The sequence below is a fragment of the Bos taurus genome, chromosome 13 (genome assembly GCF_002263795.3).
Source record: "Bos taurus isolate L1 Dominette 01449 registration number 42190680 breed Hereford chromosome 13, ARS-UCD2.0, whole genome shotgun sequence".
Taxonomy (NCBI): domain Eukaryota; kingdom Metazoa; phylum Chordata; class Mammalia; order Artiodactyla; family Bovidae; genus Bos; species Bos taurus.
In genome coordinates, this window is record NC_037340.1 from 79,086,764 (window position 1) to 79,158,852 (window position 72,089).

Below are 72,089 nucleotides of genomic sequence, written 5' to 3' on the forward strand. Positions count from 1 at the left end.
AGCCACACGCAAGGACCAGTCCGAACAATCATCCATGTGTGTGTCACGTGGAAGCTGGCCGTTCTGGTTTTCCAGTGCAGCATAGGGGAGAGCTCACAAAAAGGCAGCCTGCCACTCAACTCCGGCCCACAGATTCGTTGTTGTTGGTTTTTTCCATTTTGTTTAAGGTGTGATTTACTCAAAAATGACAGAATGATCTCTGTTCATTTCCAAGGCAAACCATTCAGTATCACAGTAATCCAAGTCTATGACCCAACCAGTAATGCTGAAGAAGCTGATGTTGAACGGTTCTATGAAGACCTACAAGACCTTTTAGAACTAACACCCAAAAAAGATGTCCTTTTCATTATAGGGGACTGGAATGCAAAAGTAGGAAGTCAAGAAACTCCTGGAGTAACAGGCAAATTTGGTCTTGGAATACGGAATGAAGCAGGGCAAAGGCTAATACAGTTTTGCCAAGAGAATGCACTGGTCATAGCAAACACCCTCTTCCAACAACACAAGAGAAGACTCTATACATGGACATCACCAGATGGTCAACACCAAAATCAGACTGATTATATTCTTTGCAGCCAAAGATGGAGAAGCTCTATACAGTCAGCAAAAACAAGACCAGAAGCTGACTGTGGCTCAGACCATGAACTCCTTATTGCCAAATTCAGACTTAAATTGAAGAAAGTAGGGAAAACCACTAGCCCATTCAGGTATGACCTAAATCAAATCCCTTATGATTATACAGTGGAAGTGAGAAATAGATTTAAGGGCCTAGATCTGATAGATAGAGTGCCTGATGAACTATGGAATGAGGTTCGTGACACTGTACAGGAGACAGGGATCAAGACCATCCCCATGGAAAATAAATGCAAAAAAGCAAAGTGGCTGTCTGGGGAGGCCTTACAAATAGCTGTGAAAAGAAGAGAAGCGAAAAGCAAAGGAGAAAAGGAAAGATATAAACATCTGAATGCAGAGTTCCAAAGAATAGCAAGAAGAGATAAGAAAGCCTTCTTCAGCAATCAATGCAAAGAAATAGAGGAAAACAACAGAATGGGAAAGACTAGCGATCTCTTCAAGAAAATCAGAGATACCAAAGGAACATTTCATGCAAAGATGGGCTCGATAAAGGACAGAAATGGTATGGACCTAACAGAAGCAGAAGATATTAAGAAGAGGTGGCAAGAATACACAGAAGAACTGTACAAAAAAGATCTTCACAACCCAGATAATCACGATGGTGTGATCACTCACCTAGAGCCAGACATCCTAGAATGTGAAGTCAAGTGGGCCTTAGAAAGCATCACTATGAACAAAGCTAGTGGAGGTGATAGAATTCCAGTTGAGCTATTCCAAATCCTGAAAGATGATGCTGTGAAAGTGCTGCAGTCAATATGCCAGCAAATTTGGAAAACTCAGCAGTGGCCACAGGACTGGAAAAGGTCAGTTTTCATTCCAATCCCAAAGAAAGGCAATGCCAAAGAATGCTCAAACTACCACACAATTGCACTCATCTCACACGCTAGTAAAGTAATGCTCAAAATTCTCCAAGCCAGGCTTCAGCAATACGTGAACCGTGAACTTCCTGATGTTCAAGCTGGTTTTAGAAAAGGCAGAGGAACCAGAGATCAAATTGCCAACATCCGCTGGATCATGGAAAAAGCAAGAGAGTTCCAGAAAAACATCTATTTCTGCTTTATTGACTATGCCAAAGCCTCTGACTGTGTGGATCACAATAAACTATGGAAAATTCTGAAAGAGATGGGAATACCAGACCACTTGATCTGCCTCTTGAGAAATCTGTATGCAGGTCAGGAAGCAACAGTTAGAATTGGACATGGAACAACAGACTGGTTCCAAATAGGAAAAGGAGTTCGTCAAGGCTGTATATTGTCACCCTGCTTATTTAACTTATATGCAGAGTACATCATGAGAAACGCTGGGCTGGAAGAAACGCAAGCTGGAATCAAGATTGCCGGGAGAAATATCAATAACCTCAGATATGCAGATGACACCACCCTTATGGCAGAAAGTGAAGAGGAACTAAAAAGCCTCTTGATAAAAGTGAAAGTGGAGAGTGAAAAAGTTGGCTTAAAGCTCAACATTCAGAAAACGAAGATCATGGCATCCAGTCCCATCACTTCATGGGAAATAGATGGGGAAACAATGGAAACAGTGTCAGACTTTATTTTTCTGGGCTCCAAAATCACTGCAGATGGTGATTGCAGCCATGAAATTAAAAGACGCTTGCTCCTTGGAAGGAAAGTTATGACCAACTTAGATAGCATATTCAAAAGCAGAGACATTACTTTGCCAACAAAGGTTCGTCTAGTCAAGGCTATGGTTTTTCCTGTGGTCATGTATGGATGTGAGAGTTGGACTGTGCAGAAGGCTGAGCGCCGAAGAATTGATGCTTTTGAACTGTGGTGTTGGAGAAGACTCTCGAGAGTCCCTTGGACTGCAGGGAGATCCAACCAGTCCATTCTGAAGGAGATCAGCCCTGGGATTTCTTTGGAAGGACTGATGCTAAAGCTGAAACTCCAGTACTTTGGCCACCTCACGCGAAGAGTTGACTCATTGGAAAAGACTCTGATGCTGGGAGGGGGCAGGAGGAGAAGGGGACGACAGAGGATGAGATGATTGGATGGCATCACTGACTTGATGGACGTGAATCTGAGTGAACTCTGGGAGTTGGTGATGGACAGGGAGGCCTGGTGTGCTGCGATTCATAGGGTCGAAAAGAGTCAGACACGACTGAGCGACTAATCTGAATGATCTGATCTGAAGAGTCGCCTGTTTTAGGCTCTGGGAGCTTTGACAAACACCGAGTAGTGTGACCCGCACCACAGCCGAGACCCCGAGCTTCTCCATCCCCCCATCAACACGTTTCCCCTGCTGCCTCTTCTCGGTCAAACCCTCCCCACCCTCGGCTCCCGGCACCCACTCATCTGTTTTCTGTCCCTGTAGCTTTGCCTTGGTAGGATGTCGTAAAATTGAATCATACAGCATGTGGCCTTTTAAAAACACCTATTATCTCACTTGTGTTTGGCTGTGCCGGGTCCTTGTTGCTGCTGTGCTTTTCTCTGGTTGCAGTGAGCAGGGGCTGCTCTCTAGCTGTGATGCTCCAGCTTCTCATCACGGTGGCTTCTGCAGTTGGGGAGCGCGGGCTCTGGGTGATGAAGCTTCAGGAGTTGCAACACATGGGTTCAGTAGTTGTGGTTCCCGGACTCTAGAGCACAGGCTTGGTAGGTGTGGCCCACAGGCTGAGTTACCCCGCGGCGTGTGGGATCTTCCTGGATCAGGGATGGAACTCGTGTCTCCTGCATTGGCAGGCAGATGCTTTATCATGGAGCCACCAGGGAAGCCCCCAGCATGTGGACTTAGAGGCGGCTACTTCCACTGGCCTGATGCACATGTTACAAGTATCTGTCCTCCATGTGTTGTGAGCACCTCCCGTTAGGGGATTGTGTGTTGCCAGCCCCCCAGTCCCCACCAGGCCTGCATTTGCTTTGCCTGCCTGTCCCAGAGAGGACTTAGGAGTCTGAGTGGCACTGTGGCTTTTGGAAGCAAATGATGCCACTAAGTCAGTGGTGACTGTGTGCCCTTGGGCCCCATCTGACTGTGCCTCTCCAAGCCTCAGTTTCCCCATCAATAAGATGGAGATATCCCTACCTGAAAGGCAAATTAGTGAGAGTTAAAGAAAATAATTGGATCCCTGGGTTGGGAAGATCTCCTGGAGTAGGGAATGGCAGCCCACTCCAGTATTCTTGCCTGGAAAATTCCATGGACAGAGGAGTCTGGCGGGCTACAGTCCACGGGGCCACAAAGAATCGGACGTGAGGGAGCAACTAAGCTCACACACACAGTAATGCATGCTGCTCATGCACTGTGATGACGCATGCTGATCATGCCCTGTGATGACGCATGCTGCTCATGCACTGTGATGACGCATGCTGATCATGCACTGTGATGACGCATGCTGATCATGCACTGTGATGATGCATGCTGACCACTGAGAATGGCACTGTGACCCACCAGGTGCTCAGTGAACCCTGTTCTTTGTCATGATGGGCTGAGACCAGTGTTCTGTAGCACAGTCTGTACCCAGTAGCAAATGGCCAACTTTGGTGGGAAGGCTTCCATGCGTGCTAAGCTGCTTCACTCATGTCTGAGTATTTGCAACCCTATGCACCATAGCCCCCCAGACTCCTCTGTCCATGGGATTCTCCAGGCAAGAATACAAGGGCGTGGGTTGCCATGCCCTCCTACAGCGGATCTTCCCAACCCAGGGATCGAACCCCCATCTCCTGGGACTTCCGCATTGCAGATGGATTCTTTACCTTTGAGCCACTGGGGAAGCCTGTGAAGACAGCTACTTACTAAATCATTCAGTGCCCTGTCTCAGGGGGATGTTAACACAATTGCTATATGCCAAGCCCTGTGGGCACAGTTGAGATCTTAATGGTTAAAAACAAAACTTAAAACCTCACATCATCGTCATTCATCACATCTCCTGGGCATCCAGGTCTTGCACTTGTTCTAAGTCACCACGAGTCTGTTGAGAAAACCTAGAAAAGTCTTGGGGCTCTCTGTTCTGTCTCCTTCCATCTTAGCCTTTGTTAATTGTCTCCTAAAAGACCTTTAAAAAAGAAGAAATGGAGAACAGTCTGGCTGCCCCCAGCTGCTGGTTTTCTAGTATTAAGTGATCTGTTTGCTTTTTTTCAGAAGATGGAATTCCACGGAGGTTGACTTGGGGGGGCGGTGAGGTGAAAGGAGACTCTTGGAGATTTATCTGGAGAGGAGTAGGGGCCGAGGTAACCTGTGCTCTGCCTCTTCTGTGTGGTCAGACTTGCAGAAGGAAGAAAGCTCAGGTGTTGGGGGAATTCCCAGTGGCAAGACTTTACAGGACGTCAGGTGGCATACCTGGTATTGTGGGTTCTGAGCCCAGGGGCAGATACGGCCACTATTGAAACAGTCGTATTCTGCCACTTGGTAGTAAGTGGGGTGTTCCTCATTTGCATCGTCTCCCTGGACTGTCGGAGCCCCCTTGATGAGGGAAGCAGAGCCCCTGTTAGCATCACATTTTACAAATCAAACTGAGATTGAGAGACACAAGGCAGCTTGCTCAGAGTCACGCGGCAAACAAGCAGTGAGCGGTCCCAGGACTTGAATCGTATTCTTTTGACTCCTGTTTTTCCTGCGGGAGCTCAGGCTGGGCCTGAATGGGGTGTGACTGTTGGGGGATTGCCAGGAACCTCCTCAGGGGACAGAGGCTGCAACTAACCCCACTTGTCACTCCCCCTCCTCGTCTTCCAAAGCGCCTAATCTAGGGCAAACGGCTTCTCTTCTCTTTGTATCGCCTCAGTTTCCTCATCTGTAAAATGGGTGTAATTGTCACTGTTGATGTGCTGTGCATGCAGGACATACTCTGTAAATGGAAATGGTCCACCTCGCCCTTCACATGCTCATCAGAAAGACCTTTGGCCCTGGGTCCCACTGGTTTGAGGTTGTTGAAACACTGTACTTGGCATCATTTGATTCTAATAATCACTTAACTTTGACAAGCACTTAATGTTTTTGACTTGAAGAATCCTTTCATCTAGAGCCCTGACTGAGCACTCCTGGCTTCTGAGGCTTTTTCTTTTTTTGCCAGTTCATAGCCCTCTGGGGGCACCCATCCTATTCAGCTCAGCTGCCATAACAAAATAGCAGAATCTGGGGGGCTTAAACTACAACATTTATTTTCTCACAGTTTTGGAGGCTGGATGTCTGAGGTCAGGCTATCAGCTGGTCGAGTTTTCATGAGAATCCTCCTCTGATTTGCATTCAGCCCCCTCCTTTCTATGTCTTTATGTGGGCGGAGAGAGAGCTCTGGTGTCTCTTTCTCTTCCTATAAGGACACAAACCCTTTGGGATTAGGGTCCCACCCTTATGACCTTTTAATTTCAATTTCAAAAAATTAAATGAAATTAAAATTTCATGCTCCTTGGAAGAAAAGCTATGACATCATATTAAAAAGTGGAGATATAACTTTGCTGACAAATGTCCGTATAGTCAAAGCTTTGGTTTTTCTTGTAGTCATGTACAGACTTCTTTATGTATGGACCATAAAGAAGGCTGAGTGCTGAAGAATTGATGCTTTCAAACTGTGGTGCTGGAGGAGAGTCTTGAGAGTCTCTTGGACAGAAAGAAGATCAAATCAGTCAACCCTACAGGCAATCAACCCTGAGTATTCATCGGAAGGACTTTGCTGAAGCCAAAGCTCCAATACTTTGGATATCTGATGCGAAGAACCCACTCACTGGAAAAGATCCTGATGCTGCAAAAGACGGAGGGCAGGAGGAGAAGGGGGTGACAGAGGACGAGACGGTCGTATGCCATCACTGACTCAATGAACATGAGTTTGAACAAGCTCCGGGAGATAGTGAAGGACAGGGAAGCCTATTGTGCTGCAGTCCCTGGGATCGCAGAGAGTTGGACACAACTTAGTGACCGAAGAACAACAACTTAGGACCTTCTTTAAGCAAATATGGTCTCATCGAGGATCAGGGCTTTGACATGAATTTAGAGGAGACACTTCAGTCCAGCATATACTTGCTTTTATTTGTTAACCTTTACTGAAATGTAACTGACAAATGAAGATTACATGTTTAAGATGTGCAACTAGTTGTTTTGATGTATGTATATCTTGTGAAATGATAACCACAATCAAGCTAATTAACACATCCATCACTTCACATAGTTACTAATGTGTGTGTGTGGGTGGGATGAGATCGCTTTAAGATCCACTCTTTTAGCAAATTTCAAGGACATGGTGGAGTACCGTTAACTATGGTCTCCATGCTGTACGTTAGATCCCCATAAGGTGTTCATCCCAGGTAACTGCAGTTTATACCCTCCAACCAGCATCCCCCCATTTACTCACCTTCCCCCCCAGGCGCCTTTCCGCTCCATGCTTCTGTGAGTCCTGCTGTTTTACATACTGCGTGTCAGTGAGCCCATGCGGTGTCTGTCCTGCGTCCAGCTTATTTCCCTTAGCAAAACGTCCTCCAGGATTTCAAGAGAGACGAGTGTTCCCCTGTGCTGATGGAGTGGGGTTGGTTACATGAAGGCCCGCACAAAAGCTGCCTCCATGATGCTGGGAAGGGGAACCTGAGTGGAGCGAGCTCAAGAGACGGGGAGGGTGGAAGAGGAAGCAGCCAATACAGGCAGCTTTGTCCAGGTGTTTATCTGTAAAGGGGAAGCAGAGAAGTGGGATGGCAGATGGGTCTAAATGGTGACTAAGGTTGTCAGCTGAGAGGGGGACAGAGAGGAGGAGGCGTGGGGCAGCCCCAGAGCCAGTCCTCGTGGGAGGAGGGGAGCAGCCCACAGAGGCGTCTAGCATCGCGGTCCTTGCGCAAAGGTTTTACCTGGAGAAAGGAATTGCCCAGGATTTTAAATCACATTTCACAACATGTCAGGAAACATTTCCATCCAGGGTTGCCTCTGTCGCACCAAAGGATGCTTCCAAGTAATTGGGAGATTAAAAAAAAAAAATCTTTATTTCATCCCAACGTGCCTTAAGTTTCCTTAGCATGTGGGTGGATGCATGCATTTGGTTACCAAAGGAGACGTGAGGGTCTCTGTTTCCAGATGTGTTAGAGTCTGTCTCCCATCCCCTGCCCGGGCATCTGGGACCTCCCCCTGCGCGGTGTGATCGCGTCTGCCCCCTGGTTTGAGTTCCTCCGCGTCCTTCACCGCACGTCTGTCTTCACGCTCTGCTCCCGGCTGGCCTTGCATCCTGTTTGCCAGCGCCCCCACCCAGCTCTCCATCAGTTCATGCAGCTGATCTAATAGAAGCTTCTCCCCAGCCTGCCTGACTCCAGGCTCTCGTGGCCCCTATCCATCTTGGCTCAGAAATATTGAAATACTGCCTTCCCCACGCTGCTGAAATATGGTAGTATCTTAGGTTCGGCAGCATAAAATATGAATTACGTGGCCTGAGTTCACCTCATTTCCCACCTCATTTTCCCAAGACACATTCCGTGCTCACAGAAGGTCGACCTCACTGTCCTCTGAACACCCCAGGATCTTTTTACTCTTTCCTGCCCCTCCTGTCTGCCAGCTGCTTGAGGATAAAGCTCAGTTCCTCACTGTGGCCTTCAAGGCCGTGTGCTGTCGTCTGCACCTGCCCTCTTCTCTAACACCGAACAACCCCGGCCCTCAACAAACGAGCACTTTCCCGCCCCAGGACCTCATTTTCTTCAGACCTGGATACTCTGGCCCATCCCTTCACATGCCCACACTCCTTTACTCTTCAGCTTTCATGTCACCATCGGAAAGGCCTCTCGCCCTTTCTGCCAAGATCTCCTGCCCCGCCCTCCGTCTGCTTTCCTGTGCTGTCGCTCTGTTTGTTTGCTTCGTAGAAATGGCCACAGTCTGAGTTGGTGTTACTGATTTATCTCTGTCAGCTCTATAGGGTGGGAGCTCTTCCCATCCATGGTCACTGCTGGGTTCCCCATGCTTAGGGCACATATAGTTGTTCAACAGATAGCACTCAAGAGAGCAGCTGGGAAGATCCCTTGGAGAAGGAGATGGCAATCCACTCCAGTGTTCTTGCCCGGGAAATCCCATGGACAGAGGAGCCTGGCAGGCTCCCATCCATGGCGTCACTCAGTAAGTCAGCCCTGATCGTCATATGCGTTGTTCACTTCTCCGTGTTCATCCCCAAAGCAGCTCCTCCCTGCTGTCTGTGACTGGGGTCCTCCCGGAGAGACCCACTCACTGCTGTCGTGCGCACTCAGACTGGTGAGGGAGGCACTGGCAGCGCCGTCTCGCAGATGACGAAGGGCGAGGGGAGGGCCGTGCTCCCAGCCCAGTGCTGCTGAGGGAGGCAGGTGCTAACTGGTGCAGCATGACGGTGGCCGGACGGGCCACGATGGAGCCTGATGGAGCGAGAGGCCACTGTGTTAGTTATCTGACCCGTCGTGTGGGGCGTATTTGTGACTCTCACACTCAATATGCTGTTTTAATAACAACTATTTTATAATATCCCCTTTGTCATCCCAAAATGATATTCATAGATAAAACAACTTATATATACATATAATTAAAAAATAATATAATACCATAACGTAAAATAAGTAAAAGGAAAATAGCTTACATAAAGGGGCTTCCTAGAAGCTTAGCTGGTAAAGAATCCGCCTGCAATGCAGGAGATCTGGGTTCGATCCCAGGGTCGGGAAGATCCCCCAGAGGAAGGCATGGCAACCCACTCCAGTATTCTTACCTGGAGGATGCCCATAGACAAAGGAGCCTGGCAGGCTCGAGGTCACTGTGTTAATTATCTGACCCATCGTGTGGGGCATATTTTTGACTCTCAGAGGCCATATTCTGTCTTGATAACAACTATTTTATAATATCCCCTTTGCCATCCTAAACTGATATTCATAGATAAAACAACTTACCTATACACATAATTTTTAAAAATGTAATACCATACCATAAAATAAATAAGAAAAATAACTTATATAATATTGCATATTTAAGTGAATGTTCTGTGACTAAAGAAAAGCATAATGAAGTGGTCATATGCTTTCACCTCATACATAAAACAACCCACCGGAGTTGCTTCGGCACTTTTTGTTATGTTGTGACTCCAGTACCACAGGTGGTGTTGCACGCAGGACACGACAGTTATTTCCCCTGCAGGACGTGCCGGGTGTGGCAGGGCAGCCAGCATCCTTGGTCCTCACCCTCTAAAGGCCAGTGGTGCTCCTAACTGTCCCTTTCGAATTTCCAAAATGCCTTCCTGGGGGCGGTTCCGACTCCAGCAAGACTCACAGGTGTGGGGTGGGGGCTGGGCTTAATTTGGACTCTACACACAGGGGAAGATCTCCTCATGGGGTCCCTGAGCAAGCTGGCTTCACTGAACCTCTTTTTACTAAAATGGGAGATAACAGATCTTCCCTCTGAAGAATGCTTGAGGAGGAAATGCCCGGATGTGCCTGCTGTCCCTAACAGTAATTTGGCACAAAGCAGACCCTCAACACCTGCTCATTCTTTTCTCTGTACCTGGACAAACTTGTCCTACAAAGGGCCAGATCATAAATCTTTTAGGCTTTGCAGGTCATACGGTCTCTGGGTCTCACTGCAAATACTTAGCTCTGCCATTGCAGCAGGAAAACAGCCAGAGGGAGTCACAAAAACAAATGGGCATCACTTTGTTCCAGTAAAACTTTATTTACACAGCCAAGTGGGGGGCCAGAGATGGCCTGTGGGCCATAGCTCTCAATCCCTGTTCTTTCTCCGTAAAATGTTGGATTGCCACATCATCTGTCTGCAAAACTGGATCAAAATTTCCTAGGAGTCATTGTTTCTAAGTTTTATTATAAGTCATGAAGAAGAGGGTTATCCATCAAGGCTGGAGCAGGCAGGTCCAGAGGCAGTTGCCAGAGATTATGAAGTATCTACAAAGTACACCGATCTCTCATCTCCAGCCAGCTGCTTTCAGGGAGCCATGTGGGGGGAGAGAAGTAGGGCTGCTAATGACCAAGCTCAGTAAAGATGAACTCTCAGGGTGAGAGAGTGGGTGAGGCTGGATGAGACCCCGATGCAGGGGCCCAAGCCTTGAATGGAGTGGGCAGCATGTCCCCAGGATTCCTAAGGGTCCAGAGCATTCTGGAGGGAAATCCCAGTTCCTCCCTTGCATTTATTTTCTAAAATTCTCTTGTTCCCACACAAAAGAAAAAAAAAAGAAAATGTAGCCGGAGATCATCCAGCAAGCTGATTGAAACCCTGGTGGTGTTAATCTGAAAGAAGCGTTATCTGTGCTAACCCTCTCCTGCTGCCAGTGCCTGTCCTAGAATTTCCATTTAAAATGTTGGTGGTGGGCCTGGAGAGAGGAAGCCAGAGAAGGAAGATAAGGCAGTTCAGAGGCCACACGCTGGCAGCCTGCCAGGCCGCTTCTGCCCGAGGCCACGTTTGCTTTGATGTTCACAGGAAGGGTCTGCCCGCCTGAAAGAAAATTAGGTTCCTACACAAAAATCCACCTTTTGAGCTTCCCCTGAAAAATTGGAAGCTCCGGGGACTCCGGGACTGTGCCTACCAGCAGCACTGGACGGATGGGCAGGGGCTGGGGTGGCTGCTGCCTGCGGTGAGGTCCACACTGGCCGGTTGCCACTGCCCCCAACCTCTGTCATCTCCCATCCCTGCTCCTTCCTCTGCTGGGGCCTCTGAAGGCATCTGGGCTCGAGATGTCAGTATCCCTAAGACCCAGCAAAAGAAACTTTTCATTAGCTGAACGGTGCGTGGAAGATGGGGGCAGCCTGGCTGAGGCCACCTGGCCTCTGGGGTGGCCTCCCTGCTCCCACACTGGGCTCCCTGCAACCAATCGTTTCTGAACAGATGGAAGAATTGGTCTAGCCTGCAACTGCCGGGCTTCACCTCCTTGGCTGTTTCCCAGTTCTTTTTGGATAACAGCCTGCAGGCTCCAGTGGTCTCATCCACCTCCCCACTGCCTTTCTCCCTCGCTGCTCCCCACTCGCCCCCCAAACACCATATTCCAGCCATGTTGAGCCTCTAATTCCTTAGGCAGCTTGTTGAGCTTTTTTGTGCCTTTGCAAATGTAGATCTTAAATGTACAGCTTTCCTGAGATGTACTCATTTCAGTTAAGTCTGGGATTGGGTTAAAGCTGACAGAAACTCAAAAACAAGCAAGAGGGATGCTTGTCTCTTTCGTGAAATGATGGGTGTGGGTGCCCAGGGCTGAGAGGCATGGCAGCTGGGTGGTGTAGCTGGTGCAGAGGCCCCATCACTTGATGTGTGTGGGTGCACAGCCCATTATGGTGGCACACAAATTCCAGGCACAGAGAGGAAGGCAGGCAGGATCCAGCGGGTAGGAGCACTGTGGCTTAAGGAGGCTCCTGGAAGGGGCCTCACGGCATTCTGGCCAATGGGGTGAAACAAGGCCACCTTAAGCATCCAGGAAACTGGGAAATTGTGGCTCAGATGGTAAAGAATCTGCCTGTAATGCGGGAGACCCAGGTTTGATCCCTGGGTCAGGAAGACACCCCTGGAAAAGGGAATGGCTACTCACTCCAGTGTTCTTGCCTGGAGAATTCCGTGGACAGAGGAGCTTGGAGGGCTATATTCCATGGTATCGCAAAGCGTCGGACACGACTAAGCAACTAACACACACACACACAGAGTACTCACAGGCTTCCCTGGCGGCTCAGACGGTAAAGAATCTGCCTGCAATGCGGGAGACCCAGGTTTAATTCCTGGATCAGGAAGATCCCCTGGAGAAGGGAATGTTACCCACTCCAGTATTCTTGCCTGGAGAATTCCATGGACAGAGGCTATACAGTCCATGGGGTCGCAAAGAGTCAGACATGACTGAGCAATTAACACTTTCACTTTCAAGCAGCAAGGAAACTGGGAAATATAGTTCTCATTCCAGGAAGCCATGTGCCCTTGGGAGGAGGCACTGCCTCATACCTGCGAGAACCTCCAGCAGTCTCCAGGAGTCTTTATGTTCTTGCCAAAAACGTTGTGAATAGAAGCAGGATTTGGATTTCAAATCATTTTCCTCTCAAACTGTGCTCCTAACAGTTTTGCTGCATTGCTTCCTGAGAAACAGCACACGCAGTAAGCCTTTCAAACGCGCTCATAGAGGAAGGAGAGGTCGATGTGGGTTTGGGTGTGCTTGGAAAGTGTGGGTCTGGGGACGCCGGCTGCTTCTGTAGTCTTAGAGGAGGATGTTAGGTGAGCGTTGGAATTGATAAAATTTGAAACCGGAGGAAATGGTTCTTCTATTTTTTTAAAGATGTATTTATTTATTTTTGGCAGTGCTGGGTCTTCATCACTGCGTGCAGGCTTTCTCGAGTTGCAGCGAGCAGGGGCTGCTCTTGTTGCAACGCCAGGGCTTCTTCTCATTGCAGTGGCTTCTATTGTTTCAGAGCACGGGCTCAGTAGTTGTGGCACAGGCGCTTAGCGGCTCCGCAACATATGGGATCTTCCCAGACCGGGGATCAAACCCATGTCCTCTGCATTGGCAGGTGGATTCTTAACCACTGGACCACCAGGGAAGCCTCTCTTCTTTTTAAATTTAACTGACTTAATTCGATTTGATGCAGATGTCATAAAATGCACATGTTTTGAGCGTGGAGCTTGACAAGTTTTTTTTTTTTTTTGCTTGACATGTCTTGACACCTGTAAACTCTCTTGCTACCGTCACTTCGGTTAAGACAGAACGATTCCATCATTTCAGAAGGGCTTCCCAGGTGACTCAGTGACATAGAATCTGCCTGCCAATGCAGGAGACACAGGAGACGCAGATTCAACCCCTGACTCAGGAAGACCCCCAGGAAAAGGGAATGGTGCCCCACTCCAGGTTTCTTGCCTGGAAGATCTCATGGACAGAGGAGCCTGGTGGGCTGCAGTCCATGGGGTCGCAGAGTTGGATGCGACGGAGCACAGCGCACAGCATCACTTCAGAAAGTTCTCTTCTGTCCCTTGGGAGCCAGCCTCCAACTCTCACTCCACTCCAGGCGTTACCACTTCATTTTCAATCATTATATATTAGTTTTGCCTGTTCTCAAACTTCACATGAATGGAATCACGCCATTTGGGCTCTTTTATGCCTGATTTCTTTAGCTCAGCATTTTGTTTTTCTGTGTGATCCATGTTATTGCTTATGGCATTCATTTGTTACTTTTTATTGTCAAGTACTATTCTGCTGTACAACCAGACCTCAGATTGCTTATCCATTTACTTGTTGATTGGAGAATGTGAGTGGTTTCCAGTTATTGGCATTCATGTGCAAGTCTTTTAATTTCTATTTTTTTGCATAAATGCATAACAGTTGGATTGCTTAGTCATATGACTGGTATACATTTACCTTAGTAATAAACTGCGACATGTTTTCCAACGTGGAGCAACCATATTACATTTCACCAGCTGCGTGTAAGTTCCAGGTGCTTCCCACCTTCACCAACACTTGGTTTTATCAGGTCATTTTATGTTTTAACTTGCCCTGTTCCGATGGATTTGCAGTGATATCTCATGTGGTTTTAGTTTGCAGCTCCCTGATGACAAAAGATGTGGAGCACCTCTGCACATGTTTACTGGCCATTTCTCAATCTACCTTTTTGAAGTGTCTATTTGACTCTTTTGTTCATTTTATTATTGGGTTTTTGTCTTTTTACTGAGTTGTAAGAGTTCATCGGAAGAGACCCTGATGCTGGGAAAGATTGAAGGCAAAAGAAGAAAAGGGCGGCAGAAGATGAGACGGTCAGATAGCATCACTGACTCAATGGATGTGAATTTGAGCAAACCTTGGGAGATGAAGGACAGGGAAGCCTGGTGTGCTGTGGTCAATGGGGTCGCAAAGAGCCAGACACGACTTAATGACTCAGCAACGACAACAAGAGCTCGTTATATATTCTGGGTACAAGTGCTTTGTCTGATATGGTGTATTTTGAATATTTTCTCCCAGTTCACGGCTTGCCTTTTTATTTTCTTAATGGGGTCTTTTGTTGGGCAGAAGGTCCTAATTTTGATTAGTTTGTCCAACTTTCCTTTTATGATTGAGGCTTTTGTGTCATGTTGTAAACATGCCACGTGTCTGCCGTACAGACAGATCATCAGGGAGTGTGTGTTTGGGTGGTTAGCTCTTTCAGAGCAGAAGTTGCTTGAATATCTGTGAAGATGTGACTTCCCTGGGCTCTCTCTGGTTTGGGGGTCTGTGTTGGAAGCCTGCTCCCCACTCCTCTGACCCTCTTACAGCCCAGGGGTGAGGCTAATGAAGGGCCAGAATCAGTGAGTGTGTGTGTGTGTGTGTGTGCATACGTGTGTGTACACTGAAAACAAGCAACCATCCTGATTTTTGATCTTCGCTGGGTGAGGTTTCTCCAGGCGCCTCACTGGCCTGATGTTCTCGGGAAATGTTGCTTCATAAATATTGAATTGTGTCGTTACCTTCCACACACGCCTCTGGCGACTGCTTCCTAGAAATGAATTTGGAGTCTTGCGGTAATTACCCCTGGAAGTGTTCATTCAAGTCTGAGACCAGATTAAATAATAAATAGGAATGTCATTTCTTCGTTCCAATTTAGAACCCTTGTCTCATTATTTTTCTGGATGAAATTGAATGTCTTGGCGGAGGAACTTGAGGGGAGGGGGGAGTGGGGATGGAGCCTGCAGAGGTGTGAAGACCCAAGACATGATGCTGGAGGATGGGATTCTGGAGGGCGAGCAGGGCCTTCTGCTCCTCCAGGGTCTGGGCCGGGTAGCGGGCTGGCAGGGCTGGTAGGGACTGAGAGGGTCAGGCAGACTTAGGGACATGCCCACATGGGCCGCTGTCCTTGCCTGGGACCATAACCACTTCTCGCCTCTTTAACATTTTCCCCACAGAGAAAACCGTAAAGTTTTCCTTAATGCAGAAAAGCATTAAAAGGAAAAAAAAAAATCCATCCATTGTCCTGCCACCCAAAGTCAACTGCTATTAGCATTTGGGGGCATTTCTTTGCCTAAGCTTTTTTCTTGGCTGAGTTTTTTTTTTTTTTTTTAATATAACTTGAGACCGTATATTAAATGCAATCATATCTCCTGCTGTGGGTACTGGTTCACCTTTAAGAGGAACAGGATTGCAGTCTCCTTGCAGTTTGAATATGAACCGCAAGTCCGGTGGGCTCTGGGGCCCTTGTCTTTCCCAGCCTTGCATCCCCGGCAATGCCCCCCGGCGCACAGCTGGTGCTCAGCAAGCATGTGCTGGGAGGACGGGTTACTTCTTGTGCCTTCGTGTCGCTCCATAAGAAGAGCGGCCGAGATTTCCCTGATGGTCCCGTGGCTGAGACCCCATGATCCGGATGCAGGGGGCCCAGGTTCTATCCCTGGTCAGGGAACTAGATCTCCCATGCCGCAAGTAAGACCTGGTGTGCTCAAACAAAGAAATGATTTTTTTAAAGATCGGCCAGTAGTACAGGGTTCTTGTGTTGTGCCAGACATGTGCTTAGAGCTTTCCAGAGTTTATCTCACTTACCCTGCACATTGCCCTCCTAAGAGACTATCCTTTTTGTGCTGAGAGTGCAGACCTCGGAACGTGTCTGGCAGTGAGTGTCGTGCTGGAGAACGTGGGATTTGGAGCTGAACTGTCTGTGTTTGTATCCTACATCTATGACTTTCTGGCTGTGTGATCCAGGATAAACCACCTAACCTCTCTGAGCCTCAGTGTTTTCAGGTTTCGGAGAAGGCAATGGCACCCCACTCCAGTACTCTTGCCTGGAAAATCCCATGGGCCGAGGAGCCTGGTAGGCTGCAGTCCATGGGGTCCCTAAGAGTCGAGCACGACTGGGTGACTTTACTTTCACTTTTCACTTTCATGCATTGGAGAAGTTTAAACAGGCTCTAATACTAAAACCGAGTTGGTCGGATTGTCAAAAAGATGCAGTAAAATAAGAGCCTGGCAGAGAGAAAATGGTTTGGACTGGTAGCTCTAATTACTACTATTCTTTATCTGGGTGACCATGAGCAAATCATTTTACCTCTGAGTCTTGGATTCCTCATTGGGAAGATGGAGAGAGTGGTTGCAATTGTTGAAATGGGATAAGACATGTAGAAAGCTGAGCCCAGACCCTGGTTCATCGATGGAGCTCAGCAAAGGCTAGTTATTAATATGAGCTAAAAATCAAGATCTCTGGTGCTCCCCCTCCTCCTTCCAGGCTCATCCCAAGGGACACCTCCTCCAGATGTCCCTCCTGATCGTTCCTCTTCCCGCCGTGTCTCTTCCATATTTCTTAGTACTCTGTGCCACCTCTGTCCTAGCACCTCCATGCTGCCCTGTCATCTCAGTGTTAACTTGTCTGGGGCCCCACCAGACCCTAAACGCTCTGAAGGCAGGGGCCACCCACTGGTCATCACCGCATCCCCAGATTCCAGGGTCTGGCACACCTTACAAAGCATGTGTGGAGTGGAACCATAATGGGAGCTGCTGGGGAAGACCTCGGCGGGGCAACCAGAGGGCGGGTGAGAGCTTCTGTTGAGTCATCCCACAGGGGAGGTGCTAGCAGAGGCTTCTGGAAAGAGTAGCTGCTTGTCATAAATTCCAACTCTGGTAATATTTGGCTAGTCTGTCTTTTCCTGACTCAATTCAAAACTGGATGGGAGGGAAAGGAATTTGTCCGAGTGACTCCAAGTTAACAAGCTGTAGTGACGCGCTGGAGTTGTGTAGCTTGGGGCCATCAGTTTGCCCAGAGAGAAGCAGGATGTGGAAAAGTAACCACTGGGTGTTGGGCGGGGCTGAGGAGACAGAGGACAGGGAGATGTCCGCTCCCTGGGACAGACGGAGAAAGGACGCAGGCAGAAGGAGAAGGGGACAGAGGGGAAGGGATTCTAGGTTTTGCCGGTGCTTCTGGATGGCCATGTTACTCATCTTTAAAATAAACTTTGCTTGCCTGGTGGCTCAGATGGCAAAGAATCTGCCTGCCATGCAAGAGATCTGGCTTCAATTCCTGGGTCGGGAAGATCCCCTGGAGAAGGGAATGGCACCCCACTCCAGTATTCTTGCCTGGAGAATCCCATGGACAGAGGAGTCTGGTGGGCTACAGTCCATGGGGTCACAAAGAGTTGGACACTTTATGGAGTATAATTAATATGCAATACAATACACCTGTTTTACCTGTACAGTTTGGGTTTTGACAAGCACATACAGACATGTAAACACATTTGCTATCAAGACATAGAACTTTTCTATCACTCCAGAAAGCGTCCTTGTGCCCTTCGGCAGTCAGTCCCCCTAGCTCGTGCCTTTCGAAATGAGTGATCCTCTTCCTGTTGTTATAGATGGGTCTTTCCTGTTTTAGAATTTTGTACAAGTGGAATCATACAGGACAGACTGTTTTGTATCTGGTTTCTTTCATTCATATCACAGTCAGTATCCATACTGTACTTAAAAAAAATTATTTATTTATTTGGCTGCACTGGGTCTTGGTTGCATCAAGCAGGATCTAGTTCCCTGATCAAGGATTGAACCCAGGCCCCCTGCATTAGGAGTGCAGATTCTCACTCACTGGACTACCAAGGAAGTCCTGAGATCTATACTATGTTTTTAAGGTAAAATTTGATTCTGCTTCGCAGACAATCCAGTGCAACAAGTGTGTTAGTTGTGGGTATATTCCTAATGCTGATTCTTTAATGTTGGGTTTAAATGTCCTCTCCTCCAAGATCCCGTCCCAGATTTCCCCCCAGCAGGGCTGGCGAGGTTGATGGCTGCTGATCAGTATTGATGTTTAGTGAGTCTTTACCATACTTAACAGCATTTGCCTCACAGAGGTTTTCTATTATCACAACCCTTGACTAAGTTATATTATTGTCCCCATTTCAAAGAAAAGGAATTTAAGGGTCAGAGAGGTTGAGCAACTGAGCTAACATCACAAGCTAAAGTTTGACCCAGGACTCAGACCCCAAGCACTGGGCTGTGACTGCTCTCCTATGGTGCCTTGCAGGGGGACTGTTTTCTTCACCTCCAGCCGAATAGCTCCTTCTTACAGCCCCTGTCACACCACTTCATAGTTAACCATTTGACTATCTTTGCTCCCTTATCAGCCTGATTTCTTACTTGCAAATGACTGAATCTACTCTAGACATTTTAATAGAAAACTTGTTAAAGGAGATAAGGTGGTTCAAAGAATCTCCAGGAGGGCTGGAGGCAGCTTGGAGGCTATGCAATCAGGAATAAAGCTAAAATCTCACTGAATAGAGCCCCTAATGCCTCCCAAAGCCAGACACTCAGAACTAGGCTCTCTGGGCATATGTGTCTTCAGTCGCTCAACTCAGAATTGAAATTTCACATGACGATGTCTGATTGGTGGAGCCTGTGTCACATGATGATGCCCTGGGTGCAAGGGATGCTGGGAGACTGAGTCTCTGGCTTCTGCTTTGGAAAGGCAGAAATTCCCCCAAAGAAGGGCAAGGGGATTGAAAAGGAGCTGGACAGTCAGAAAACACAGTCTGTAACTTTTTCTCCTGTGAGTTCCTCCCGGGCAGGGAAGATGTCTAATTTACTTCTGCATCCTCAGGACTTAGAGTGTGGCAGATACACTGTAATCACCGAGCAAGTAGATATTTAGCAAATGAGTGAACAAGGGGGTGGATGAGTAGGTATGAATTTTTGAAATCCGGACGATCTCTTGGCATCAGGAAGATCTCGAGGCATCTTGGAGGAGGATGTATTGAGTCATTTTGAGACATAGTGTCTTGGCTTCAGACTCCAGTCATTCCTTCCAGAGTTGAGGATGATTCAAGCCTGGGGGCATCTCTGGTCCTCAGACCCAGGACCTTGAAGGCCCTTCTCTGCAGACTGATCTAGGCACAAAAGGAGGAAGTCACCACTATTTACCCAGAGAAGCAGCATGTCAGCCACAAGCAGAGGGCTGTGTGCCTTGCCAGTGACAGGCCTTTAGGGATGAGGCGAAGGTGTGACTAACATTTATTGAACACAAATGAATACCTACTGTGCTCCAGGTATTCTAAATTCTCTAAGTCTTGCATCAACCTTTGGAAGTAAACACTAACATTCCTATTTTATAGATAAGGAAACTGAGTCTCAGAGAAACTGAGTGACTTGCCTGAGACAAACTGGCTGCTGTGGTTTTGAACTCTGTCTTTGCTGCTAGACTTTTTGATTGAAATCTGGCTCTACCACACAGTAACTGCTTTCAGGCAAATACTTAGCCTCAGTGTCCATATCTGAGCACTGGAAATATTAGCAATACTGATTTCACAGTGTTTTGTACAGATTAAATATTATGACGCATGGAAAACACTTAATACTAAACACGTCGTGTCTGACTGTCTTTCGACCCCAGGGACTGTAGCCTGCCATGGAATTTTCCAGGCAAGAGTACTGGAGTGGGTTGCCATTTCCTTCTCCAGGGGATCTTCCCCACCCAGGGATCAAACCCACATCTCCCTGGGCAGGCAGATTCTTTACTGCTGAGCCACCTGTAATGGCCACTAATGGCTCGCCATTACTAGCAGCGAGGAGCTGAGTAATGGCTCGATATGGATGTCCAGTTGTCCCAGCACAATTTGTGTAAAAGATTATTCTTTCTCTGCTGAATTGCCTTTGCATCTTTGTCAAAACCCAGATGAGCATATTTGTGTGGGTCTATCTCTGGGCTCTCTATTCTACTCCCTTGACCTACGTATCTACGTTTTCATCAATACCATATCAGCATAATCACTGTAGCTTTATACTGAGTCTTGAAACCAAGCAGTGAGATTCCTCCAACCTCATTCTCCTTTTTCAGAATTGTTTTAGCTATTCTAGGTCTTTTGCTTTTCCATATAAAATTTGGAATCAGCTTGTCTATATCTTAGAGAAGGAAATGGCAACCCACTCCAGTACTCTTGCTTGGAAAATCCCATGGACAGAGAAGCCTGGTAGGCTATAGTCCATGGGGTCACAAAGAGTCGGACATAACTGAGCGACTTCACTTTGTGTCTGTATCTACAAAAGAGTTTGTGGGATTTAAAATCTATAGATCAGATTATAGTAAATGAACGCCTTAACAATATTGAGTCTTTCCATCCATGAACACATTATGTCTCTCCTTTTTTTAGACCTTCTTTGAGGTCTTTCGTCAGTGTTTTATAGTTTTCTACCATGTAGATCCTGGCTCCTCCCTTACCTCTTCTGAACACTTCCTCAGGGCTGTCTGAGAGGTTGTATCCCGGGCTTCAGTCTCCACTCTTGTCCGCTAAGTAAACCACAATCCTCAACCTTTAGGGTGTGCATTTTTTCAGTCAACAACTTCTAGTTTAATTTTGTACAATCGTAATTTAATTTTGCAAGAACATAGTTTGTATGATTGCTATTCTTGTACATTTGTTAAGGTTGGTTTTATTGACCAGATGATGGTGCGTCTTGGTGAATGTTCTAGGCACACTTGAGATGAACATGCATTCTTCTGTGGCTGGATTAGAGTGTTCTATAAATATTGGTTGGGTCCATGTGGTGGGTAGTTGTATATCGACTTTCTGTATCCAAACTGAATTTTCACTTACTTGTTCAATGAATTACTGAGAAAGGAACGTTGAAACGTCCAACTATTAACACATTGATATATTAATATATCTCCCCTTTTAGTTCTATTACTTTCTGCATTGTCTATTTTGATGTCCTGTTGTTAGACACAGATGCAGTTAGAATTGCTATGTCTTTTTGGAGAATGGGCACCTTTATCGTTATGCAATACCTTTCTTTATCCTTGAAATAGCCTTTGTTCTAAAGTCAGCTTTGTCTGAAATTAACATAGCTACTCTTGCCTCCCAGGTGGCGCTAGTGGTAAAGAACCCGCCTTCCACTGCAGGAGACATAAGAGACTGTTCGATCCCTGGGTTGGGAAGATCCCCTGGAGGAGGGCACAGCAGCCCACTCCAGTGTTCTTGCCTGGAGAATCCCATGGACAGAGGAGCCCGGTGGGCTACAGTGCATGGGGTTGCAAAGAGTCGGACACGACTGAACGACTAAGCACACACAACATAGCTACTCAGGCTTGCTTTTGCCTGGTGTTTGAGTTTATGGAACTAAAGAGGGCACCCACTTGGGGTCTGAAAGGAACAGGGGGAAGAATCTCTTTTTCTAAATATTCAGCAGTCAGCATATCTGCACAGAACCAGGCTCAGTGCAAGACAGGAGTCTGGAGTGAGAGTGCCAGCGAGACCCAGTGCTGGAGGGAGAGCAGGTCCCCGCGTGAGCTCCCAGCCTCCTACAGCCCTGTGTGCGTGGCTCAGCTCCTCAGGCATGGCGGGAGGCCACCACGGCCTCCTGGGCTCCCCTGTCTTGGTCTGTCTTGGGAGTTTCATCATTCTGCATTTCTTATCTCTCTTCCCAGTTAGAAGCACTTGGTACCCCCAGGAACTCACCTTTCAAAATGATGCTTGGCGTGCGCACTGGGGGAAAGGCAGAGCGATTAGCTGGAGATGCAATTTTGATTAAAAAAAAAAAAGAAGAAGAAGCTCTTTCATAAACCCCACTGCTGTGTAACTGCGAAATGGGCTGTGAGGGGAAGAAGACGCTTCCCGAGGTTTAACAGGAAACACAAAAAAGACTAACTTGGGGAGTAGGGAAGGTAAATTCTGCACCTTGGTCCCCGGCCAGTTCCTAGTTATTGGTATTCTCTTGAAGTTTTAGCTTCAGGGAGGGTGGAGAGGGTGGCAGGGAGGGGAGGGGATGTTACCACAGCCCTCATCTACATTCCTCACCAAAAATAGCTTTCTGTTTGTAATTGAATATAATTGGAGACAGAGCGCTGGCTGGAGGCTAGCTAATTGTCTACCTTCAGCCGTGAGGTGGGGAAAGGGGAGGCTAAGAGTGTGGAGAAGGAAGTTCCTGTCTTCTCCAGCTCTGCTTTATCCATGACTGTGTTGGCAAGAAGACCAGGGTCGGACTAGGCCTGAGTTCAGACCCCACCTGCTGGCTGGGCAGCTTAGCTGGCCTCTGCCTCAGTTTCCCTATCTGTAAAATGAGAATAATAACACACGTGTAGAGCCTGGTGGTGAGGGTGAAGAGAGATGATCCATGTAAGGTACCTCTGTCCTTGCTTCTCACGAAGTCTGGTGCGTAGACCAGCAGCATTGTCTTCCGCAGGGAACTTGGGGAAGATACAGAATCTCAGGCCTTAACCAGCCTCTGCATCGTAACAAGATCACCAGTGACTCTAACGTGTGCGGAGTTTGAGCCACACTGCCTTGATGCCATCTTCCTCCTACACTGAGCTCATTACATTTAAAAAAAAATTTATTTAGTTGGCTGTACCGGGTCTTCCAAAATCATTGCAGATGGTGACTGCAGCCATGAAATGAAAAGACGCTTGCTCCTTGGAAGGAAAGCTATGACAAACCTAGACAGTGTATTAAAAAGCAGAGACAAAAGTCTGTGTAGTCAGAGCTATGGTTTTTCCAGTAGTCATTGTATGGATGTGAGAGTTGGACCATAAAGAAAGCTGAGCCCCAAAGAATTGTTGCTTTCAAATGGTGGTGCTGGAGAAGACTCTTGAGAGTCCCTTGGACTGCAAGGAGAGCCAACCAGTCTATTCTAAAGGAAATCAATCCTGAATATTCACTGAGAGGACAGATGCTGAAGCTGAAACTCCAGTACTTTGGCCACCTGATGTGAAGAGCCAACTGCGGAAGGACCCCGAAGCTGGGGAAGATTGATGGCAAAAGGAGAAAGGTTGGCAGTGGATGAGTTGGTTAGATAACATCACTGACTCAGTGGACATGGATCTGAGCAAACTCTGGGAGATGGTGAAGGACGGGGTAGCCTGGCGTGCCGTAATCCATGGGGTCACAAAGAGTCAGATGTGACTTAGTGACTGAACAACACCAACCAGGTCTCAGTGGCAGCTCAAGGGATCTTTGATCTTTGTTGCAGCATGTGGGATCTAGTTCCCTGACCAGGGATCAGATCCAAGCTCCCTGCATTGGGAGCACAGATCTCAGCCACTGAACCACTAGGCAAGTCCCCCTATTACATTTTTAGGGTGTTGGGTTTTCTGTGGTCTCTGCTTTCCATTCTTAAAGGGTTTACCCTCCACCCACGTAAATCAATATGCAGGACATGAAGAACTGAAGATGGCAGATGACCTCTGTCTACAGTATTATGGCTGAATTCCCACCTCCCATCTGGACTCCCCTCCAGAACCAATAAGTCACCAAGACTTTGTACCTCTATTAACACTTGCAAATACATAGCCTTTTGGCAACTTGGATCCCATTTTTCCAAGGTTCCTAAGGGAGCCGGCCGTTTAAAGGAACCCCACTGTGAACACTTCTGCAAAGCAAATAATTGCCGACTAATTCATCCATTTTAGAAGGCACGATTTTTGCATGTATGGTTTTGGAACAAAGTAGGCTGAGTTGTTGGAAGCTTTAATTAGCAATATTCAGAATAAAAAGCCCTTTTTTTTTTTCCGGTGTGGGCGAAATAGGTCTCTTTTGCCAACCTCAGTGGGGCATCAGAATTACCTGTGGAGCTTTATATTTTTACATTTTAAAAGTACAGAAATCTGAAGCGCATGGCTTGGTGGTATTTACATATGTATACACCTGAGTAGATAAGACACGGAGGGTCTAACACTCCAAAAACTCCATCTTTCCCTCCCCCGTCAGTTTATAATGCTTCCCCCCAGGGTAACCTTTCTCTGATTTCTATTGCATAGATTCATTTTTCCTGTTTTTGAATTTCATATAATGGAGTCATACAGTAAGTATTCTTTCGAGCCAGAATCTTGGCTTCAATCAAGAAAGACATGGAAAGTCAAACAAGAGCTACATGTTCTCAACAGCAGTTCTCAAGCTTTGGCCTTCGTCAGAACCCCCTTGTTCAAACACAGGGCTGGTTAAGACACGGCCTGCGGGACCCCACCCCCAGAGTTTCTGATTCAGTAGGTCTGGGATGGGATCTAAGAATTTGCATTCCTAACAGGTTTACAGGGGACACTGATGCTACTGGTCCAGGGATCATACTTTAAAAACCACTGCCCCAGAGCAATAGCCAAAGCTTGGGCAGAATTGTTCTGATTTTGAGAGAGTATGCAGTATCTTTTGCCTTGTACCCAAGTTGTCAATACTTTTCTATATATTTTCTTCCTGAGCTGCAGCTCACCTCCTCGCTGTTTTGCCTGTTTGGGGCAAGACAGGAGCTATTGCTGTCAGCATCTCTTGGCACCCGCATTTCTTTGACAGTCTTGGATAAGGGGATAATTAATTGAGACATTTCTGTTTTCAGTGGATTTTTTTAATGAAACAAAACACCTTGTTTCTACAGACAGCAGTCCTGAGGCAAAAGAAATAAAAGGAACATGTTTAAGTCTCTGAACAGGCTTCTCTACAAAACTCCCTCCTTGAACCACAGGCTCCCAGCTCACCCCAGACCCCCATGGACGTCGCCTCCAGGTTATCCTGACTCATTGATGAAACATAAAAAAGTTAGATCTGTTCCTTTGTTGCTCCTTCCCAGCCTGGAGAGAAGAGGGCAGGGTGGAGACCCCAGGCAGACCCCGAAGGCTGCGTCTAAGGGCCCTGAAATCTCCCAGGAGCGGAAAGCTCACAGGGGTTGTTTAACTCTCCTTTGGAGAGGAAGATGAAAACCCAAGTCCGCTGACTTGGAAGGAAATTTCTTCCTTCTAATTTTTTGAACAAAGATCATTTCAACATCAAAGATTTTTCCCCCCAGTGTTTCCTGTTTCCTTATTTTCTAAATGCCTTCTGGCTGCAAGCTATCTGTTAATTTTTCACAGTGGATATTTCTTCCCGTATTTCTTCTCAGGAGCCCACATCGCCCCCACCCTCTCCGTATCTATTTCCAGAGATTTCTGTTGAATTAATGGTTTCCCATCCTAGCAGATTCAGTGATTTCCCTTATAACGTGTTTGACAGCACCTCCTTCACCATCATGAAATAAAATTAATAGTCATACAACCTAGCTATACAGTTTTAGGTTAGCATGTGCGTGTTGCCTGAAGTGTGATTTAGTTTATTAGTAGTTTATTTAGGAGAAGTCAAAAGAAATTAATTTCTAGTAAAATATTATATATTGTCAGTAAGCAAACACTCCTGTATAACTGCTAAGAAGATGAAAAAGTGCACTGACACTTACATGCAACCCCAGAGAAACAGCAGACAACAGCTGCAAAGGCAGAGTGACCCAGATTATTACAGCGGCCACTGGCATTTCTACAGGTGATGTGATTTTCCAAAATGGCGAATAACTCTGTATAAGATTAAAATAGAGAGGTTCAGACTTCTCTTAATTTTTTTTTATTTACACAATAGTTGCTTTCCTGGAAAATCCAGGATTTGTCAGTCATGCAAAAACGTCCTTTTTTTATATGTAAACAGGAGTTGAATTCTAGGAGGACTATTTTGACACCCATTTTTCTCCTATGCACAAGTCAGGGGCAGGGGGGGGCACTTTCTAAGCCTGACTCGTTTGGGGACAGGACTTTCTGTGGGGGTCCTGCAGGTCATCTGGCATCCCTGGCCCCCCTCATCCCCACCCCCAGCCCCTGCCCCGTTCTAATGGAGTGTCCCCACCACCGGGGCAACCAACACATCTCCAGATTTCCAAGGTGCTCATTCAGGCTGCAGGTGGTGATGGAACAGGGAGGACTGCTGAGAAAATCCAGGCGAGACGCCCCGGTGGCCTGGACTAGGTGCTGGCCGTGGAGACCGAGAGAGAAGCGGACGGGTTCTGGAAGTAGAATCTGTTGGGCTTGGCTCAGGCATGGGGTCGGGAGGGGGAAGAAAGGAAGATGCAGAGGATGACTTGCAAGTTTCTGCCTGGAGCAGCTGGGTGGTCCTAGTTACTGCTAGAGGAAAGGGAGGAACGGGCAGACAGCCCTGCCTGGACACGCTAAGTGTGAGCTGCCTGTGAGGGATGGAAGCAGGCCTGTCCAATAGGTCCTTGATGTGAGTCTGGGCTTCGAAACCAGACACTGGCAAAGATCCCCAGTCTGGAGCCCTGGGGAGGGGTGAGGTTTCCTGGAAAGAGGGTCCACAGGGCTAGTTGAAGAAGGCACAGCCTGGGCCCCAGCAAACCCCACATCCAGTGACCGGGCGGAGGGAGAGAGCCCCGAGGTCATGCTCCTCCTGCCGTGGACCCGGCTCCTCCTGGGCTCTGACACGCGTCTGTGATGAACACGCCGCTGCGCCTTGTCAAGCACCCAGCATGCTCTCCCTGAAGACGCTCAGGGCTCCGCGTGCCCTGGATAACCGGCTGTCGCCGGGTGCATAGCGATCACATTGTATGGATTCCGTCGAGCATCTTCATATTGTATTTGAAAACAAGTGAAGCCTGTCTGTGCGTGCCATTCATTTCCCCAAGCCCGATGATGTTCAGAAATTCTGAACAAGCTGCCTGACTGTGACTAAGTGGGTGAGTTCCAAATTAAGATGCTGGAGGAGTAGCTGCTCGGGGTCCGTGGTCTCTGACAGAAAGACCTACAATTAACCAGATTCATCTCATACCTCATGGAAGGGAAACACTATTCATATAAATAACCCATACCTGCAACACTGTGAGGTCTCAAAAAAGGAAGAGATGGGCTTCCCTGGTGGCTCAGGGGTAAAGAATTTGCCTGCCAATGAAGGAGATGCAGGTTTGATCCCTGGGTCGGGAAGATCCCCTGGAGAAGGAAATGGCAACCCACTCCAGTACTCTTGCCTGGGAAATGCCCAGACAGAGGAGCCTGGTGGGCTACAGTCCCTGGGGTTGCAGAGTCAGACAGGACTAAGTGAGCAAACAATAACAAAAAGGAGGAGGGTGTTACGAGATTCCACGGCAGCAGACGTGCCAGTCACCTCATGCCACAGCACTGCAGCAGAACAAACCGTTCCCAAATCCTGTGACCAATGAGGATTTCTAATTTCCCGTTGCTCACGTGTGTTGGGTTGCCTGATCAGGGCTGGGCTCTTTGAGGGCGTGGCTCCAAACTGCATTCTTTTTGAAATAGAGGCTACCTGAAATGTTGCCACTTCTCACGGCCATGGCAAAGGTCAGGAGCATAAGCCTAATTTCCCACAAGCCTATGTTTGTGATACATCTGTCCAAATCCCATGAGCCAAACAGGTCATTTGCTTGAGCCCAAGGGTGGGGAAGCGAAGGGTGAAGGGTGGGGAAGTGCATCCTAACCCTAGTGGGGGGAACGGTGTGGTCTGGGGGAGTGGCCTGAGCTGGGAACCATAATGCAATCTACAAGAGAAGGGATTAAGAATTCCCATGCCTACCAGGACCTAGCAAGGCCTCACAAACAAGTAAAGACCCTGGGTGATAGTGATATTTTCAGTCAAGAAAGATTTGGCCATGTTCATCTCATCCATAAACTCATATGACCTATCCCGTATTTCTTGGAACCATTTGGCCATCAGCCTTACATCTCCCCATCTCTGATAGAAACATGGGTACAGAGGATGGCTGCCCTGCCTTGCGAATGCTAAGAGCATTGAAAGTGGGTGGTGCCAGAGCCGATAAGGACGAGTGGGCCACCGCAGCAGAGTAGGGAGCGTGAGCCTTGTCAAACATGCCACTTGCTTTCAGCACATTGTTGTCTGACGGGAATGCAGGCTCCGCATGGCCTGGCCTCTGAGGTGTTAAGAGAAGCTGAAAATCCAGATTCTTCTGTGAAATTTCTGAATTTTTAAATTGTTAAACCGAGTCCATTAAACAGTAGACAATGGACTGTAGGCCGCTGTCTTGTAACTTCTATTCTCTAAGTTTAGATTTAGGAGGTTGATGAGAGCCACGGCAGGAGTTTTGTTTGTTATTTCTCTGCTCCCACGGGGCCACCAAAAGAGCAGTGGTTTCTGGACACGACTTTGAGGTCCTAAGAGCCAGTTTCCCTATTAGGAGTGAGGTCCGTGAATTCAGAGATGCTCTAAAATTCTTTCCGCTTAATTCTCTTGTTCCCGTAAAAATGCAGTTCCACCTAACCTGTAAGTCAGAGTGAGTCCTAATTACTGTATTTATTAAAATTACACACAATTAGGGGTTTTAGGAACCAGGCCAATTCTTCCCCAGAATGCCTGTTGAAAAGCACTCTTTAAAAGGACACAGGATACTTTGGGCAGGGCTGCTCATGTGACATCTCCCAGGGCTATTTGGGTCATTTGTTTTTAGGGGCAGAGTCTAGCTTCTTCCTGGGCTATTGGCTCCAGAACTTGAACCCCAACCCCGTCTCAGAGCATCAGGGTGTCTTTTTGGAGATTACATGTAGAGTGATTGTATTTCCTGAACCGGAGTCAGGACACGTGGTCAGCTGAGGATCTCTGCAGTTTGCACACCTGAGAGGCTGAACGAGATGGATTGGAAATTAGATGGATTGGAGGGAGACCAAGATGAGACGGTGGGATGGCATCACCGACTCAATGGACATGAGTTTGACGAAACTCCAGGAGTTGGTGATGGACAGGGAAGCCTGGCATGCTGCAATCCATGGGGTTGCAGAGAGTTGGACATGACTGAGCAACTGAACTAAACTGAACCGAGGGAGATCAGAGTAATACTTGGTGATTGGATGGCCTGGTGATGTTGTGGCCCTCAGATCCTCCCCAGGCCTGTGACTTCCCAGGAGAGAGGCATAGGACACAGCCCTACCGATGGAGGGGTTGGGGGATTCAGCCTGTGGTCCTCCTCTGAAACCGAGGCTGGTCCAGGTGAGACCCTTTCCTCAAACCTAAATCTCAGGGTTCACTCATTTCCCACACAAGGCAGAGTGCCGGGAGCCAGCGTGAGGAACTCCGCCCGTGGCAAAGGTCATGAGGAAGGAGGCTCAGCATACACAAAGGCGGGATCAAGCCTCAGGAGTCCCCCTGGAAATTCTCGAGCATCTACCCCCAAAACCAGAGTCTGCCTACTTTACTACTTTGTGTTCTCACCTACACCTCTGACTTTACGGGGAGCTGTCCCCCACCACCTCTTTCGGAGATGGAGTTAACTTAGAGCTCCAGTTAATAATAATTTCTGGGCGTGATAGGAGTGTTTCAACCTACAAACTCCTCTGAAGGTTCTCTAGCCTGCCTGACAGGCTTGTCCGGCCACATGTGATTGCTCACAGCCTCCCAACCGTGAGAGGCACGAGATGCTTTAAACCTTCTAAAAACAGGTTCTTTAGAGAAGTTAGCAAACTATTAGTATAGTATAGTGGGCTGATTAGAAATTGTATTGGTGAAGGGTTTTTCATTTGTTGAGCCAATGTTTGCTGCTAAGTCTCCACATCCCCTGCCCTTATACACATTAATGAATATATAGAAGAAATAAGTATTAACCTTTGATATTAATCACATTAGACCTTAGGCTAAGTAAATTCTTTCCTTAATTAAAACCCACTACACCCTCACCCAATAGGAATGTAACTTTATCTGGTACCTTCGGAAGGTGGCATCTGTTTTAAGAATAATCACCCCTGGAGAAATAAGTGTTCTGGTTAACTGACCGCTGTTACAAGGAGAGGGTCATAAATTGTCAGCAGGCCCCCTGGCCAGAAGATGATGTAACACCCCTAAGACCTCTGTATACATTTGTATGAAGCACCTGACTTTAATAAAAGTCAGGACTGCTGACCCCACGTGACTTTTGTATAACATCTCAGTGTATAAAAACAGACCCTGGAAAAATGAAAAATGGGATCAGTTCCTCAAAAGACTGGTCTCCCCATGTCGTTCTTTTTCTCACCTTCTGGCTGAATCCCCATCTGGTACGTGGAGGCTCGTCAAGCCTACTAATTATGCCTGGGCTTCTAAGATCTGACCAGGGAGGCCTTAGTGTCTCTTCTCCTTTGGGAGAACGGGAGGACGCCTGCGGCCTACGTAGGTGACATAAATTCCTTGCCTTGGAATTTTACTAGCTTTCCATGTAAACCAAGTTATTCAGCCTCTTTTCTCCACTGAATTTTCCCACTGAGCTATCCTTATTCCAATACTCTTTATATCTCTAATTAATATTTAATTAAAGCCAGTGTATTCGCCAACGCCGTCTCTCCTTCGAATTTCCCTGGATCCACCGGGGCTGGACCCGGGCAGCAGAGCCCATGGAACTTGCACGCAGGCCAGAGGATTGGCACCAGAGGGAACATTTCCCCCAAAGCTGAGCATTCTCGGGGCTTCGAATGAGACCCTCCCGCATCCACCATGTGTCTCACCTCTCCACTCGGCCCTAGCGATCCAGCGCACCAGCAGTCTTGCTATTCCCTGACTCCGCTGTGACCCTCATCCTTCTAGCTCTCCGTGGGGTTTGTGTCATCCGCTGGGGCCACCATCACTTCCTTTGCCCATTTGTCAAGACCCCGTCACTGTGGTCTGATCAGGATGTCAACCCCCCGCAGAACCCAGCAGCCTTGCCTCTGAGCTCTTCTCTCCAAATGCTTCCCTTAAGGCCCCAGCTAGAAGCGCCACTCATTCATTCATTTATTTAACATACATGTCTTGATGACTTTTCACCTGCTAGAAACTGTTTTAGATGTTGGGAATTCAGCAGTGAACAAGACTAGTAAAAAGTAGTATACTTTTACCCTGGTAGAATGAAGTATCCATCCTATTTGTGGGAGAAAGATGTTAATAAAATAAAATGTAGCATATATGATGAATAGTATGAAAAGAGGAAATTTTACTACCAGAAAAGAAGCAGGAGACACGAGTTCCACCCCCGGGTTGGGAAGATCCCCTGAAGAAGGAAATGGCAACCCACTCCAGAATTCTCGGCTTGAAAATCCCATGGACAGATGAGCCTGGTGGGCTACAGTCCACGAGGTCTCAAAAGAGCTGGACACGACTGAGCGTGCACACACTCAGTTCAGTTCAGTCGCTCAGTCGCGTCCGACTCTTTGCGACCCCATGGACTGCAGCACGCCAGGCCTCCCTGTCCATCACCAACTCCCGGAGCTTACTCAAACTCACGTCCATCGAGTCAGTGATGCCATCCAACCGTCTAATCCTCTGGCACCCCTTCTCCCGCCTTCAATCTTTCCACGCTAATAACCAATGTACTGATAACCCAGCAGTACCGCTGCTCCTCCTGCAGGGGGCGCTCCTGACCTCCTGCAGGGCAGCCTGCCTCCCTGGAGGGGACCAGCCTTGGACCCTGAAAGCCGGCTTATCTGCTCTCCCGAGAGTCCTCCTGACCTGCTGAAATCCCTGCCGTGTCTTATCCAGAGCCTGGCTCATCCTCGAAGATGGAGACAGTGCCTTTTATGTTCCACAATGGAGAAGCTGTTTCTCCCGAAGTCCCGTTTCATTCACTTTTCAGAGGCAGAGGCTCATTTCTTTTTGCTTGGATTGAAGCCACTCGTCACTTCTTCTTTATTTCCTCATTTGAAATAGCAGGTGGCTCCAACATTTTATCTTTCTTTTGGTTCCAGGTTTGACAGAGCTATTTGGCTGTCTTTTTTCCCCTGCCCCCAGCAGCCACTGTGCTGCAGCCTCCCCACTAAAGCACAGCAAACACGCCTACCTCACGACAATAAGATGAAATAGTATTTAAGTAAGTGTGCCACATTCAGCAAATAAAACTGCAGGACCCTTGTGCCTAATGTGCCTGATAAACAATTTTCCTCAAGTATAAGCATCTCCCAAGTATTGTGTGGGACATACTTACACTCAAAAATAGTAATAATTTTTATATGAAGTTCAAATTTGTACGCTGTATTTAACCTGGCACGTCTCCTATGAGGAGCTTGACACAGAGGTTGGTGTGTAGTCAGGGTAAGTGGTTTTGACAACGATGCAGCTGTCGATGACTTTACTGTGTTCGGGTAAGCGCCTCCCCCACCACGGGGGTCGGGGTGGGCATGCCTAAGAAGGGATTCCTAGAGCAATCAAGGGTCAGACTGAGTCTCGAAGGTCTGTATGTATTCAACAAAGATTTATCGGGCACTTATTATGAACCAGACTTTGCTCTAGGTGCTAGGGATTTGGCAGGGAACAAAACAGACAAAAGTCACGTCCCCCCAGGCTTGAAGTATTAGTGGGGAAAACAGAAGAAGTTAAAGAAGTTAAGCAAATATCTAGCATATTGGGTAAAAACTAAGGAGAAAATATAAGGCAAAGGCGGGGAGATCAAGTGTTGGGGTGAGTTTCAGTTTTGAGATTGAGAGGGAAGGAAGCTCTTATTGAAAAGTCAACTTAAGGAAATATGTGAAAAGAGTGAGAATATGAACCGTGAAGATACTTAGGGAAGATCATTCCGGAAAAGGGAAATAGCAAGTGCAAAGGCCCTGAGTTTGGAGCAGCCCCGATACACCCGGGGAACGGTGAGAGCCAGGGTGGAGGGAACGGATGAGTGAGGGGGTGAGATAGGAAAGGGGGGGCTGGATCCTGACGCATCTCGGGGGACACTTGATTTTTCCTCTGAGTGGGATGGGCCACCAGAGAGCTTTGAGTGATGCAACCTAACCTACATTCAAATAGATCCTCTGGCTACCTGTGGAGGACAAGCGGTGGGGCAGAAGCAGGAAGACCAGGGTGGAAGTGACTGCAGGGGTCCAGGTGAGAGAGGTGGTTTGGACTAGGGTGGACAGTGATGGCCACACTATGAAGGGAGGTAGGATTTGCTGATGGTTCCAGCTGGGGGAGAGAGAAACGGAGGTTGAGCACAGTGTAAGTTTGACTTGAAAGAGTTGGCAAGATGGAGATGGGGAAAGATGTAACGGTCGAGGGGAACCTTGGCCCAGTCAGCTGAGGGGCTTGTCAGCAGAGCCAGAAACATCTTGGAGCAGAGATGCAGCTTTCAGTGCGTGCTGACCACCTGCCTCTTCCTCCTCCCACCTGTCTCCACCTGACGGTGCTGCTGGGGGATGTCTGCTGCACAACTCGCCTCCCTGATGGCTGTCCAGCTCTGGCCTGAATTTCCTCCATGGGAGAAATGTGCTTTGCTGCCCTGGACATTTGCAGCTGGCAGACTGTGTTGAGAGAGAGAGAGAGATGTGTTTAGAGCAGCGGGCAGGCTTCTTGCCCTGGGCAGAGAGGTCTCCTCCTCAACAGGAAGCTGATGAAGATTTCCCGGGCTGGCTGGGTCTAGCACCATTCTCGTTCTCTCAGTTCAGTTGCTCAGTCATGTCCGACTCGTTTCAACCCCATGAATCGCAGCACGCCAGGCCTCCCTGTCCATCACCAACTCCAAGAGTCTACCCAAACCCATGTCCGTCGAGTCAGTGATGCCATCTCATCCTCTGTCGTCCCCTTCTCCTCCTGCCCCCAATCCTTCCCAGCATTCAGGTCTTTTCCAATGAGTTAGCTCTTCACATGAGGTGGCCAAAGTATTGGCGTTTCAGCTTCAACATCAGTCCTTAGGATAGACTGGTTGGATCTCCTTGCAGTCCAAGGGACTTTCAAGAGTCTTCTCCAACACTACAGCTCAAAAGCATCAATTCTTCGGCGCTCAGCTTTCTTCACAGTCCAACTCTCACATCCATACATGACCACTGGAAAAACCATAGCCTTGACTAGGTGGACCTTTGTTGGCAAAGTAGTGTCTCTGCTTTTGAACATGCTATCTAGGTTGGTCATAACTTTCCTTCCAAGGAGTAAGCCCTTTTAATTTCGTGGCTGCAATCACCATCTGCAGTGATTTTGGAGCCCCCAAAAATAAAGTCTGACACTGTTTCCACTGTTTCCCCATCTATTTCCTATGAAGTGATGGGACCGGATGCCATGATCTTCGTTTTCTGAATGTTGAGCTTTAAGCCAACTTTTTCACTCTCCACTTTCACTTTCATCAAGAGGCTTTTTAGTTCCTCTTCACTCTCTGCCATAAGGGTGGTGTCATCTGCATAACTGAGGTTATTGATATTTCTCCCGGCAATGTTGATTCCAGCTTGTGTTTCTTCCAGTCCAGCGTTTCTCATGATGTACTCTGCATATAAGTTAAATAAACAGGGTGACAATATACAGCCTTGACGTACTCCTTTTCCTATTTGGAACCAGTCTGTTGTTCCATGTCCAATTCTAACTGTTTCTTCCTGACCTGCATACAGGTTTCTCAAGAGACAGGTCAGATGGTCTGGTATTTCCCATCTCTTTCAGAATTTTCCACAGTTTATTGTGATCCACACAGTCAGAGGCTTTGGCATAGTCAATAAAGCAGAAATAGATGTTTTTCTGGAACTCTCTTGCTTTTTCCATGATCCAGCGGATGTTGGCAATTTGATCTCTGGTTCCTCTGCCTTTTCTAAAACCAGCTTGAACGTCTGGAAGTTCACGGTTCATGTATTGCTGAAGCCTGGCTTGGAGAATTTTGAGCATTACTTTACTAGCGTGTGAGATGAGTGCAATTGTGTGGTAGTTTGAGCATTCTTTGGCATTGCCTTTCTTTGGGATTGGAATGAAAACTGACCTTTTCCAGTCCTGTGGCCGCTGCTGAGTTTTCCAAATTTGCTGGCATATTGAGTGCAGCACTTTCACAGCATCATCTTCCAGGATTTGGAATAGCTCAACTGGAATTCCATCACCTCCACTAGCTTTGTTCATAGTGATGCTTTCTAAGGCCCACTTGACTTCACATTCTAGGATGTCTGGCTCTAGGTCAGTGATCACACCATCGTGATTATCTGGGTTGTGAAGATCTTTTTTGTACAGTTTCTGTGTATTCTTGTCACCTCTTCTTAATATCTTCTGCTTCTGTTAGGTCCATACCATTTCTGTCCTTTATCGAGCCCATCTTTGAATGAAATGCAAAAATTCCCTTGGTATCTATAATTTTCTTGAAGAGATCTCTAGTCTTTCCCATTCTGTTGCTGTCCTCTATTTCTTTGCATTGATCGCTGAGGAAGGCTTTTTTATCTCTCTTTCCTATTCTTTGGAACTCTGCATTCAGATGCTTCTATCTTTCCTTTTCTCCTTTGCTTTTCGCTTCTCTTCTTTTCACAGCTATTTGTAAGGCCTCCCCAGACAGCCATTTTGCTTTTTTGCATTTCTTTTCCATGGGGATGGTCTTGATCCCTGTCTCCTGTACAATGTCACGAACCTCATTCCATAGTTCATCAGGCATTCTATCTATCAGATCTAGTCCCTTAAATCTATTTCTCAGTTCCACTGTATAATCATAAGGGATTTGATTTAGGTCGTACCTGAATGGTCTAGTGGTTTTCCCTACTTTTTAGTTCTCTGCTGCTCATTAATCAACGCCCAAACTTAGCGACATCAGCAAAAGTTGTCATTTATTTGGCCCACGAATCAGCCACTGGGGCCAGGTTAGTGTGGGAGGCTCATCTCTCTCCCACGGGACATAAAGCCAGGGGAGCTTCTGGCTGGGATTGAGGGACCTGCTTCTGGAATGTGGCTGCCAGCCTGGTCCTGGCTGTGGCTGGGGGCTCGGGAGGGCCTCGAGGTCTGGGTCCTCTTCATATGGTCTCCCCACACGGCCTGGCCTGCCTTATAGCACGGGGCTGGGAGCCAAGGAGATGCTCAGTGGCCCACTCAGGCGCTGCGCTGCCTCTTAGGACTTTGCCTTAAAAGTCAGATGGTGTCACTTCGGCACCACCCTTGCTGGAGGCCGTCATGAGGAGCTTTTGTTTCAACTCCAAGCTGCAGCTGTGTGATCTTGGATAAGTCACTCAGCATCTCTGTGTCTCAGTTCGCTTAGCTGTGAAGTGGGGATAGGCATCACGTTTATCTCACAGGGGATTAACAGGGGTGATACATGCAAAGGATGTACACCAGCATCTGGGCCATAGTGGCACCCCACTCCAGTACTCTTGCCTGGAAAATTCCATGGACTGAGAAGCCTGGTAGGCTACAGTCCATGGGGTCGCAAAGAGTCAGATATGACTGAGCGACTTCGCTTTCTTTAAGTATTAGTTAGCACAATTCGTATAGGGAATTTTTTTATTGTAAAAACGGAAAAATTCAGAATGCAGAAACTTAATGCATTTTGCACACTTCCTGTCTCCCTGTCTCCATGAGTAGGGCTTGGAAGCAGGTTTAAGAAACTAGCCAGCTAGGAAAACTAGCTTACATATGTTAATGATGGCTATTTTAGAAATAGAAAGAAGAAAATTACCCACCTAATTACTTTTATTATCTTTGGACTGTTTGTTCCTGGTGGCGATTCTGTCTCTCCTTTTCTCTTTTTTCGAGGTCAAGTTCTATCAGCCTTTATTTCTGTGCGTGAATAATGAGGGTCATACCAAACTGAATTTGCATCCAGACCTTTATCTTCTCTCTCTGTTTTAAAAAGTTTTTTCCCCCAGCTTTACTGCAGTATGATTGACAAATAAAAATTGTATATATTTAAGATGCGCAGTGTGATGTATGTATGTTGTAAAATGATAACACAGTCAAGCTAAACTAACCCATTCATCACCTGGCAGAGTTGTTGTTTGTGGTGTGTGGTGAGAACTACCCCCTTAGCAAATTCCAAGTGTACAAGATGCTATTATTAGCTCTATATTTACTGTAGCCATAATGCTGTACAATGGATCTCAGAACTTAGAACTGAAAGGTTTGGCCGCATCTCTTATGCTTTTGATTGATTGCCCCCCCATTTTTTTGAGACACCAGCAGTTTAGAGGAGGGGGAGCTTGCACGTCTGAAGCGAGGTCCTGGGGTGGCAGACACCCCACCGTGTGCATTGCGCCAGAGGCAGGGTGACAGTCTGCTCCCAGGGGGTGGCGAGAGTATCAGTTACAGGGGAATTGACGTCAGGTGGGCTCATTCGTTACCAGGGAAACCAGTAAAGGGGCACTCCCCTCCCCGCCGCCTGGATGAGTCAGCACTAGCTGGGTCCTGGGACAAGTACATAGACGGGTCGGTCATGTGAGGAGCGAGGAGGTGAAGCAGGCCTCGGGTTCCCCCCTGAATCAGAGCAGTGTGCTGTGTGCTCAGTGTCCAGCTCTTTGCGACCCCGTGGACTGCAGTCTGCCACGCTCCTCTGTCCATGGGATTTCCCAGGCAAGAATACTGGAGTGGGTCGCCATTTCCTGCTCCAGGGGATCATCCCCACCCAGGGATCAGATCCACATCTCCTGAATTACCACCCAGCCACCTGGGAAGCCCCATCGTAGGGTGGACTTAGAAGCATAAAGGAAAAGGAAGGCACAAGACGGTGAAGGAAATACGCCCCACAGAATCCAAAGCAAAAATTTCAGTAGCTTTCCATCCACCTGCAAAACAGACCCCTTGTCTTAGGGTTTGCAATTGCCCCTCCTCTCCCTCGGTTAGAATGACCGCAACCCAGGGGCCCTAGCGATGTTTTGGGTGGTCCTTCCCCGCCACATCGTGTGTGTTTGCAGTGGGAGCCTGTGCGCATTTTACATTTCGAATGTTTGTCACTCAAGAGTTTCATCCAGCAGGCCCCTCTGCAGAGCCAGGCCAGAAAACTCAGAGTTCAGAGGGGGGTGTTGATTTCTGAGAGCATATGAAAGAGGTGTTTTTGATAGGAGACTGATTCTCAGCTGCTGAATAAGAAATAGTCCTCATCCATAATGCATGGTCCTTGAGGAGAAAGGGAGAAGAGGAAGTCTAATTCCAGCCGAGGCTGGAAAAAGACGCCGAGTGATTGAGAACCATTCAGAACAGACTGGCTGCCTTTCCCACTAATCCATCCTTCCCTCCCGGCCCCCCTACCCCAGGGACGAAGCCCCCAAGTGGTGGCTCACTGGCGAGGGGTGCTGGTATCAGAAAGGGCTGCAAGGGAAATGCTTAGGTGGTAAGGAAAAGGTAACAAAAGACAGACAGAGACCAGACACTTCTAGGGGATGTTTTCCAATTCAAATATTCTTGATCCTTAGGCGGTTCTTATTTTGAGATTCTCATTTTGGCTGTAGTTTTTCAACCAAGTGAAATACAACTCCCGAAACCGGGGGAGGGCACCATCTGGGTTTGGGGGACCTTGACTGAATTGCATTCCCACTGGCCTAAATATATCCCCCAGACGCAGGAAGGAGCCTGTTTGATGCGCTCAGCGGCGTTTCTAGAATGCTTCTGTCCATTCACCAGTGCTCTTTATTAATTCAATCCTGGTGACAGTGGAGGGGGAGCTTTCCAGGGCCCTCGGCTGCTGGAAAAGGTGAGTTTTGGAAACATTGAGAGAGTTGGTTTGTATTGGATTGAATAGTGTCCCCCAAAGAGATATGTTTCCAAATCCAAACCCTACTATCTGGGAATGTGAGCTCAATGGAGACTGGGTCTCTGCAGATGTCATTAGGTTAAGGAATGAAAAGGTGGTTTTCTGGATAGGACTCTACATCCAGTGACTGGTGTCCTTCCAGGAAGAGAAGAGGATACCAAGGAAAGATGGCCATGTGGAGACAGAGGCAGAGATTAGGGTGATGTGGCCACAAGCCAAGGGCTGCTAGGAGCCACCAGAAATGGGAAGAGGGAAGGGAGGATGCTCCTCTGGAGCACGGAGGGAACGTGGCTCTGGCGACACCGTGGCTTCAGACTCTGGCCACCAGACCCGCAGGAGAGCACGAGTCTGCTGTGCTAGCCACTGAGGTTGTGCGGACTTGCTCCCGCAGGCACGGGAACCCACCTGCCAGCCTCAGCCCCCTGGGTCACTGTCCCACACCACGAGGGCTCTCTCGCAGGTTCCAGTTCTTTCCATCTCCTTCCCTAACAGTGTCACCCACGCTGACATTGCTTTGACCACAGACACCCTCCTTTCACTTTTCAGAATTATGCTCTCCTTATCAGAAACGACCTTCCAGACCCCACCCTCACCCTGGAGTGTGGTCCATCCCTGAACTGTACCAGGGGCTCACCAGAAGGACAGTGCACCTGTGTGACTGACCTGCTTCCCCCACCAGACCACAGGTGCATTCATCAACAAATGTTTACTGAACCCCTACCATGATGCAGGCGCCAGTCTCCGCAGGGGGTAATGGAGAAGTGACTTTGTATGAGAAATTTTCTTGTTTAAAAAGTATTGTGTTCTTATAGCTATCAGCAGCCTGTAACTGATATGGCAGCCTTAAGGATTAGATGCAACGGGGACTTCCCTGGTGGTCCAGTGGGTAACAGCGCACCTTGCAATGCAGGGGACGTGGGTTCTATCCCCGGGTGAGGAACTAAAATCCCGCATGCTGTGGGGCAATAAGCCTGCACGGTACAAGTACTGAGCCTGTGTACTCCGGAGCCCACGAGCCACAGCTGGAGAGCCCGGAGCCCACATGATGCCACGAGGATCCTGTGTGCACAACTAAGACCCAGTGCAGACCCGAGACTTTTAAACAATTAGATGCGGTGCTCACAGCAGCGCCGTTTACAACGGCCAAGGTGTGGAGGCAACCTGGGTGTCCATCAACAGATGAACAGATAAAGACGACGTGGCCCACACACACAATGGAATGCTGCTGCTGCTGCTGCTGCTAAGTCGCTTCAGTCGTGTCCGACTCTGTGCAACCCCAGAGACGGCAGCCCACCAGGCTCCCCCATCCCTGGGATTCTCCAGGCAAGAACACTGGAGCGAGTTGCCATTTCCTTCTCCAATCCATGAAAGTGAAAAGTGAAAAGTGAAAGTGAAGTTGCTCAGTCGTGTCCGACTCTTAGCCATCCCATGGACTGCAGCCTACCAGGTTCTTTTGTCCATGGGATTTTCCAGGCAAGAACACTGGAGCGAGTTGCCATTTCCTTCTCCAGTGCATGAAAGTGAAAAGTGAAAGTGAAGTCACTGAGTTGTGTCCAGCTCTCAGCGACCCCACGGACTGCGGCCCATCAGGCTCCTCCGTCCGTGGGATTTTCCAGGCAAGAGTACTGGAGTGGGGTGCCATTGCCTTCTCCGCAATGGAATACTACTCAGACGTAAAAAAGAACAAAATGTTTCCATTTGCAGCCACATGAAGGGCCTTGGAGGGCACCGTGCCTACTGAACTAAGTCTGGCAGAGAAAGACAAATACTGTACAGTAGTGCTCGTCTGTGGAATCTGAAAAAACATGACAAACTAGTGAGTATGACAAAAAGAAGCAGACTCACAGAGAGAGAACAAACTGCTGGTTACCAGCTGAGGGGGCACAACGGGGTGGGGAAGTAGAAGGCACAAACCATTGGAAACGAAGCAGACAACAAGGATGAATTGTACAACACGGGCAATATAGGTATTTTATAACTGGAAATGGAAAGTCGTCTTCAAAAATTATAAAAAGAATTTAAAAAAATTTTTTTAAAGAATTAAGATGAGAAAACATGTAAAATGTTTAGAACAGTGCCTAGCCCACAGTGAAAACCCAGCAGTTTCTAGTTGTCATCGTGGTTCCTGTTATTAAGAAGACACTATTGGGAAAAACCTTTGCCAACAAAGGTCTATGTAGTCAAAGGTATGGTTTCTCCAGTAGTCGTGTATGGATGTGAAGCTGGACTATAAAGAAGGCTGAGCACTGAAGAATTGATGCTTTTGAATTGTGGTGGTGGAGAAGACTCTTGAGAGTCCCTTGGACTGCCAGGAGATCCAACCAGTCAATCCTGAAGGAAATCAGTCCTGAATATTCTTTGGAAGGACTGATGTTGAAGCTGAAACTCCAATACTTTGGCCACCTGATGCGAAGAGCTGACTCACTGGAAAAGACCCTGATGCTGGGAAAGATTGAAGGCAAGAGGAGAAGGGGCTCCACAGGGAGTGAGATAGTTGGATGGCATCACCGACTCCATGGGCATGAGATTAAGTAGACTCTGGGAGACAGTGAAGGACAGGGGAGCCTGGCATGCTACAGTTCACGGTGTCCCAAAGAGTTGGACATGACTGAGCTACTGAACAACAGTATTATTGGGAAAAAGCGCGTAGTGCAAACAGAGCCAGATCCCGCCCTTGTGCTGTAAAGCGAGGGAAGACGGAAGGAAACACTGCCTGTGTGGAAAGACACACACCGCTCTTTACCTCTGTTTCCAAGTCTCAGGCTCCTGTTCTCTGCCTCACTGCCTGCCACACTCACTCTCACACACACTCACACACACACCCCTGCAGCCCGCCGTCTGCCACATCACCCCGCATAATTGACCGTGGCAGCCAGGTTTCCCAGTGGTCCTGTGGCCCCAGGGAAAGTTCTCAGCATCCTTTTCCCTCCAGGGTGAGCTGGCAGGAGCAGCAGGCAGGCCCTCTCAGCACAGAGCCGGTGCTCTAAAACCACGCGGATTCATTATCTTAAGGTTTGGAGGTCACCAGTCCCGAGTGAATCATCAGAGGTGTGTTCTTTCTGGAGGTTCTCAGGGAGGAATCCATTTTCATGCCTCTTCCAACTTCTAGAAGCTTCCCAATTTCTTAGCTCCAGGGCCAGCGTCACTGCCGCCTCTGCAACTGTCCTCAGGTCTCCTCTGACTCCAGCCTCCCTCTTCTGAGGACCCACGTGATGACATTGGTCCCATCCAGACAATCCAGCATCATCTCCCCATCTCGAGACCCCTAATTTACTCACATCTGCAAAGTCCCTTTTGCCTTGTAAGGTAACATGTTCACCAGTTGGGGGGATTAGGACATGGACGACTTTGGGAGGACTATTAGGCTGCCCACCACACCCCACATAACTATGGCAGCCAGACTTCCCAGGGTACCTGGGGCTTCAGGGAAAGTTCTCAGAACCCACTTCCACCTAGGCATGAGCCGGCAGGGGCAGCAGGCAGGCCACGATGGCCGCTGACCAGCTGACCTGCATTACACACCCAGATGCTTCCTAGTCACTCTGGCTTGGTCATTAGACCTTGTCCGTGTTGATCTCTGGTGGACCAACTTCTGTGTTGTGTGTGTCTCTCTTATTTTTTAAAAAAAAACTTATTTTTTACTTATCTTTGGCTGCACTGGGTCTTCGGGGCTTTTCTCGAGTTGTGGTCCTCGGGCTGCTTATTGCAGTGGCTTGTCTTGCTGCAGGGCACTGAATCTAGACATGCAGGCTTCAGCAGCTGTGGTGCATGGGCACCCTGGTTGCAGCCCACGGGCTCTAGAGTGCTGGCTCAGTATTCGAGGTGTGTGGGCTTAGTTGCTCCGCAGCGTGTGAGGTCTTCCCAGACCAGGGATCAACCAGGATCGATCCCAGACCAGCATCTTCCCCGACCGTATGCCTTACATTGTCAGGGGGATTCTTCACCACTGGACCGCCAGGGAAGCCCTGTGTGTGTCTCTCTTATAAGGATACTTGTGATTACACGCAGGGCCCACCCAGATTCCAAGATAAATGCCTCCTCTGCTGCTGCTGCTGCTAAGTCACTTCAGTCGTGTCCGACTCTGTGCGACCCCACAGACGGCAGCCCACCAGGCTCCCCCGTCCCTGGGATTCTCCAGGCAAGAACACTGGAGTGGGTTGCCATTTCCTTCTCCAATGCATGAAAGTGAAAAGTGAAAATGAAGCCGCTAAGTCGCATCCGACTCTTCACGACCTCATAGACTGCAGCCTACAAGGCTCCTCCGTCCATGGAATTTTCCAGGCAAGAGTACTGGAGTGGGTTGCCAGTGCCTTCTCCAAAATGCCTCCTCTGGAGAGCCTTAATTTAATTACACCTTTTGCCATATCAGGTAATTTTTACTCGTGTGCCATCTAAGGAAATATTCACAGGTTTTAGGGATGAAGATGGGGGCATGTCTTTGGGGGGGCCACTGTTCACCCCACTTAAGATGGGGGTGACAAGGCCTCTGGGCAGAGTCAAATCCAGGTTCTGATGATTCTTGATTGCATTACCTTGAGTAAGTTATTTTATCCTTTTAACTCTCTGTCATTAAAATGGAATTAAGAATCCAGTTCATAGTGAAAGTGAAAGTCGCTCAGTTGTGTCTGACTCTTTGTGACCCCATGGCCTATACAGTCCATGGAATTCTCCAGACCAGAATACTGGAGTGGGTAGCCTTTCCCTTCTCCAAGGGATCTTCCCCACCCAGGGATCAAAGCCAGGTCTCCCGCATTGCAGGCGGACTTTTTTACCAGCTGAGCCACCAGGGAAGCCCAAGCATGGGTGGCCGGGTCACAGAGTCTCTGCGATCGTCCAACAGGCTAACGTGTGGAGGGCACGGCACAGTGCTTGGCGCTTAGCAAGCTGCTCATGTTCTCTTAAAAGACCTGTGACGTGTGTTAAGCCCCTGGATCTTACATGAAATGTGTTGAGTGCTGCCTCCCCAGGACAGGCACGTTTTCTCCCTTCGGGGGATGCTGCTGAGAGTGAGCAGGGAAGTCCCTCGCACTCCTCCCTGTTCTTCCCCTGCACGGTGCAGCCCAGAGGTGCTCTTGGGTTTGACTCCTACTGTGGCTTCTCCCAGCTGCTTGGGCAGGTTTCGCTGCACTTGTCTTTTGGATGGGGAACCGAGAGGCACAGAGATGAGGTGGCTGCCCCTGTCTCACACAGCCGATCAGTGGGGGGAGCCAGGGAGAGGCCCCACTCTCCCATCGCTGAACCCTGAAACCAGTGGAATGTTTGCACTCAACGTCAGGAAATCGCTTCCATCTTCTCCCGATGTTGTACAAGCAAGCTGGGGAAGACTGAGCAAGTCTAAAGCTTTGCCTACTCCTGACTGTAATGAAACCAGTTGGAGAGGGGCACACGTGTTGTTTGGAGTCCCCTGGGCATGTTAAACCACATTCTTGCTGATAGAAGCCAGCAGCAACCCATTGAATCAGCAACGGAACATGCATTCCCCTGAGCGAGCCTGCATAATTCTGGAGGGTGGGGCTGAGCACTGGCAAGCGGATTCTCACCTCTGAGCCCCCTGGGAAGCCCCTCTTGTCCGGTTACCAGCCCTGAAATGAACTGTCTTCTGTCTTCCGTCTGCGTCTTGTTTATACGATCTTGTCATTTTTGAACTCTTCCTCACCTTCTGCACAGCAAGGTATTACCTTGCTTGCCTTTTGTTCCTGCTCTGAGCCTGATTCAGCCATTTCTCAAGGGGCCCTGGGTTCTTTCAGCGGGGTGGTACTTAGAAACCAACATTAGGTTCTGGATGCTCCATTGCTACCAGGCTGTCACAGCTTCTCGGCTGCTCAGGGGACACGACTGTGTATAATCTGAGTTTGTACCGATATCTGAATTTATACCCATATCTTTAATTCCAGCCTGACACCACAGGCCCCTCTTTGCCTTCCACATTGGGTCTCCCATCTCCCATGGTGGCAAACCAGGCTTTCAGCACAACCAAACTGTCCACCCGTGTATTTCATCCTACAACACACACAAAATCATTTCACAATTGTAGTATCCAAACCACTGCAGCATGACTGCTAAACAGAGTTTTAGATACATTTGAGCCCTTTTTTGTCTTCAGTCTGAGGGTTAGTGACCCAAGTATTAGGCCTAGAAGTTACTCGGGTTAGCCCTCTCTGTGTGATTGAAATACAGCTAATGCCTTTGTTTCTATTCAGTGTTAGGATTTTCCCCTATTCTTGTGGATGTAATTTAATTTTTTTGTTATCTAAAACATGGACAAGATTCCCGAAGACCAGACCACGTATAGCAGTGACTCAGTAAAGCATCGCCCGCTCCCCAGCCCCCTCTACAAGCTCTCACCATCCCCTATGGGTTCATTAGTCTATGGTTGTCAGACCTACACTTCTTTTTTCAAAAATAAGCAAATACATATAAAGTGGTAACAACGAGTATCTAGGGAGGAAGGAAGACACGGGAAGTTCTGTGGCTCTGAAGGAGAATGGACCCTTGCAGCAGGTAGCTAAATGTTATTTTTTATTATTATTTATCTATCTATTTGGCTGTATCAGGTCTTAGACGAGACATGCGAACCCTTGGTTGCAGCTTGTGGGATCCAGTCCCCTGACCGGGGCCTGAACCTGGGCCCCCTGCATTGAGAGCTTGGAGTCTTGGCTGCCAGACCACTAGGGAAGTCCCACATGCTAATTTTCAAAATAAATAAAATGGAGGGATCCTACATGCCACACAGCATGTCTAAAAAAACCCAAAAATTAAAAAAAAAAAAAAGTGGAAAACAAGTGGGTGTGGGCTAGACGTTCTTCAGATTCCCCTCCAGCTCAGGGCTTCCCTGAAGCAGGGAGCCAGCCCTCCTCGGGGGTCCCAGGCTTGCTGGTCCCCACTGTTGTTTCTCATTCCACCCTACACTGTGGAAGTCTGGGGGAGCCCCACGGACACCCGCAAGCCCTCCACTCCTCTCCACCCCCTCCCAATGAGGTCGTCGCAGCTCAGACCGGTGTCGGCCCTCCTGTTCTTGGACGCTCCTGTTCCATCCCGTGAAGTCCTTTTCTGGCCCCCAGCTCCCCAGCACAAGCGGTGTTAAATGTGCCTGCGAGTGTCCCCACTGGCCGAGCCCAGTTCCTGGAGGCCCCGGGGCTCTCAGCCGCACTGACTCACCCGCGGAGCCTGGGAAATGGTTGTCGGGGTGCATCTGGTTTGCAGCAGGGCTGACAGATTCTAAGTGAAGGGTGCCATACGTGGATTCCAGGACATGGAGCTTCTTAAAGACATCCTGGAGAACGTTCCACAGAGGAGGTTTTACATCAAGTGACGTTCAGTGTATCGTAGCGGGACTGGGGGCGGGGTTGACTGCCCTGCAATCATGCGAGGTCTGGCCCCTCTACCGGCGCCCCCACCCCCACCGCCTCTGGGCCTTCCTCTGCCTCGAGCCAGCTGCAGAGTCCACTCTGCCTGTTCCCCTCCCCGGGCCTCTGTGCTTGCTGTTTCCTGGACCCAGAATTATCCCAGAGATAACATGAGGTGGGTCGTTCCTGTCACTCAACTCCAGTGTCACCGCCTTGGCAACGCCTTCCTGGCTGTCTCGGTCAGCTCAGGCTGCCATCACACAGACCGGGGGCTTCAACAACAGAAGGTATTGTCTTAGAGTCCTCAGGGCTGGAAGCCCACGGTCACGGTGCCTGCCGCGTTGGTGCCTTCTGAGGGAGGCCTCTCTCCTTGGCTTGCAGATGACCGTCTTCTCCGTGCGTCTTTACGTGGTCTTTCCTCTGTGCGTGTCTGCGTCATGATCCCCTCTTCTTATAAGGCACTGTCATACTGGACAAGGGCCCCCTCTAGGGACCTCACTTTAATTTAGTGATCTCTTTGAAGACTCCAAATACCTGACTCCAAACACAGCTACATTCTGAGGTGTTGCAGGTCAGGACTTCAGAATATGAATTTTGGGGGAAAGACTTTGGCCCATAACACTGACCATTCTATTTATTTATTCATTTAACACATTTGTTTATTTACTTGGCTGCTCTGGGTCTCACTGCGGCGTATGGGATCTTTTAGGTGGGACACGCAGGGTCCTTAGCTGAAGCGTGTGAAGTCTTAGTTGGGGCATGTAGGATCTTGTTTCCTAATCAGGGATGGAACCCAGGCCTCCTGCCTTGGGAGCTCGGAGTCTTAGTCACTGGACCACCAGGGAAGTCCCTGACCGTCCTATTTAAAGTGGCGATAGAGGATGAGATGGTTGGATGGGATCACTAGACATGAGTCTGAGCAAGCTCCGAGAGATGGTGAAGGACAGGGAGGCCTGGCGTGCTGCAGTCCACGGGGTCGCAAAGAGTCGGACACGACTGCGCAACTGAACCACAGCAATATCCTGCCCTCTCTCTCTTTATACCATATCCTGCTGTGTCTTCAGAGCATCTATCTATCACTTTCAGAAATGACCTTAACCCATTATTTGATAACTTATTGTTTATCAGCTACCAGTGCTGTTCCGTGGGAAGAGAGTTCCACGTGCAGAAATTGCCACGTATATAATTTTAAATCTCCTAGTTGCCACATTGAAAAAAAAAAAAAAACAGGTGGAATGAATCTAATACATTTTATTAATCCCCTATTATCATTTCAACACGTGAGCATTATTAATGGGATAATTGATGGCTCATTTTAGCAAGTCTTTGGAATCTATGGGGTATTTTATACATGAGAGCACATCTCAGTTTGACCCAGCCACGTGTTAAGTGCTCAAGAGTCACATGTGACTTGTGGCTCCATGTTGGGCCACAGAGCTTTAGAATTTAAGTTCCAGGAAAGCAGACCTTTATTTCTGTGGTTTGACACTGTCTCCCAGCCCAGAGTAAGTATTCGATATATTCTGATTGACTGAGTGGATAGAAATGTTATGCACGTGACTGCTTCCCTTCTCCAGTACCCACGGCAGACCTTTTTAAACATTAATTTATTAAAAATTTTTTTTTTTTGGCTGCACCATGTCTTCATCGCTGTGTGTGGGCTCTCTCTAGCTGGGGAGAGCGGGGTCTACGCTCTCTCTGTTGCGGGGTGGGCTTCTCGCTGCAGCGGCTTCTCTCATTGCGGAGCATGCGCTTTGGGTGTGGGTGGGTTTCAGCGGGTGCAGTGCTCGGGCTCAGTGGTTGTGGTGCGTGGGCTTAGTTGCCCTGAGGCACGTGGGATCTGCGGGGACTCGGGACTGAACGCTGGTCTTCTGCATCAGCAGGCAGATTTTAGCCCTGAACCCCCAGGGAAGACCCAGACTTTGTTAACCAGAGCGGTCTCTCAAGAGCTGGATGGTCCTGGAATGCTACAACAGACGCTCCCAAACACTGGGGTCGTCAGGCACGTTGGTCCCCTTCGCCATCTCTGGTCCAGCCCACACGCAGGACGCACACCCGTGTTTAGCGCCAGTGTCCGGGTTGTCACCTTTGCGGCTTTGTTGCACGTCTGGGGCGTGTCCATTACCAGCGTGGAGCTCAGACCCAGTCCTTCGTGTCCCGTGAAGCCCCCTGACCAGGAGGCGTAGCCAGGGCAGTTGGGCCAGGGCCCATTTTGTCAGGCTGCTAGAAAGTTTGAGTGACTTTCTTGTGCCCATATATCCTTCTGGAGCGAGAAACAATTGCAAATTCATTATTACTGTTGTTGTTTTTACCTCGGAGAGCATGCCGTACTTCATTTCGCCAATTTCTTATTCCTCCGATGCAGTGTTGCTGAACTTGATGTTGTGTTTGAATCATGAATCGGCTCTTAACCATGCTTCCAAAATCCCATTCCCAGCCGAGCACAAGCAGACCGAACCCAACACATTATTTATAAGTCTAATTTAGCTCATCGGTAGTACTGCTTTCTGTTGGAGTCTGCAAGCCAGGACGGCTTGTTGGAGGTTGTTTGCATACAGAGTAGTTCATGTGCTTAATCGCCCGGAGAATGCACGCAGCTGAGGCAGGCCCTGCCAGCGCTGTTTCGCAGGCTCCATCTCTCCCAGGTTCCCTGGGAGCCCTAGAGAGGCAGCAAGGCCAGGCGGGGTGTGCTGGGAGGTCACTGGAGGGCTCTGAGCAGAAGGGCGTGACATGGCTCAAGTTGGACAGGGTCCTTTGGCTGTGGGAAGGTGGGGTGGGAGGGTCAGGGAGGAGCGAGGCTCCTGCAACGAGGAGGAGACGGTGGCGGCCTGGCCAGGGTGGCGGTCCCTTGGTGCCTCTTCCAGCACCTCCACAGGAGGTGGGAGGAGGAACGGAGGTCGTCACTGCAATGCTGGGATCTTCCTAAGGAGTTTGAGGGGATGCTGAGTGATCTACTGGCCAAGTTCTTTCTGAAACACGCATAAGCATGAACGAGATGCCTGCTTGCAAGTTGGGAATGTACTTTGGAAGAGGTTGCTTTTCTGCTGATCTGCACTTTGGGATGGGATGAGGACGGGCATGCCCGAGGTGTCTGTGTCATGCCTTTAGTCAGAAGCCCAAGTCACCTCCCCGCATCCACAGTGTAAATCTGTGAAGTCTTCACCTTGATCTGAAAGACCACCGAGTCCAGCCTTATCCCCTCTCTACTCGCTTGTCTCCAGTTTAACCTACCTCTGACCTTGGCACTCTCCCGTGTTCTTACCTTTGACTTGGCTTACCACTCTCCCCATCTGACACTTTCCCCTCTCAAGCCATGTCCCATTAACTCGGAATTCTTCTTCCGACTTTTTGGAAGAACCTATAGGAGACAGGTATTGACTCTTCCTCAAATGTTGGGTGGAGCTCAACCTATAAAACCACGTGGGTATTGGAGGAGGAGAACAGAGGTCTTTAAATACCATTTATGATTTTTCTTGAACATCCTACCAATGTGATTTTAAAACTCCCATCTGCTAAATTTGTGGGTCTGTTTCTATCGTCCCCCTTTCCCTTGGTCTTGTTTCTTGGCATGCCAGGTGACTTTTGACTGAATGTTGGACGTTGTGTATGAAAAGTTACTATCTCTGGATTGCAGTTGCCTCCAGAGGTGAGTCCCCTGCCCTCTGGGAGGCAGCTGGTGTAGGAGGGACCGGGATGCCTCTGGTCACCTCCTCTTTAGGGTGCCACCCTGCAGACACCCAGCCTGTGATGTTGTCTGGGGCTCATCCTCCTGGGCGGTTCTTGGACTCAGCGATCTGCCTCCTGCGCTAGGAGACGGCCCTAAACCGCTTTGTTTCCAGGTGCTGTTCTTAGGACTCTCATCACGTGCAATTTAAGAATTCAGAACGTACCTCAAGGGGAAAACCTCACAGTAGTGGGCTCACTGCCCCGCACCTTTCTCCTTTCGGGCATGTTGGGGAAAACCTCACAGTAGTGGGCTCACTGCCCCGCACCTTTCTCCTTTCGGGCATGTTGCTCCCTCAGCTCCTGGATGCTTTAGCAGCTCAGAACTCCAGCTTGTGACTCTCAGATTGCTTTTAGCAATCTCTAGCTCTACCTCTCCGAAGAAGGCAATGGCACCCCACTCCAGTACTCTTGCCTGGAAAATCCCATGGACGGAGGAGCCTGGTAGGCTGCAGTCCATGGGGTCGCTAAGAGTCGGACACAACTGAGCGACTTCACTTTCTCTTTTCACTTTCATGCATTGGAGAAGGAAATGGCAACCTACTCCAGTGTTCTTGCCTGGAGAATCCCAGGGACGGGGGAGCCTGGTGGGCTGCTGTCTATGGGGTCACACAGAGTCGGACACAACTGAAGTGACTTAGCATAGCATAGCATAGCATAGCATAGCTCTACCTCTCGGAGAAGGCAATAGCACCCCACTCCAGTACTCTTGCCTGGAAAATCCCATGGACAGAGGAGCCTGGTAGGCTGCAGTCCATGGGGTCACTAAGAGTCAGACACGACTGAATGAGTTCACTTTCACTTTTCACTTTCACACATTGGAGAAGGAAATGGCAACCCACTTCAGCATTTTTGCCTGGAGAATCCCAGGGACGGAGGAGCCTGGTGGGCTGCCATCTATGGGGTCACACAGAGTCGGACACGACTGAAGTGACTTAACAGTAGCTCTACCTCTATTTCGGAGAAGGCAATAGCACCCCACTCCAGTGCTCTTGCCTGGAAAATCCCATGGACGGAGGAGCCTGGTAGGCTGCAGTCCATGGGGTCACTAAGAGTCGGACACGACTGAGCGACTTCACTTTCACTTTTCACTTTCACGCATTGGAGAAGGAAATAGCAACCCACTTCAGCATTTTTGCCTGGAGAATCCCAGGGATGGAGGAGCCTGGTGGGCTGCCATCTATGGGGTCAAACAGAGTCGGACACGACTGAAGTGACTTAGCAGCAGCAGCAGCAGCAGCTACCTCTATTTCCACCTCCACCTCCATCTCCATCATCCTATTAGGAAAGACCATGTGAGGACCCAGCAAGAAGGACATCATCTACGAACCAGAAAGGGAGCTCTCAACCAGAAGCCAAACTGGCCAGCATCTTGATCTCAGGCTTCCAGGCTTCAGAACGATGAGAAATAAGTGTCTGTTGTTTTAGACACCCCGTCTGTGGAGTTCTATGAGAGCAGCCTGAGGGGGCTAAGACACATGTCTTCCTCTATACTGAACCCCTGTTGTTCACTGGTTCTGATTTTCCCTCCTTCTAAACTGGATTAGTGTAAACTCATTTCACAGAAGAGGCAAGTGGAGGCTCCATCAGGTAAACCCCTTCTCTGACCTCAGACAGATTGTACCCTTGTTGGCGAGAGAGGCCAACTGGTGGTCTATGAGCTGTATTGTGCTGAATTTTTTTTCTGATTAAAAATTTAAAAGTTTCCAACATTTACAAACTGAGGAATTTTATGTGAAAATAGAAAGCTTGGATTTTTTTTTTTTAGTTGCTTGAGTTGCTTTCTCCTGGATAAGTAAAAAGAACTGGTGTTCCTGGATTGGTCTGGGGGCTTTGCTGGGAATGGTAGGATATCAACCACCTGGCCAGGCTCCTGTAGGCCTCAAGCGTCCACCCACAACAGGCCTTGAGTCTTTTCTAAATCAGAGCTGCGTGCCTAGGGAGAGTCTGCTTTGTCACAGAGAAACCTAGAGGCCCTGGGCAGGTACTTTCTGAAGATCAGGGATGCTCGATTGCAGGTGTGGGAAGCGGGAAGACAGGCTCCTGTCTCGTCCCTGTGTGGGGACTTCCTTGGGGGCCTGCCTCTGCCTGGAGACACCCGCGGGACCCCTACTGCCACGTGTGGGAGGCAGAAGGGCAGATGGGCTCAGACGTGGGCCCTGGAGACAGGGGCCTGCCTGTGAGGCCCAGCTCTGCTGCGTCCTAGCTGTGTCCCGTTGGGTGAGCTCTTGGACTCCCCAGCCTTAGTGAGTAGCAATGAGAAGACTGTTAAGATTAGATGAGCTGATTAGCAGGAGTCAGGCTCAGCGCAGCGCCTTGCAGCAAGGCCCCCGAGCAGGCAGCTTCCCACCCCGGCGCTGCGGTTGCGCTGCCTACTTCCTGTGCTGGAGACCCTGCTCTCAGACCCCGCTAAGTGCATCCTGAGATCCATTCATGCAGGGACACGGTTCCTACCCACGTGGGCTCCCTCCCTCCCTGGAACAGGCAGGGGCATTGGGGTGAGAAAGAGAGTGGTCTCTCCAGCTCTTACTGGCTGTTTAAGCTCTGGGATTCTGCAAAAAGGCTCTGCCTTGCAGAACTAACTTCTTTCCACCCCCGACACTTGCATCATAACTTCTTCCTGGAGGTCCCCATCTGAGGACTCTCCAGGGTTCTTGCAGGACAGGAAGTGTGAGTGATTCTCAGCCTGGACACACAGCAGAGCTGGGCAGCCTCCCCAACCAGCAGAGGCCTGTCAGTGGCCCTCCTGCAAATCGCCTTGCCATCCCTGTCCTATCCTCACCTGCCCACCCCCAGCAAGAACCGTGGGGAGACGCTTCGGAGGCAGAGCAGCATGACACCCAAGCTTAGAAATGCAGTGTTTTGTGTGTTTTTTTTTAAAGCCTCTGACTCTTTGGAAGCTGTTTTTATCACTTCTGGGTCTCTTTCAGAGCCTCTAGCAATGCTTGCTTTGTTTTGGGAGACGGCGTTTTCTGCTGGGAGATTTGTTTTGTCACCTCTGTGTTGTGCGATCTGAGAGTGAGAAGCACTCCTCACATCTGGGAAGTGCTGTTTCTGCTTCTCTGTGCCCGTTCGTCTGGGGGAGGAGGCCGTACCGTGTGCTCAGTTTGCCCATTTCATAGATGGCTAAACTGAGGTCGGGAGAGGAGGGAGCTGCAGAGGAGGGTGGCCTGCTGAGCTGTCTGTGCAGCGGTGGTTTTCAGCACTTAGCCACAGACAGCTGTGGGTTTGGAGCAGGACCCGGAGGCCCCAGCTGTGCCAAGGACTAGCCACTTGCCTACAGGATCACAGGAAGCTCGGGGTGGGGTACCAGGGACAGGTCTGGGGTGACAGGAGGGCATTCATATCTCAGGGCAGGAGTCACGTGCCAGCTGGTGCATGTTATTAACAACTGGGGCCAGTACCTAGCATTCAGGATTCTTGGGTTGCAAGCAACAGAAACTGCCTCTGGCTAATTAAGCAACAAAGGACTGTCTTCGTGTGTTTAAGCTGCGGCAACAAATAACCACGGGCTCGGTGGCTTTGACCAGCAGGCCCAACCTTTTTGGCACCAGGGACTGGTTTCGTGGAGCACAATTTTTCCATGGACCCAGAGTGGGGGGGCGGGGTTGGTTTGGGGATGATTCAAGTGCATTTATTGCGGACTTTACTTTCTATTCTGATCACATCAGCTCCACCTCAGATCATCAGGCATTAGATCCCAGAGGCTGGGGACCCCTGGCTTAGACAACAGACATTTCTTTCTCAGAGATTGAGAGGCTGGTTCTCTGAGATCGGGCCACCAGCATGGTCAGGCCCCAGCATGGCCTCTTCCCGGCTGGTTCCCTGTACCCCTACGCTGAGCAAGAGAGGGAGGTGTCCAGTCCCTTCTGTTGTTCCTGCTGCACTGGGCCTTCCTTCATCGCTGAGCACAGGCTGCTCTCTAGCTGTGGTGTGCAGGCTTTTCATCGAGGTGGCTTCTCACGCTGCAGAGCATAGGCTGGAGGGCATGCAGGCTCCCGTAGTTACAGGACCTGGGCTCTAGAGCATGGGCTCCGTAGTTGTGGTGCCCGGGCTCAGTTGCCCTGTGGCATCTGGGATCTTCTTGGACCGGGCATCGAACTGGCCCCACGTTACAAGGCGTCCCCTGCCTTGCAGGGTGGATTCTTAACCACTCGGCCACCAGGGAAGCTCCTCTCTTTCCCCTTTGTATAAGGGTGCTAATCCTATTCACGGAGGCTTCACCCTCATGACCTAATGATTTCCCAAAGGCCCCACCTACAAATACTCTCATATCAGGATTAGGATTTCAATGTAGGAATCTGGGGGGTGGGGGTCACAAACACTCAATCCATTGCAGAGACTTCACTGAAGGACATGGGGTCGCTCACAGAGTTGACGGTTGGAATTTGAACTGTGGGATTTTGAAGGTGAACTCTTAACTCTTTGGGGGCCCCCACTGCGTGATGTTGTAAATCACACAGAGAAACACCAGTTGCTGAACAAAGACACGAATCCTGGCTTTGTGCTCAAGGTCCTATGACGGCAGCTTGGCACTCGGCTCCGGCTGTCCGGGAACAGTCACCCCTTGGCTCCGGCTGTCCGGGAACAGTCACCCCTCGGCTCCGGCTGTCCGGGAACAGGAGGGAGGAGCTGCTCCCTCCTGAGCTGGTGACGAGTCATTCTCTCTCCCCACCACCCACAGCAGTGCATGAGCTCTGGGGGACGAGACCACGTTTTTCACTTTCTGTGAATTTCACATCCCGACACAGCCGTCGAAGCCGAATGCCATCACTGCGATTTCAAAGGTGTACTGACGTCATTTCCAAGCTTTGTCATTCAAACGAGACTTGTCCATCACACAAGGATCAGCTTCTCCCTTCATGTCGTGGCTACATTTCTACAGCATGGTGGGGCTCTGTGGTTCTAGGACTGCCAACTCTTCTGCATATTTCTGAAATGTCGGGCGTGATGAAGGCAGACGCGACTTCCTCCTGGCTTTTCCGGCAAACGTCACCGCCACCGTGCTATCATCACTGTGGCTGTCATCACGGTCACCACACTGCTTCCTCGAAGCTTCGTATTTTTAGAGCCTTTTCACACATATGATCTCATTTGAGCCCCACAATAGATCTTGAAACATGAGCGGAGCAGTGCACATGCTTTCAGTGGTGAGGAAACAGAGGCTGAGCCTCAGCCTCGGGGCAGCACAGGCTGCTGGCGGGATCAGATCTCATCCGCTGCTATTAAGATGCTCGTGCAGAGTCCGGTTTCTCAAACTACAAGTGCAGACGTGCAAAACAATTTACACCTTTGTTCTGACCGTTGACTTCAACTTCTCACTCTTGTCAGCGGTAAAAATTGTAATCAAGTCAAGGGAGTTGTTTCCAGGTTTTGTTCTTGGTCATTTCAGGTTTAAACTCAGCTGTTTGGGGACTCCCTCCACACACACCCCCCCACCCCCAGGGTGGTGCGTGTTTGGAGGTGCTCGTGTTGAGATGAGAGGGAGGTAACGTCTGCTTTTCTGCCCTCAGCACCCCTCCTCCCCGTGATGACCACGCACAGCCACTGATTCTTACTAGGCTCCAGCTGATGGAACAACACCAGCCTTGTTGCATCATGAGCCCTTTTCTGTCTGCTGATGCGACCCCATGGACTGTATAGCCGTCCAGGCTCCTCTGTCCATGGGATTCTCCGGGCAAGAATACTGGAGTGGGTTGCCATGCCCTCCTCCAGGGGATCTTCCCAACCCAGGGACTGAACCTGTGTCTCACGTCTCCTGCGTTAGCAGGCGAGTTCTTTACCACCTGCGCCACCCGGGAAGTTCAACAGCAGCATGTACGCATGGCTGGCTCTGTAACCCGTCCTTGCTTTCCTCAGGGGCTTGGGGAACGTCGAGATGCCCCCGCACTCTCTGGGGCCACGGGAGATGCGAGCTCACGTGCTCGCTCCTGCCGCCCCGTTGGTGGGGAGGGGAGCCCGCAGGACCTGGCCGGCCACTTCCGATCGCGTCCCCAAACTCTCAGGCGGTGTCGTTCTCTACTGCACTGGAGACAGAGGGAAGGGAGCGTCCTATTCAGTGACAAAGTAGCTCTTCTCTCTGAGCTTCCCCTTATCCACGGAGCCTCTGGGATCATGTCATTTAAAAAAAATATTTATTTATTTTTATTTATTTGGCCACACCAGTCTTAGCTGCAGCGTGCGGGATCTTCTACCTTCCTGTGGCATGTGGGGTCTCGTTCCCTGACCGAGGATCGAACTCGGGCCCCCAATTTGGGAGCAGAGTCTTCGCCCCCGGATCACCAGGGAAGTCCTGGAATCATGTCATTCTATACGCACTCAACTCCGTCACACGTGTCACAGAAGGATTTTTTTCCCCCTCTTAAATCACCATTCATTATTCCTAAAGATTATTTGGCTTCATGTGTTGCTTATGTTTGTGACATGTTAGGTCATAAACGTTGGCTTTTGCCCTTTCTCTTGACCTTGGTCCCTGGTGGAACTCTCAGAGACCCCGAAGCTGAGATGGTCTCCTCTTCACTTCTCTTGTTCCTCTGCTCCCCTCTCCCAGCAGAGGCAGGGAGTTCAGTTTATGCCCCCAAACGTGGAGGAGGGTGATGTCTCCAGGCAAAAGTGGCTTACCAGAAATGATAAATCACAGGCATGAATAGCAAGATGTCACCTGCCTACAGTAGTAATGCTGAGAACAACGTCAGCAAACGTTCGACCTGCTGTGAAATAAAACGTGATTTCAGAGAAGGCTGTTAATTCTGGGATGGCTGAACCTCGAGACAGCCTCAGTATTCCATCTCACGGGGAATGTAACAGTAGGAATAGCAGATGGGAGAGTCGCCCTGTCGTCATCCCCGCGGCTGTGCCAAGTGCTTTTCCGGAGCCGTGTGATCTTGCCACGCTGCGGCAGAGCTATCACTGCTCCCGTTTTACAGGTGAACTGAAGGGACTTGGTCAGGACCCCACAGAGAGGGAGCGGCAGAGATTCAACCCCAGTGTGAGGGACCCACCCTGGTTCCTGAGCGATTCGGGTCCTCTCACCTTGACGTTCCCAGAAGCTGGACCCAAAGACACTTGCCAGTCCCCTCTCTGTCACTAAGGGGTCGGCAGTTTTACTCCCTTTGACAGCCACTGCTTCAAGGATCACACGTTCAAGGTGAAAATGCTGTTCGTGGGCAGTGTGGTTTTCACACTTTTTTAAATTAATCATCTTTAAAAAAATGAAGTGAGGAATGTGCAGGGGGAGCTGAGTTCTTACCTCCGACAACAGCCTCACACCCTGCATCTCAGGGGCCGGCCTGAGGAGACGTGTTAAGACAGACTGGGAAACGGGCAAGAAGGGCAGCGCGGGTGGCCTCCGGGTCGTGCTCCAGGACCTCGAGAGGTCCTCGGTGTCAGCGAACCTCAGGGCCACGTGGGGAGTTTGCTGACAGTGACGGAACCTGGGGCTCAGCCTACGGCTTTCAGCCCCGCAGCTCTGCGGTCGGTGTGGAAGTCAGCTTTTTCACAAGCTGCCTGCTGTCGCTTCAGTGCAGGAGACCGGCAGACCTGGTTTTGTGGAATCTGACATCAAACTTTCCTTCCCTGCCAGTAACAGCCCGAGGCCAATCTCAAAGGAACTCCAGACTTTAAACTTGCTTCAGAGCAGCGTGGTGTAGCGGGACCTCGGGAGACCTGGAGCAAATTCCAAGCCTTATCTTAAGCAAGTCACTGTAGCTTCTCTGAGCCTCAGTTTTATCACCCGGAAAGCAGTGACTCGCCCACTCATTCTCACCATCAACCCTCGGAGCCCGTCTGTGGCAGGCTTTGGAAATTCAGCAGTGGGTAATGCACAGAATCTGCCCCTCCCCATATCCCCCTCTACCAGGGAGCTCACAGATGGGGTTGGGAGAACAGACAGGCAGGGGAGGGGGAGCTCAGAGTGCCTGGAGGAAATTGCAAAATCAGAAAGGGCTTCCCTAAAGACCTAGAGCTGAAGTCAAAGCCTGAACGACGTCAGCGTGACGGAGCAGGGACAAGGCCAGTGTGCTGGGCAGAGGAGCCGCCAGTGGGCATTGTGTGAAAGCCATTTAGCAAACCCTAACACTTGTTAAATCTGGACGGTGTACACATGGGGTTGACCCGATTGTGATTCTCTGCAGCTTTCTGTATGTTTGAAACCCTTCATAGTAACAAGTGCTGTATAGAAGTGAGCATTCCTACCATTCATTTCCATCTTCTCTGTCTCAGCCCGTTTCTCACTGTGATTTGTTATCTGGGGCTGCAAATAACAGCATCTCTGATTAAGAGTGACTGGAATAAGAGGAGTTAGTTTTTGCTGCTCAACAAGAAGCCTGAAGAATGGGGCTTCTGGGTTCCCATCAGCAGCTCATTCGTGTCAGGACCCTTGTCAACTCGGTGGCTCTCTAAACCTTTCTGCATGGTCTCAAAATAGTTGCCACCGTCCAGATGTCATCTATTTATACCACCACCTCCAGAGCCATTTTCTCGACCTTGGCACTATCGGTGTTTTGGGCAGACTCCAGTACTTTTGCCTAGAAAATCCCATGGACGGAGGAGCCCGGTAGGCTGCAGTCCATGGGGTCGCTAAGAGTCAGACACGACTGAGCGACTTCACTTTCACTTTTCACTTTCATGCATTGGAGAAGGAAATGGCAACCCACTCCAGTGTTCTTGCCTGGAGAATCCCAGGGATGGGGGAGCCTGGTGGGCTACCGTCTATGGGGTCGCAGAGTCGGACACGACTGAAGCGACGCAGCAGCAGCAGTCTCTGTCATGCCAGCTGCCCTGTGCCTCACAGGATGCGACCTCGACCCCCCGGACGCCAGTAGCAGCCCCCACTTAGTTGTGACAACCAAAAATGCCTCCAGACATTGCCAGATGCCCCATGGGGGACAAAATCACCCCCAGGTGAGAATAACTGGTCCAAACTAGGAAAGAAGAGGAGGCGATGTTCTCTTGATGCAGCTCATTCTCTCCGCAGTGAGAAGCATTTTTGAGAAGCCCCAGCAGACCCTCCCCTTTAATGTCCACTGGCCAGGGGAGGGTCACACACCCACACTTGACTGCAAGAGGCCCTGGGACGGAGCTTCTGCAACTTTCAGCTTTTCTAGGAGGGCGCGACTCCGATAGGGGAGGAGGAGGATGGAGGTGGTTGCGTGTAGCATCTGCATGATGGGCTTTCACAGGAGGGACCAGGTATCTTTCCAGAAGTCTTTAGGCAGATAAGGACTGTCTATGGAGAGAGTCTGACTTGAAGGGTGCTGCCTCTGATGACGAGTGTTTCGTGCTTTACACCACGGACGTGACGAACTGTCGCCTCACCTCTGCGTGGACAGACTATTTCTGTCCCTCTTACAGAGATGAAGACCTGGGGCTGAGAAGGATGAAGCCACTCGTCACAGGCCCTGCCGTTCCTAAACGGGGGAGCTGTGTGCTATGTCTGTCTCCAAAGCCCACACATGTCACATGTACAGCGCGTGCTCCTCCATCCTCCAGCCCCACCAGCCGGCAGAGGGTGGTTTCAGAGACACAGCCCAGCACCGCAGGGCGGGGCACAGAGAGGACAGGGGCTCAGGAACAATGCTTGACAACAAGCTCACCCCCTGCCAGTCTTCTCCCCTCCCCGCCTGGGGCTGGGAACCAGGCAGGCTTCCTGGAAAGGTCAGACGATCGTTTCCCTGCAGAACTGCAGTTGAGAGACTGACCTCCAGGATCCTTCGGTGCTCAGAGCGCCAGCTTGAGAGGAGATGCCGGGGGGCCACATATGAGTCCGGCAGCTCCTCAAGACTGGCCGCTGGACCCCCAAACTCTCCAGGGCCTTGCTTGACGACATACTGCTCTCAGCTGTCATCATCCCATTGAACTTCCTTCTGTTACGTCGTCCTGTACTGCAGAGGCTAGAAGGAAGGAAAAAGAAACCACTTCCCCAATTCCTTCATACCTGGGATACTCAGGACGCAGTTTTGCTCCACCAGTTGAGATGTGGAGGAGGGTGAGGCCAAGGCTGTCTCCTTGCTGCCTCGGGTTTTCTGGAACCATCCAGTTTTTCCATACCTGGATTTCAGTGACCATTTGCCAATTATGTGAGATGTTTAGGGATCTGTGCAGAGGTGAAGAAGGCTTCTTGTCTGCAGCATCGCAGCTTCTGCTGTGTGTTCTTGAAGCCAGCAGCCCGTGGTCTGTTTTTCCTGGAAAGCCAGCCCAGAGACGGCCCCTTTTGAAATGCCAGTGGCTTTTGTAAGCACTATTGCCTTCTAGTAAATTTTTTTTTAAGTAGTTAGAGCGGTTCTTTGTTTCTGCAATTGAACCTGACGACTTCAATCATGCCCGTAATCTTCACAACACTGACTCCATCTTACACATGAGAAAACTGAGGCCCATAGTAGCTCATCGTCTGGCTTGAGACGTGACACTAATTAGTCAGTATTAGCATCAGAACCCGGAGAAGGCGATGGCACCCCACTCCAGTACTCTTGCCTGGAAAATCTCATGGACGGAGGAGCCTAGTGGGCTGCAGTCCATGGGGTTGCGAAGAGTCGGACATGACTGAGCGACTTCACTTTCACTTTTCACTTTCATGCATTGGAGAAGGAAATGGCAACCCACTCCAGTGTTCTTGCCTGGAGAATCCCAGGGACGGGAAGCCTGGTGGGCTGCCGTCTATAGGGTCGCACAGAGTCGGACACGACTGAAGCGACTTAGCAGCAGCAGCATCAGAACCACAGTATAAAACCAGGTCTTCTGCCCCCTAACCCCGTGCCTTCCCAAGTAATCCCAGGAAGGTGTGATTTTTAAACTGGAGTGAAAGTGTAAAGCCCATATTTGACTTGCAAATCACAAAACCACTTTTCTACTGAATTAATCTGAACCTGATTCTTGTTTGTTTCAATTGCATGATTAAAAAGGAATAATGATTCTCCTGTCGGGCTGAGTGGCTGTGATTGGCAGGGCCCTGCACACACAGTAGCTCTGCGGTGGCTGTAGGCAGGGACCCTGTGCTCTTGACCCTCATCCCCAGCCTCCCCGGGCATGAGTGTAGGACAAGATGGTACAGAGCATTCACCATTTATCAGACACCAGTAAGTGCCAGGTCACACACCCTGGTACAGCTCAGAAAACACTGTTCTTTTTTTTAAGGTTTACTTGTTTGTTTGTTTTGGCCATGCTGCGTCTCCATTGCTGCGTGTGGGCTTTCTCTAGTTGCAGAGATTGGGGGCTACTCTCCAGCTGCGGCGCGTGGGCTTCTCATTGTTGTGACGCCCGGGCTGAGTTACCCCTCAGCACGTGCTGTCTTCCCAGACCGGGATCGAACCCACGTGCCCTGCATCGGCAGGCGGGTTCTTATCCACTGGGCCACGAGGGACGTCCCAGAAAACATTCTTTCAGGTCACAGTTAATAAGCAGGCCCATGGGGCGGCCATGGTTTTGTTTTGTTTCTGCTGTGCTGGGTCTTTGTTGCTATGTGAGGGCTTTTCTCTAGTTGCAGTGGGCTGGGGCTACTCTTCGTTGCAGTGGGCAGGCTTCTCATCGCGGTGGCTCCTCCTGTGGAGCACACGCTCCAGAGGGCCTAGGGGCTTCACCAGTCGCAGCTCACAGGCTCTAGAACGAGGGCTCGGCACGTGTGGCACATGGGCTTAGCAGTTGCTCTGTGGCATGTGGAATCTTCCCAGACCCAGGGTCGAACCTGGGTCCCCTACACTAGCAAGCGGATTCTTATCCCCAGCACCAGGGAAGTCCGTGGCCATGGTTTTGACCTGCTCACTTTCCTCTCCTCGCTGTGCTGGTAATAGGGTAACAGCGCCCTTGTTTTCCTTTGCAGGGGGCTTCTCCCTTCACATCCTCAGGTTATGAGGTTTGGATGGCACTGACCTTCCCTATCGCAGGCTCCAGGGGGAAGGTCTGACCCACGGTTGGATAAGTACCACATTCCCTTCCTGGATTTCAGGGATTTGGTCAGATGTTAGCCCGTGGCCCACGGAGGCTAAAGGAGACTTGTTTCTGCCACTTCTCTTTCATTATGAAGAGAAATTTTTTTCATTTAGAAAGAAAAAATGGTTCTTTCTAAAGCTGGAGTAAAAGCTGCAAGTGTGGATCTGCTGGGGTTGCCACAGGCAGATAGCCTCTCGAAGGATGAAACCCAGGAGGGGCGGAGGGGAAGGCAGTGTCAAAATACAGGAGGCAGATTCTCAATGACATCGTTTATAATACTGGATCCAGCCCTACCTGAAACCGTCATCTATTCTGTTGATGAGTTTTTGGGGTGTGTTTTCATTTGAGACTACTTATGAATAGTGCTATGAACATTCTTGCCCATGTGTTTGGTGAACATATGTTCACATTTCTGCTGGGTATGTTCCAAGGAGCAGAATTGCTGGGTTGTAAGTTATACATATGTTTAGCTTCAGAAGCTACTGCTCAATAGTTTTGCAAAGTAGTTGTACCCACTTATTCTCTCTCTACAAGCAGCTGTATCTGGCATCCCAGCTGTTTCACTTCTTTGCTAACGCATGATGTTTTCACATCAACCTTTCAGGAGGGTGCCCACTGGTATTGCTGTGTGGTTTCAACTTGTGTCTTCTTGATAAGTACGGCAGCTCAGCTCCCTTTCGTATGTTTGTAGCCATTTCAGATTCCTTCTTTGTGAAGTACCTCTTCAAATAATCTTTTATGCCTTTTATTTGCATAAATTAATCTTCTGCCTTGATGGTTGTCTGTCTCCTTTGGAGAGTGTGGCTGTTCATTCTTTTCTAATCTTAGGAGTCTTCAGGAGCCCATCTTATGCATATGTGATTAATTTGTCTTTAATTCCAGAATCTACTGGGAGATGTTTGCCCTCAAAGAACCTGCTGCAGGTTCTTTCCCATAAGAAATTCTGATCTTGTGCCTTGTATGTGTAAGTTCTTTCCCAATTCTTTGTCCTTCAATACACAATGGCTGCCAAAAAGTTATTTTCTTCTCTTTATCTACCACATTTAAACAAAATTAAAGAAACAAAAGGATCTCTAATTCAACCTTCATGGGCTCTTTGAATTTTTAAAAAGATTTTTTGATGTGGACCATTTTTAAAGTCTTACAATATTGCTTCTGAGTTAACTTTTGTTTTTTTGGCTTCCAGGCATGTGAGATTTTAACTCCCAAACCAGGGAGTTGGGGAGTTCGGGGGATGAGGGTTCACCCTCATCCCCTACATGACGAAGTGCAGTCTTAACCACTGGGCCGCCAGAGAAGCTCCCAGCTCTTTGATTCTGACCCCTCTCCTGATTTCCCAAATCTATCCCTTTCTCCCCTTGGCAGTTCTCTCCTTTCCCACTGGAACCCCCACTCACCCCTCCTCACTTTATCTCCCTTATTGATTAGTCCAATCAAAAAGCCCCATAGCCAATCAGACAAGTTTCCTTCCCAGAGAGCAAAAGCGAAGCTGATAGAATTTTCTTTAGAATTTGAGATGAAAGAGGCTGTAAATACTCTCCTGACTGCATATCTTTGTTCTTGCCACTCTTGTAAGTTCTGGGTTCATGCCAATAAATATCTTTTTGAACTTTTTTTTAAAAAATGGAAAACAAGTTACTTTTTGAGGAGAGGAGTCTCTCATTTCTTCTTCTTTTTTTTTTTTTTAAATTATTTATTTGGCTACACTGAATCTTAGTTGCAGCATATAGGATCTAGTTCCCTAGCCAGTGATCAAACCCCAGCCCCCTGCATTGGGAGCTCAGAGTCTTAGCCACTGGGCCATGAGGGGAGTCCCTCCTGTTTGATTCTTACAGTTAAGGACATTGAGCCCATGACTACCCCAGGGAACTTATATCTGAGGACTCTACTTCCTGAGCACTAACCCTGGGGCAGGTACTATGTGGATTGGGTCTCCCTAAGGTCACCCCTAGGAATGATGGTTTGCTAAGAGGATTCAGCATATAGATGAACTCATGGCTATGACTTCTTATGGCAAAATGATGCAGAGGGAAATCCACAAGGGAAAAGGCGCATGCAGTGAAGTCCAAGGGCAACCAGGCAGAAGTGTGCAGAGCCCTCCGCCAGGGAGTCACAGGACCAGCAGAACTTCTCCAGCAATTAGCTGTGATAACACACGCACAGTGTCGCCTACCAGGGAGACTCATTAGAGACTCAGCGCCCAGGGTCTTTACTGGGGCTGGAAAATAGGCCCTCAGCGCCTGGCATGTAACAAGTTTCCCAGAAGGGAAGCAGGTGTTGAGTAGAAACCACACTGTCAGTACAAATAGCTTAGCTCTTCTTACTACGGAATGGTGGAAGCCTTCCTGAAATACACCTTCCCCGATGCCGCTGAGGGCCAACTTTGTAAGTGATATTTTAAAGGCTAGCAGCCAGACCTGCTATGGTAACTGGATTTTGCACAGTGAGGCATTTAAAATTTATGAATCCTCCCAGCAACCCTATGAACCTACACAATCATTATCTCCATTTGAAGAAGAGACTGGGCTCAGAGCAGGTGGAGAACTTCTCTACTAGGAACTAATAAGTGGTAAAAACTGGACTTGGACTAAGTGAAATTACAGATCAGTTGTTCTCACCATGCCCCACTGCCTCTTGGTTATTTAGTTTTAATATTTAACTGTGTAGTAACCAACAGTTACCGAGTCTTTTTTATGGGCCAGACACTGTGCTAAGTGTTTTTCCTACAGCAGCTCATTTAAACCTCTTGAGAGTGTGTTATTACTGTTCCCATTTTACAGATGAGGAAACTGAGGCACAGAGATATTGAAAATTGAGCATCATCAGGCCATAGTAATTGTGGCTCTGTGCTGGATGCTTCTGAGGTCGACATTGTGGTTAACATTTTGTTGTTGTTTAGTAGCTAAGTTGTGTCTGACTCTTGCAACCCCATGGCCTATAGCCTGCCAGGCCCCTCTGTCCATGGGATTTCCCAGGCTAGAATACTGGAGTGAGTTGCCATTTCCTTCTCCAGGGGGTCTTCCTAACCCTGGGATCGAACCTGCATCTCCTGCATTAGCAAGCAAGTTTTGTTTGTTTGTTTTTTTTTTTACCATTGAGCCACCCAAGAAGTCCCTGGTAAACATTTTACATGCTCATGGATCTTCATGATATCTTTTTGAGATATATCTATGGCAGCTCCAGAATTGGGTGTGGGAGGGTGTTAGGGGTGGCAGCCTTGCTGCAAGGGGGCTTGAAGTTTATGTCCATGTCAGAGAGGAATGGGGGGTGCACCTCCAGGGGAGTAGGTGCCACCTTTGTCCTCAGGTTATGGATGACACTCAGGACTAGGAAGTTCAATGCTTAAGCCACACGGCTCCCATGGGGCCCCCGCTCCAGAGTCCCGAGGTACATTCCTCCTGCTTCTGTGGGCCAGCTGTGCCAGGCTGCTTCTCCTCAGAGGCCTCTGTAGGCAGAGGTGAACTGGGGGTGAATTTGATGGAGTGGAGCTGATGTGACGGGAAGAACCAAAGTTCCAGGAGGCAAGGCTGACGAAGGGCTCCAGGGGTTCAGAGGAAAGTGGGGCAGCTGCTTCCAGGAGAGCACCAGGCAACTCATTCACACAGTCAAGAAGGCGGGAGAAGTGGAAACGTCCAGACTCAAAGCTTCCGTGGGCTTCCAATGCCAAGTGCCCTGCTCTGTTAGGTGGCGACGGGCCCCATGTGACTCCTTCCTCATTGTCTCCCCCACCTACCCTTGCCCTACCTTGGCCCCGACCCATCAGAGAAGGGACTTACCCGAGTGGAGAAAGGACTTCTTGGAACCCTCGCCTGCAGACTGCAGAGGAGAAGGTGTGGACCCAGCTGAGGCAGAGCAGCTGAGAGCTTCTCCAAGCCCAGGGAGCTAACTGACACTTCTAGCAGATGGGAGAGAGGGGAACTCGGTAGAGAACACAGGACCAGCCAGAGGGCTGCCTCGGGCTCTACGGAGCCCCCCGTGCTCTGCACACCTGTCCTCAGGTGACCCGGCTGGTGAAATATGCCCCCTTCTCCCCCCAAAATCAGTAACTGTGTTGATTCTGCAGATTCTAGAAAGCAATGGCTAATGTCGCTGTGCTCGTAACAGTGTGGCACGGTGTCGAGTTTTTTCGTGGCAGAATTCACTTTAATTCAGAGCATCATGAGGCCTGAAGCGGATGCTTCAGTTACATTTTCCTGCAGTTTGCAGAGAAATGAAATAAGGCAACAGAGATCGCCGACTTGGGTATTTGCAGAGGGCTCTGGTGGCAGCCCTTGTGAACTGTGTGGGGTTATTTTAAACACAATGTGATGCTCGGTGGAGAGGTGTCTTCTATTTTCTGTCTACCCTGAAGGCCCATCTCCCAGCCAGGCACTCAGCACACGGGGGTGCCTAAACCTCTCCAAGTAAGGAACTAAGGACTACAAGGTGCGGTTCACTTTTCAGCTCAGGCCAACAACTTTGGGCAGGGCGCTTTGGCTCTCCAGGCTTCCATTCCCGAGGCAGTGGTTAAATGAGACAATGAACAGCAAACGCGGGGTACTATGGATCCAGGCGCTAGGAAGCAGTTCAGAAACGTCAGGCCAGCTTCTGCTGCCGAGGAGTCCACGGGGAAATCCTGAGCGCTGGACACGAGCGCAGCCCAGTGATGGAGGCAGGAGGAAAGGCTTCCGAGTCCGCTCAGGGCAGTCTGCTCCGATTCCCACTTCTGAGAGCAGACAGTGGGAGTCTGCCACCAGCCCTTCCTTCCTTCCCACCTCCCTGGAGCTCCTTGAAGCTCCTTCCGGTACATACCCTGCCTCCATTCAGCCAGCGCTTTGTGGAAAGCTGACTCCACCCCCTGGGCCCAGTGCTGGGCCCTGATTGGCTTACAGGATCCGCACCGTCTATTTCATTCCCAGGCATTGGTTCGCAGGCAGCATGTGACCTAGGGTGTCCAATCAGTGTGCATCTTGTTTGGACCCTCGTTCATTTTAGCTCGGTCGCTCGGGGATGTCTGATTCTTTGCGACCCCATCGATCGCAGCACGTCAGGCCTCCCTATCCATCACCAATTCCCAAACTCCCAGAGCTTGCTCAAACGCATGTCCATTGAGTCGGTGATGCCATCCAACCATCTCATCCTCTGTCGTCCCCTTCTCCTCCTGCCTTCAATCTTTCCCAGCATCGGGGTCTTTTCAAATGAGTCAGCTCTTCGCATCAGGTGGCCAAAGTACTGGAGTTTCAGCTTTAGCATCAGTCCTTCCAACGAATATTCAGGACTGATCTCCTTTAGGACTGACTGGTTGGATCTCCTTGCAGTCTAAGGGACTCTGAAGAGTCTTCTCCAAAACCACAATTCAAAAGCATCAATTCTTTGGCGCTCTGCTTTCTTTATAGTCCAACTCTGACATCCATACATGACCACTAGGAAAACCATAGCCTTGACTAGACGGACCTTTGATGGCAAAGTAATGTCTCTGCTTTTTAATATGCTATCTAGGTTGGTCATAACTTTTCTTCCAAAGAGCAAGCATCTTTTAATTTCATGGCTGCAGTCACCATCTGCAGTGATTTTGGAGCCCCAAAAAATAAAGTCTGACACTGTTTCCACTCTTTCCCCATCTATTTGAAGTGACGGGACCAGATGCCATGATCTTAGTTTTCTGAATGTTGAATTTTAAGCCAAATTTTTCACTCTCCTCTTTCACTTTCATCAAGAGGCTCTTTAGTTCTTCTTCACTTTCTGCCATAAAGGTGGTGTCATCTGCATATCTGAGGTTATTGATATTTCTCCCAGCAATCTTGATTCCAGCTTGTGCTTCTTCCAGCCCAGTGTTTCTCATGATGTACTCTGCATATAAGTTAAATAAGCAGGGTGACAATATACATTCCTTTCCCGATTTGGAACCAGTCTGTTGTTCCACGTCCAATTCTAACTGTTGCTTCCTGACCTGCATACAGATTTCTCAGGAGATAGGTCAGGTGATCTGGTATTCCCATCTCTTTCAGAATTTTCCACAGTTTGTGGTGATCCACACAGTCAAAAAAGCCTCTTGATGAAAGTGAAAGTGGAGAGTGAAAAAGTTGGCTTAAAGCTCAACATTCAGAAAACGAAGATCATGGCATCTGGTCCCATCACTTCATGGGAAATAGATGGGGAAACAGTGGAAACAGTGTCAGACTTTATTTTTCTGGGCTCCAAAATCACTGCAGATGGTGACTGTAGCCATGAAATTAAAAGACGCTTACTCCTTGGAGGGAAAGTTATGTCCAACCTAGACAGCATATTCAAAAGCAGAGACATTACTTTGCCAACAAAGGTCCGTCTAGTCAAGCCTATGGTTTTTCCAGTGGTCATGTATAGATGTGAGAGTTGGACTGTGAAGAAGGCTGAGCGCTGAAGAATTGATGCTTTTGAACTGTGGTGTTGGAGAAGACTCTTGAGAGTCCCTTGGACTGCAAGGAGATCCAACCAGTCCATTCTGAAGGAGATCAGCCCTGGGATTTCTTTGGAAGGAATGATGCTAAACTGCAACTCCAGTACTTTGGCCACCTCATGTGAAGAGTTGACTCATTGGAAAAGACTCTGATGCTGGGAGGGATTGGGGGCAGGAGGAGAAGGGGACAACAGAGGATGAGATGGCTGGATGGCATCACTGACTCGATGGACGTGAGTTTGAGTGAACTCCGGGAGTTGGTGATGGACAGGGAGGCCTGGCGTGCTGTGATTCATGGGGTCGCAAAGAGTCGGACATGACTGAGTGACTGAACTGAACTGAACTGAACACAGTCAAAAGCTTTGGCATAGTCAATAAAGCAGAAGTAGATGTTCTTCTGGAACTCTCTTGCTTTTTCGATGATCCAGCAGATGTTGGCAATTTGATCTCTAGTTCCTCTGCCTTTTCTAAATCCAGCTTGAACCTATGGAAGTTCATGCTTCACATACTGTTGAAGCCTGGCTTGGAGAATTTTGAGCATTACTTTACTAGCCTGTGAGATGAGTGCAATTGTGTAGTAGTTTGAGCATTCTTTGGCATTACCTTTCTTTGAGATTGGAATGAAAACTGACCTTATCCAGTCCTGTGGCCACTGCTGAGTTTTCCAAATTTGCTGGCATATTGAGTGCAGCACTTTCACAGCATCATCTTTCAGGATTTGAAATAGCTCAGCTGGAATTCCATCACTTCCACTAGCTTTGTTCATAGTGATGCTTCCTAATGCCCACTTGACTTTGCATTCCAGGATGTCTGGCTCTAGATGAGTGATCACCACATGATGGTTATCTGGATAGTGAAGATCTTTTTTGTATAGTTCTTCTGTGTATTCTTGCCACCTCTTCTTAATATCTTCTGCTTCTGTTAGGTCCATACCATTTCTGTCCTTTATCGTGCCCATCTTTACATGAAATGTTCCCTTGGTATCTCTAATTTTCTTGAAGAGATCTCTGCTGCTGCTGCTGCTAAGTCACTTCAGTCGTGTCCGACTCTGTGTGACCCCATAGACGTCAGCCCACCAAGCTCTCCTGCCCCTGGGATTCTCCAGGCAAGAACACTGGAGTGGGTTGCCATTTCCTTCTCCAATGCATGAAAGTGAAAAAGTGAAAGTGAAGTCGCTCAGTTGTGTCCGACTCTTAGCCACCCCATGGACTGCAGCCCACCAGGCTCCTCCATCCATGGGATTTTCCAGGCAAGAGTACTGGAGTGGGGTGCCATTGCCTTCTCCGGAAGAGATCCCTAGTCTTTCCCATTCTGTTGTTTTCCTCTATTTCTTTGCATTGATCACTGAGGAAGGCTTTCTTATCTCTCCTTGCTATTCTTTGGAACTCTGCATTCAAATGGGTATATCTTTCCTTTTCTCCTTTGCCTTTTGCTTCTCTTCTTTTTACAGCTATCTGTAAGGCCTCCTCAAACAACCATTTTGCCTTTTGCATTTCTTTTTCTTGGGGATGGTCTTGATCCCTGCCTCCTGTACAATGTCATGAACCTCTGACCATTGTTCTTTAGGCACTCTGTCTATCAGATCTAATCCCTTGAATCTATTTCTCACTTCCACTCTATAATCATAAAGGATTTGATTTATGTCATACCTGAATGGCCTGGTGGTTTTCCCTACTTTCTTCAATTTAAGTCTGAATTTGGCAATAGAGAGTTCATGATCTGAGCCACAGTCAGCTCCCAGTCTTGTTTTTGCTGACTGTATAGAGCTTCTCCATCTTTGGCTGCAAAGAATATAATCAATCTGATTTTGGTATTGACCATCTATTGATGGCCATGTGTAGAGTCTTCTCTTGTGTTGTTGGAAGAGGGTGTTTGCTATGACCAGTGTGTTCTCTTGGCAAAACTGTATTAGACTTTGCCCTGGTTCATTCTGTATTCCAAGGACAAATTTGCCTGTTACTCCATGTATTTCTTGACTTCCTACTTTTGCTTTCCAGTCCCCTATAATGAAAAGGACATCTTTTTGGGGGGTGTTAGTTCTAGAAGGTCTTGTAGGTCTTCATAGAACCATTCAACTTCAGCTTCTTCAGCGTTACTGGTTGGGGCATAGACTTGGATTACTGTGATATTGAATGGTTTGCCTTGGAAACGAACAGAGATCATTCTGTTGTTTTTGAGATTGCATCCAAGTACTGTATTTCGGACTCTTTTGTTGACTATGATGGCCACCCCATTTCTTCTAAGGGATTCTTGCCTGCAGTAGTAGATATAATGGTCATCTGAGTTAAATTCACCCATTGCAGTCCATCTTAGTTCGCTGAGTCCTAAAATGTCGATGATCACTCTTGCCATTTCCTGTTTGACCACTTCCAATTCGCTTTGATTCATGGACCTAACATTCCAGGTTTCTATGCAATATTGCTTGTTACAGCATCGGACTTTACTTCCATCAGCTGTCATACCCACAACTGGGCATTGTTTTTGCTTTGGCTCCATCTCTTCATTCTTTCTGGAGTTATTTCTCCACTGCTCTCCAGCAGCATATTGGGCACCTACTGACCTGGGGAGTTCATCTTTCAGTGTCCTATCTTTTTGCCATTTCATACTATTCATGGGGTTCTCACGGCAAGCATACTGAAGTGGTTTGACATTCCCTTCTCCAGTGGACCCCGTTTTGTCAGAACTTCCACCATGACCCATCCATCTTGGGTGGCCCCACATGGCATGGCTCATAGTTTCATTGAGTTATACAAGGCTGTGGTCCATGTGATCAGATTGGTTAGTTTTCTGTGATTATTTTCAGTCTTTCTGCCCTCTGATGGAGAAGGGTAAGAGGCATATGGAAGCTTCCTGATGGGAGAGACTGACTGAGGGGGAAACTGAGTCTTCTTCTGATGGGCAGGGCCATGCTCAGTAAATCTTTAATCCAGTTTTCTGTTGATGGGTGGGGCTGTGTTCCCTCCCTGTTGTTTGACCTGAGGCCAAACTATGGTGGAGCTAATGAAGACAGCGGTGACCTCCTTCAAAAGTCCCATGGTGCACTGCTGCATTCAGTGCCCCCGACCCTGCAGCAGGCCCCCGCCGACCCACGCCTCCCCTGCAGACTCCTGGACACTCATGGGCAAGTCTGGGTTGGACCCTCGGGTTGGATGCAGCTGTAGAAAGGTGTACGTGTGCGATGCAGGCAGCCTTGCTGAAGATATTGCTGAGATGGCAGAGCTGAGAAATAGCAGACACCTGGTCACAGGGGGCGTTGTTAAACCTCGGGACCGTCCAGCCCGGAGGCCGGATCTTACCTGCACTTTCACTCGCGGGAAACAGGTCTCGATGTAGCTAGCCAGTGCGAGTCGCCTTTCTCGGTAACCTGCGACCGAGAAGCACCCTGTCGGGACGTTCTTTTATCGGTGCAATTGTTCCGCTTTCGCGTCCTCCTTGGAGAAGACAATGACCTTTTTTTATCCTCTGCGTTCACAGCCTCTCGCCAGAGTCCAGGCCCCCTCCGGCATTCGTTGTCATTTGTTACATTCAAAGGGCATGCTTTCCTTGTGGAACTTGTGGTCTCCTTAAAATAATGAGACACAGAGATCTGAATCTAAATATGACGTGAGACAGGCTGAGACCCAGTCCTAGCGCCGGTTCTTCAGGCAATCGATGCTGTCGTATTTGATCCTCCTCCTTGAAGCGACCTTATAACACTATTGTGAATGAACGGGACGAACACCGGATGCTGAAACCATCTGTATGGACCAACCAGCCTTGGAAAAAGAGTCATGGAGATGAGGGGAGTTTTTTCCTGAAAAGGTAAGTTGGAATTTATTGAAAGTAGGAGACAGGCCCCATACAACGTGCCCCATTTGAACACTTTTGGTCTCAAAAATGACTTAAGCAGAAAAAGAGAGAGGGAGAGAAAATGTATTGGTGGGTGAAAGGAAAACCCAGGGCTAGGTCCGTCTTCAGAGACACACCTGTGGGCAGAACCTTAGCTTCCCACTGTCACAGCGAGCCGCTCTCCTCTGTGCTGGCTTCAGTCCCTTGCTCTGCCTGGGAGCAAGAAGGCGACAGCTCCTGCCCCTCATCCATCCTCACGGGCTCC